The sequence below is a fragment of the Pygocentrus nattereri genome, chromosome 23 (assembly GCF_015220715.1).
Source record: "Pygocentrus nattereri isolate fPygNat1 chromosome 23, fPygNat1.pri, whole genome shotgun sequence".
Classification (NCBI taxonomy): Eukaryota; Metazoa; Chordata; class Actinopteri; order Characiformes; family Serrasalmidae; genus Pygocentrus; species Pygocentrus nattereri.
In genome coordinates, this window is record NC_051233.1 from 6608862 (window position 1) to 6680950 (window position 72089).

General features: G+C 39.0%; 1 protein-coding gene across 1 annotated transcript; it reads right to left on the reverse strand.

Moving 5' to 3' along the window:
- Window positions 1-5515: 5515 nt before the first annotated feature.
- On the reverse strand, window positions 5516-39878 carry LOC108430399 (myosin light chain 4-like). Its single transcript, XM_017702863.2, has 2 exons — window positions 39694-39878; window positions 5516-6654 (listed from the first exon to the last, which is right to left on the reverse strand). The coding sequence occupies exons 1-2, from the start codon at window positions 39713-39715 to the stop codon at window positions 6008-6010; spliced, it is 669 nt and encodes a 222-aa protein (XP_017558352.1). The 5' UTR covers window positions 39716-39878; the 3' UTR covers window positions 5516-6007.
- Window positions 39879-72089: the final 32211 nt, after the last annotated feature.

Below are 72089 nucleotides of genomic sequence, written 5' to 3' on the forward strand. Positions count from 1 at the left end.
GCAAAACTGGTTCTATTTTTACCAGCTTGACACAGTAACAATAGCAGAACACTTTTACTGCTATACAGGACCATTAACAACACATTGTCCATCAATCTGAAAAACAGATTTGGCCATGAAAAGAACCCTTTAAGCATGAAAATGATTCTTTGAGTGTTCATGGTTCTATATAGACCCCTGGTGTTTATTAAAGGACCCTTGGAGAGCCAACACTTTGATAGTTTACACCACCGTTCATTAGAATCTATTAGAATATATATATTTTTTTTTTTTCGTACACAATCAATTACAATTTCAAATGTTTTTATACAGCAATAACTTGTTAATATCTTTTACATCTGTTTACAATAAACCAACTAATCAACATCAAAGTAATTAAATGATAACTGAAAACAGCTGGATAATAATACAAATATTTAAAAAAGTGAACATTTCATTTCATAGATTGAAAAAAGAGATTAGAGTTTGAAAAGTACAGCATGTGTTTAGACTGATATCATAGGTGCATAACAAAAGAAGTGACCTCATTACTTTGTGGCAACCGCCTCCAGAAGCTCGCCATGACAACATGACTGTGAGGTCACTTCCATATCTCAGCAGCCGTTACATCAGCATGCCTCTGTCCCCTCTGCAGTAATAGTGTCAGGACAATTGCACCATGCCAGGCTATGTGTGTAGTCATCTGAAGGCTGAGAGACGCAGGCGGTCAGGCTCCAGCGTGGTTACCTATCGACTCCGAGCAGTTTCCGCTGTGGGCGACGCTGACCAGGGCCTGCCAGATAACATTGTCACAGGCCACTGTCACCTGAAACATTCAGCCACATCCAGAAGCCCCCGGGGGGAAAGAGAAACGCTGGATATTTCTGCCTTGACTAAAATTGCAGGACAAGAATTGTATGTGTTAAAGAATGTATTCGGTAGGTTTTCTGTGCTGTTACTGCAGGGCCATAGCAACCCATCACTGATATCTATACAAATATCTGATGGGTGAATAATAGCAGAGACTGTTGTCCAAAGAATCGGAATGTCCCAACTGGCCCCTCCCAGTCTTCCATGTGCTTTTTGTTTTGGTCTAGTCTGTATGCTTTGTTTTGTTTTGATTCCTTTCCAGTCCGGCCCCCTTGTTTTCTGACTCCGCCCCTGATTGTTACCACTTGTTTTCCACCTGTGTCCTGTTATCCCTTGATAGCCCTCTTGTATTTAAACCCTTGTTTTTTCCTGTTTCTTTGTTGGTCTTTGTATTGTTTGTGCTGTCTTTGCTGTTTGAAGAGTATTGTTTGAATTCTGCGTTTGTTTCATTATGTCTGTGCCTCCTGCTCTCCTTGTTGGCTCACTGAACTTGGACTGTATAGACCATGACCCTGGATTTACCCCGAATAAATTTTGCTTGTCTCTGCACATGCGTCCGTTAAAACATTATAAAAAAAATTGAAATTTCATTTTCCAATCAAAAACAGCCAGTAATACTAGTTATTCACCAGCAAACAAGAAATCAAACAGAAGCCTCAGCAAGAGAAAATGAAATTTCAATATTTGTATTATTTTAGTGTTATTTATAATTATAATTATATAATTTACTAATAATAATTACATTATAAATAAATAATATAAATTATGTATAATTTATTATATTTTTTATTAAATTTATATTTTATTATTTCATGTATATTCATTTTATGTTATTTATAACTATACTTATTCGTATAGTGTTTTAACTGGAAATTAGTCAGACTTTTGTACTATATATCTATAATAATTATCAAAATAAGGGGAATAATGTGTATTTCTCTGGCTCACCTTGAAACTATACAAACAGTCCTCGCATTTATACAGAATTCAGAAAATTTATGTAAGAAGAAAAGGAGAAGGTCAGCCGTTCTACTGTAATTATTTATTTAATTGATTTGGGAACTTTTCTAGATACTTGAGATATCACACAGTACACTTACCTCTGCATAGTTTCTATGGAGACAAGCAGCGTTGACTATACCCGGTAAAGCAGGAGCCGTCTATTTAGAAATACCCTCACCAAAGCTATTACAGCAGTCAAACCGTAGAAGTTTCTTTCAAAGCATAATGACAAATTTCCCTCTGAGAACTCAATTATAATTGTATCTGATTTGGGGAGGAACTGCTGCGTTAAGTGCTTGAGGTCTCAATTTGTCTCATGCATGCTTTTTTGACAACATAAAATAATACCCACTCTTACCCTGCTTAAAATACCATTATACCAAGCAGGGAGGCTAAAAGTGTTACTGCTATTCAAAATCTTTTTCATCTTTTATTCATATTCCATCTTTTTTAAGTTTTATTTGTGGTGGCCTTTGCAAATAGATGGACCAACTAGAGCAGTGTCTAATTTAATGGGCTTAAAATTACAGGAGACGGAAAAAACTTACCTTACTTTCAATGTAAATCAATGGAAGTAGACTTTTTTCTGAGTCATTTTTGGCCATTTTTTTTGGTCCATCCTTCATAAAATTTACACACAATATAAAGGCCAACCTGCATTTTCAAATGATGTCAAAAACTGAAAATCAATAAAAATTGTGAAAGGAGGTTTGGTTCAATAACAGCGAAATGTATTATGATCTACCATACAGTTCTAAGCAGACAATTTTAATTCATACTGTGTCCACTCACTGTCCACTCTATTAGACACCCCAACTTTGTCAGTCCACCTTGTAGATGTAAAGTCAGAGACATTTGCACAGTTTGTGTTGGTTGTCCTTCATCAGTGGTCACAGGACGCTGTTGGCTGGATATTTTTGGTTGGTGGACTATTCTCAGTCCAGCAGCGACACTGAGGTGTTTAAAAATTCCAGTAGCACTGCTGTGTCTGATCCACTCAGACCAGTGCAACACACACTAACACGCCACCACCATGTCAGTGTTACTGCAGTGCTGAGAATGATCCACCACCCAAACAGTACCTGCTCTGTGAGGGTCCATGGGGGTCCTGACCACTAAAGAACAGGATAAAAGGGGGCTAACAAACTATGCAGAAAAACAGATGGACTACAGTCTGTAACTGTAGAACTACAAAGCGCAGCTATACAGTAAGTGGAGCTGATAAAATGGACAATGAGCACAGAAACAAGGAGGTGGTCAGAATGTTATGCCTGAGCGGTGCATGTGGAGCATGCTTAGCTTATTAAGCCTTTAAAGGGTTCCTCATGCTTAAATGTGTTTATAAGACAGTTCTCTAAAGATCTATCCACTGAAAGCACTTTATGTATACACTCATCAGCCACTTTATCAGGTACCTGTTCACTTGCTTGTTAATAGAAATAGCTAATCAGCCAATCACACGGCCGCAACTCAATGCGTTTAGGCACGTAGAGGTGGTCAAGACAACTTGCTGAAGTGCAGACCGAGCATCAGAACGGGGAAGAAAGGGGATTTAAGGGACTTTGAACGTGGCGTGGTTGTTGGTGCCAGACGGGCTGGTCTGAGTATTTCAGAAACTGCTGATCTGCTGGGATTTTCACACACAACCATCTCTAGGGTTTACAGAGAATGGTCCGAAAAAGAGGAAATATCCAGTGAGCGGTCAGTTGTGTGGACGAAAATGCCTTGTTGATGTGAGAGGTCAGAGGAGAATGGACAGACTGGTTCCAGATGATAGAAAGACAACAGGGACTCTAATAACCAACCAGAATCTCTGAGGAACGTTTCCAACACCTTGTTGAAAGTGTGCCACGAAGAATTAAGGCAGTTCTGAAGGCAAAAGGGGGTCCAACCTTTTAATAGTACCTAATTTTACTGTGCCCAATAAAGTGGCTGCTGAGTGTAAGTTCCTTTATTGTTCTTGGCTTGAACATACAGTTCAATGAAATATACTTCATTCGTAAACAATATTTATATTATGGAGACCCTTGGGACTTCAAAAAGGTTCTTCACAGATGCACATCTCATTTACAAACAGTTCCTCAACAAACCGTGCGCTGAAAGGTAATTTAGGTTCTTAAAGATGTCAGAAAACATTCTAGAAAAAACATCTTTGAGAGATCTTTTTAAATAAGAAACAAGTTTATCATTCATTTAAAGCCTTTAGAGGATCCATATACACATCTCCTTTACAAAAATACTTCCCTGAAGCTGCTATTGATTAAATCTGGACGAAAATGTCACTGTGTCCACTTTAAATTGGCTTTGCTTTGCCTTTTGGTGGAAGCTGTGCCTCTTTTAGGCCTCATTGTCCAGGACTGTGAAATTCATGTTCAAGGCCTTTGGACTGCTTGACACCAGGGATCATTGAGTAGGAAGAAGCAGCTGTCTGCCTGATGACAGGGAGGTAGGGGGGGCCTGGAAAGGTCTGATAAGTACCCCTCTCTCTACCTCTCTCTCTCACCCTCCCCTCTCTGGCTAGCACCATGACTGGGAGGTCTGCTTGTGTGCCTCACCTCAGCTGAGATTACATGGCTCACATTCCCATTGATGCATGCACTAGCAGGCCCAGTTCCTGGCCCCCGAATAGAGGGGGCCCTGTAAACTGCATCAAAGCAAAATCCTGAGGTTTCTCCACTGGCTCGCTGGCTCTCTCTCCCGCTCTCTGGGCTGCCTGGCTAAAGGTCACTGCTTTAAGTGTGCAGAAATAAAGTTGAGGCTGGTGTGAGACTGGGGTGAGTTATGTTTGATGTCAGTCTCCCAACCTTGTCTGGCCTCAATGAGCCACAGTATGCAACTGAGAGCTGAATTAAAAATGCATGAACCATCATGCTCAAAGCACTCAGATTCTCTGGAACAAAAAGTTAAGCTTTTGTTTGTTTTTATAATCTTCAATAATGTCCTCAAAGTACTTTCTTGGTAAAGTAGAAGAATAATTCAGACCTTCACTGCTCAGAAGCTATTTATAACCACATCATATATAAGTTAACTTTAAAATATGTATTGAATGCTGTCCCCACTCATCTTCAACTAATTGTGCATCAAATAGGTGCCAAAATAAAAACACTACCATAGAAGATCTACTTTTGGATGCCTGTCAATGGATGGTTCAATTGAACCACACCACTCAAGTGAAAGGTTCTTTAGGGTTGTGGTTCTCAAATTGGACCTCAGGGATCATTTAACAGTACGCATTTTGTTCAACCATGCATTGCTGGAGTTGCAGCAAGAAATCTCAACCATATTGGGTACCTGAAGACTGGTCTTGGAACCACTGTTTTAGGTGGTTCAAATTTGGTTCTTATATAGCATTGCTGCAAAGATCCCTTCTCGGTGCCTTTATTTGTAAGGTGGGTCATTTTCTGTTGGGGATTAAGTGGTTGCAAGATGGAAAAGATGGTACTGAAATATTTTGGAGCTCCATGAAAAGCAGAACATTGAGATCCATATCAGTCAATTCCAAAAATGTAAGCTGATTTTGTGCCATCTGACTAGTCCATCATATCAGTTGTCAACTACACCTGCATGCTGCGCCCAGTGTTTGAGTGTGGGTCTGATGCTCTCCCATTGCCTTGGAGAGCAACACTGAGATTTCCAAAAAAAAAAAAAAACAGCAAGGGAACAATTTATTGATTAATTTATTTATTGTTCCATTGATTGGCAGACAAAAATATTGCTTCTTATGTAAGGTAACATTAAGAAACTTATTTCAAACGGCACTAACATGACATCATTTTCTTGATGAATGCACAGTGTCTCATTTACATCTGAATGCTTTCATAATTGCATGCAATTGTTTCCTGCTAAATATAGTTGATTATGGACAATATGCACAAAACCCATACATGGCCACAGTCATTGGATCTGTCCGTTCCAAACAAACTAACTCGCCATCCACTTTTTGAAATCTCTGTCCACATTTGATCAGGTGCTTACAAGTTGGGGTAATGGAATATTAAGTGATGAAGTGAGGTGTAAAATGAAAAAAATATTAAATATTGTGGTTTAGTTTAATAAGTCCAGTTCACTGATTTACCCCTTTCCACACCCATGTCCTTTAGACGGGCTTTGAAATAGTTGGCTACATTTTTGCTTCAGTGCCTTCTATAAATCCAACTCAACCAGACAGAATATGCTTGACGAAAGATGCGTAGTTGATGCAGCCGTTCGCGTCTTCTTGTCCTGCCATCAGTCGATCAACCTCATCCTCAGTCATCCTCTCTCCAAGTGTTGCCAGAACATGCCTCAATTCTGCCCCCATGATGGTTCCATTGCCTTCCTTATCAAAGACTCGTAGGCCCTCAACAAAGTCCTCAAAGTTGCCCTGATCTTTGGCCCGGGAAATGTGCTGGAGCATGGGCAAGAAGGTCTCAAAGTCCACCAGCTTTGTGCTCATCTCCTCTGGCCGGGGTTTCCCCAGAACCTTCAGGACGTCGGCGTTGGTGGGGTTTTGGCCCAGGGCCCTCATCACATCACCACACTGCGCAAAGGTTATCTTCATCTCGCCCTTGGGTGTGCGGTCAAACAGCTGAAACGCTTCCTTGAATTCCTCAATCTGGTCAGCGGTGTATTCCAAGGTGATGCTCTTGGGGTCAAACTCAGGCTCTTTTGGAGGCTCAGGCTCTGCCGGAGGGGCCAATTTGGCAGCCGCTGGGGCCGGGGCAGCCTCCTTTTTCAGGTCTGGCTTCTTGGGTTCCGGTTTCTTTGTTTCTATTTTCTTGGGGGCCATGGTGCTGTGGACAAGAACAGCCTCCTTGATCCTGGCTAAGGGGCAGAAACAGTGAGAGAAGGTCAGGCAGTAGGTGGTAGCTCAGGGCACAGAGGCTGAGGTTGTACGTCAAAGCTTTTATATCATCTCACCCCAGGGAGGAGAGATCAGGCCCACTAGTCTGGCCTAGGGCACACTATAAAAGGAAGAAATCCAAAATAGACATGGCTGCACACGACGTCAACAATGAACTATTGTCCTCAGCTGTTCTCACAGTTAGTTGACTGAGAGCACCCAGTGCAACAACTGCTAGATTAAGACTGCTGGGCTAATAATATGTGATATGACCATCTTGCCCATAGCCACTTTATCTTGTCTCCTTGCATATCATTATGGTCAGGAGAAAACAAGGGATGCAAAAATCAGACACATTTCTGCTTATTCTATTTCTTTCTTTCTTTCTTTCTTTCTTTCTTTCTTTCTTTCTTTCTTTCTTTCTTTCTTTCTTATGACAAAATAAACATATTTTTGGACTGTGTGGGTTAAATGAACACATTTATCACATCTGCTAATTTTCAGCACTTTATATTAGCCAAAGGCACAATATACTTAACATTATTTCCTCTTAAATGAGCCAAACTGGTAATGTAACAATCAAAAAACACTGATTGAATAAAATGTTGTATCAACAGTAAGCAGCAACAGTAGCATATACACTGTGTGATTACTTGTCTCACATTATTTATTCCATCTTAAATCAGCCAAAATCAGCATAATAAACTTGCCGATGGACATTTGGAGATAAAATCATCTGATTCCAGTCTTGGCTGATTCTGATTGTGTATCTCTATAGTAGATCGACTTTTGGATTCCGGTCAATGGATGGTTTAATTGAAACTCAATCCGCACCGCTCAAGTCAAAGGTTCTTTAAGGTTGTCGTTCTCAAATTGGTCCTCAGGGATCATTTGACAGTCCACATTTTTGTTCAACCTCAATGCACTGTGAGCTGGGTTGGAGCAAGACACCTCAACCATATGGGGTATCCGAAGACTGGTCTGGGAACCACTGTTTTAGGGATCCAAATCTGGTTCTTATATGGCATTGCTGCAGAGATCCCTTCTTGGTGCCTTTATTTGTAAGGTGGATTGTTTTCTGGATGGGATTTAACAATTGCAGAATTGAGAAGATGGCGCAGGAATGTTTTGTAGCTCTAGGAAAAGCAAGATGTACCTCTAGAGAAAAGAAGGTTTGCTTTCAAATGTCTTCCATTTGTCATTAGACCCTTTTCACAGTAGCTGTAAAATGTGATTTCCACCTATTTTAGACATTAAGCAAAAAGTGAGTATGTGTAAGATCAATAAAACCAGAAGTAAACTGGATTGGCACTTTCACCTGTTTCTTCAATATAAAGAAAGCTACAGTTGTGTGTTCGCTTCGTCTGAGTATGGGCCGTCTTTGTGGAGAAGTGTGAATAGTTTTCGCAGTAGGGGGTTCTCACCTCTCATCGCTCACTAGCAACTCAAAACAGAGTCACAAGACCTCACACACAGGGAGCAAACAGTGTTGTAGTCGATCAGATAACAGAGTTACAGTGATTTGATTGCATTTTTAGGCAATAGAGCACGAGAGGGAGTGTGTTATTGTGAAATAACATCACGGCTGTGATTTGGTCGCCGTAGATCATCACAGCCGTGATGTTATAGCGATAACACAATCTTGAGTGTTCTACTGCTTTAATACAGCAGTTAAATAAATACAGTAAGAAATGAATAAACTGGCTGTGATCGCGGCGTTTAAGATGTTTTAATGTTCAGTTCCTTCCTCCAAATTATAGCTCCTTAACGAGCAGCTTGTTTCTAGGTCAGAGTAACGAGCTCCGCCCACTCGCTGCTCAGCCGGCAGTTTGTTCTCCGGCTCCATACAATAAATTCCCAAACTGTTGTCACCACTGAGCAGCTTTATTGTTTTATTGGGTCAGTTTTATGGCTCAGTCTGATTTGGTCCAACTCTGAAGATCAGACACGTTTGGCAAATGGTGTTGGGCTCATTTCTGGCTGATTCCAGGTTGTTCAGCTGTTCTTCTGTTACAGCTGCCGACTGAAAAGCTGCTCAGTGGTGACGACAGTTTGGGAATTTAGTGTCGTCTCATCTTCAGAGTCGGACCAAATCGGCTGTCGGTCAAATGTGATCGTAAAAGCGTCCGTTTTCTGTTTGTGGCAAAGTAAGAAGTAAAAATGTTCAGACGGCTTGAGCGTCTCCTACAGTCGTCAAACTCGTTGCTAAGCAACGGCATCTTAGTGGAGTGATATAGTGTCGGTTAAAAAAACGTGATGTTATGGCGAAATAACAGCACGATTGGAGCGCTTCTCAACTAATGAGCTTGTGTGGCCAGAACTGTTGTATAAATTGAATATATCCAACTCGATTTCCACTCCACTGGTGGAACAGTCACAGCAGTGGCAGCAGAATAAGGCATTCACACAATATAAAAAGCAGCATTTTTTTTTCTTTAAAAAACGTTTGTGTCTTGGGCCCTTAATTTAAAAAAGCAGAATTTATTATCAGTCATGATAAAGAAAAGAAAATAAAGCAGTTTAATTTAGTCTGAAACAGCGTTGCTGGGAAACTGTCTTTCCAGCAGTCATGTTGGAATGATTTTTGGCGATGCATACTTCATGACTTCGCCTTAGGCAAAGTAGTGGCTTAAAATTTTGAAGCTCCTGCCAAATTTTCTTTCCCTCAGTAGAATTTTTGGTCTTGCTTTTGTTTTTGTTTTTTCATTTGTATTATTATTGTTTTTACGCCTCCCATTCCACAAGATATCTTCTGTAATATATCAGAGGGGATATCACTACAGACAATGCTGATATGAGGTTATTCATATGCTGCTTACCTTCATCACAGTCTGTTGTTTAAGATGGCTATAACAAGGGATAAATAGCGGGTTTAAGAGGATTGCACGGCAGCTGGACTAGATTATTCTGAAGCTGTTTTAACCCATGTAAAAGAATCCCTTTATGAGTGTTATGCCAGTGTGGTAGACTTCACAGGTGGTCTTCAAGCTTCTGCGTTACAGAGGTATTCAGAAGGAGTCCTGCTTCAAACAGTTTATCCGTCATACTCAAGTGTTACTGTCGGAGAGATTGCCACAGGTGGGCATTAACTGCTGTGAAATTGGCAGGGTTGTATAAATTGGGTCTCTTTTAATTTGGGCAACGAGCCACTTCATTTTTTTTTTCTCCTGAATCCTGTCATTACTGGAGAAGAGACATAAAACCGCAGAGCATGTTTCTTCAGCAAACTGCACTTAAGGTAACATATAAAGCAGATTGGTCCTTGAACATTCATTGTAAGTCATAAAAAAGGTGCATCTGAACGTAGAACATGGGCGCAATGGCTCATCAAAACCTTATACACGGGGAGGGATATCAAAGAGCAAGCGTAACGAGAGGTGGACGTCCTCTAGGCACTTTTACCTCATAAAGCCTGAGCATCAAACACAGGTAGACATCAAATGTGCTTTCTCTGGCACGTGCCCCAGACTTCCAGATATAAATATTCAAAGAAAGTACCATGGATTAGCTTACCTATTAATTTCAAATGTAACTGCCATACGCTGTACGAAGAGCAGGGATGGAAACTGACATGCTGGCACAGATGGTGCCAATTTGACAAACTGAACCCTCTAGAGATCAGGTGACTGAAAGCAAAATAATGACATGGCGATGAGTGTGAGCATGCTAATCCACAGACTAAAAAAGCAATGCTTATTTATACTTCTGTAAGCCGTGGAAAAGCTGGGAAAAGAAACTCTGTGATTTCTAATGGAAAATACATAGAAACATGTCAAATGTGTTGCTCTACATTCTTACAAAAGGTGGTTCTTCAAGGGTTCTTTTGTGAAGGCGCTGGTTCTACTTAGAACCATAAGTTCTGTATAGAACAATCTCATGCTTAAACTGGCCAGAATCTGTGTATGTCATGCCTTACTTCAATTATTTTCTTCACCATTCAATTCTTCTGAAAACAGCTTAGTTCATCCATATAGTTCTTTTTTTTTTAGATTGATGTGATTTTGAGACGTTTCTATTGGTCCATTCATCATGAAATGCTCGCACAGTGTAAAATGTGCACATGCACACACACACACACACACACACACACATGCACACACACACACGCAGCATTGTGAGGTTTTCAATATAGCAGGATTGATATATTCAATAATAACACAGTTAATAAAGATAAATAAATAAATAAGACTGAAACCGCCGCAATTTCAGAGAGTCTTGCTGATCCCAGCAAGTCATGAGTTGTGTAATTGAGAAGACTTTTTTGCCGGGCTCTTCAACTTAAAGCCTTCATAAATATTTATTTGCTGATGGAGAAATCCGCGTCCCTTTGTTCGCATGGAAATGAGTTGGCGTGTGGCGAGAGCGCGTCGACAAAGGTTGATGGAAGCGCTTTGAGAGCCACTCGGTATCCTTACAAATCTTTTCTTCACTCGGAGAGGTTAATCAATGTGCAGTCGAGCAAATCAACTGCGGCGCTCAATGACAGGGAAAACGCGCTGGTGGGAAGAAATCATTATAATCAACTCGCTCCTTCTACAGCAAAAATGTGACCGAAAGATCTGAGTGTGGGAAAGAGAAAGAATTGCCTCCTTCTGCCGGTCGACTTCTGATCCAGCGGTGCTGTCGACCTGCGCCGTGTTTGAAGTGTGCGTAAATTGATTTAGCGTGTTTTTCAGATGTGAACGTTTTGTTATTGGAGCAGAATTGAAGGGGAATGGTGGGGGAGCAGGTTTGGAATTCTTTTCTTTCAAAGTGTGTCCTTGGTAACCTCTCTTAATTAGCAATTGCACTTTAGGGCTGAAGCTGCGAGGTCTGGTATGCAATCAATATTGTTTTCGATGAGGGTGCTACAGTATGTATGATTTCATGGACGTTGCCATGACAACAAAAAACCCTGCGGTGGATCATTCTGCAAGGAGTGACCACAGGTTGGAGTGCTTGTGTCTTGCTTCATGTCTGCTTTCATATCAGAACGCCTCCTGTACCTCTTGCCATTTTAAACAAAAACTGTGGTGATTTGAGGTGTTTAAGTGGCTTGGATGGCGTTCTGACCTCCACGCAGTGTCCACTTTATTAGAAACACTTTCCTTATAGGTTCACTTTACATGTTATAGGTGTCCAATTACAGACTGCAGCCCATCTGTTGTCAAGCTCAATGTGCCAGCTGCCCTCTATTCCATTCACCAGTTTTCTGTGGTATATGATATGTTTATTAGGTTGACCAGATACTGTTTACAGTCAGATCCATGATTATTAATAAACACTAGTAAAAAAAAGTTTATGAAATGATGTCTTATTGTCAATGTGCTCTCTCATACTGGAAATATGAGTGAAATATAACCTCTAATCAGAGTAAATTTAGTCCAACAAAACAAAAAATCCTAATCAAGAAATGTATCTTGAACAAACCATGTGTCACAGTTTTTGAAACCCTTTGATATACACACTAGTGAACACCCTATCCACGGCGCCCGGGGAGCAGCTGGGGGTTAGGTGTCTTTCTCAAGGACACCTCAGTCATGGACTGTCGGCCCTGGGGATCGAACCGGCAACCTTCCGGTCACAGGGCCAGTTACATTACAATGTTTAAGCCCAGGAGTGTTCAGGAGCTCTTAAGTGGTCACCCATGACTTCCAGTTCAACTGGGGCATAAATATGAGACTCCCGACAGGCCAAATTCCCTTAATCAATTATCAACATGGGGAGGTTTACAGAATACACAAACAAATTGGGAGAAGTGCAGTGATCTTTGTAAATCAGGCCTGAAAATGTCCAGATTCATATTAAAAAGTTTAAAACAACCAGAGCCGTAGAGAACCTGCCTGGATGAGGAAGCATGTGTATTTTACTGCTAATCACAGTGAGTATGGTGGTCAGAGAGGCAACGATTTATCCAGGGAGGAACGATTGATACGAAGATGGTAGCATTTTAGAGGTCATGGATTATCCACCACCTCTTTGGCAACAAAGCATATGAAACATCACCAAAATGAAACACTGTTTGTGGCACTGCACTGAGGCCGGACATTTTTCACATTGGTGTCATCGGTAGGCTAAGAAACCAAAAATCCCACTGACTACGTGGTCATGAACTGGACACTGATGAAGGGCGAGAATTAAATTTCAAATGTAGGCCTTGTGGTTGATATGCAGCTCTACTGATTCAGTGCAGGGACAGGAAGCTATGGATGCATGTCTGAAAAGGATTCATCTGCCAATAAGAATTTACAAAAATTTGCAATTAGTACAAGTTCGGTCCAGACATTCTCTCAGGCAGTACTAAGCAGTCCAGCAGACTTTCCTGCAGGTTAATGTCAGAACATAGCGATGGACTGAGGCAGGCCTGAGTAGTGGACCGATTGCATAAGGTTAAATGTGAATGCAGAGTATAGATTTGACATTTTGTAAGTCTATGAGTGTGAGATTTGCGTGACCCTACTGAAGTCTATAGCAGTCCTTGAACATTACGCTACAATTATGGCAACTCTGTAATAGGACCCATGCATTTGTTAGAGTTCTCATAGACCTTTCATGGTACGTTCTTCTTGGGGCCTGCTCTTGAAAGTCCTCTCGCTAATGTTCCCACACAATTGATGAATGATGAATTAATGAACCTGGTCCATTTCATTTACAAGAGTGAGGGCGCGCATAGGACGGGGCCGCATAGAAATACCATTTTAATCTATTACAACCGCTTTCAGTTCTAGCACACAATGCAATTCATCATCTTTGTCTGGGGCAGTCACGGTATTGCCTTATATGATTGTGTTATCCATTTAGCTTCTCCTTACCTGATCCAGCTGGTCTCTCTCAATCTGACGCTGGAGGAAAACGAATACGTGTGCTTGGATGTATCGAGCAAGGGTTAAGACCATTATCCTCCCTGTCCTTAGCGTAGAGGTCATAAGAGAGTTTCAGAGGCCTGACAGCTTGTCTAGGCTTGTTAAATAGGGAAGAAGAGTGAGAGTGTGTGTGTGTGTGTGTGTGTGTGATGGCGTTTGTGTGTCTGATGGGGGGGGAGTTGAGCCACAGATGAGTGTCAAGGTCACACCTCCCCAAAGACTGAAACTAAATGCGTGGAACAACGGGAAGAGTAATGAGACAGAGTAACGTGAGACATACACACACATGCAGACGTGTACTACCCAGATATACTGCACAAAATTCAGACATCATCCTTCATGTATTTAATTTCCAGTCTAAACAGCTATTAAATACAGGTTATTCATTGTCAGCTTTGCAAAGAAGGCAGAAAACTTACATTAAGTTCATTAAACTTCTACATTAAACTTCTATTTCATAGAAATCCACAGGGATATTTTTCCACGCTTCCAAAGTTCAGTCAGAAGTTGGCAGACTTTTCAGCTTCTCACTATCCAAGTGATGCCAAACACATTCAATGATGCTGAGGTCTTTAGAAAGGTGTGACCTCTACTTTATATGCTCAAGACTGGGGTTCAATCCCCTGCCTTGACAAACCCTCTACATGTTACCCTTAAGGGTCCTTGGGCAAGACTCCTAACTCTACCTTCGCCCGCCTGTGTAAATTAATCAAATTATAAGTTGCTCTGGATGAAGGCGTGTGCAAAATGCCATAAATGTCAATGTAAAGTAAAGGTCTGGACTCTAATACTCTGGATACCTAAAACATCTACAGGAAAAAAAAGTGGTTAAATGGTTTCTCATTAACACAGAACAGTTTAACATTCAAATCAAAGCTCGATGTCAATGTTGCTTTGCAGAAGAACCTATGAAGAACCCTGTAATAGTATCTCCTCTGAGATTTCAGTATTTGTTCACTCATTTATAGGTGTCAAAAAAGGGCCCTGAGACAGCTCAAGACCTTCGAAGGCCTTAAAATGACCCTGAGTATAGTAGAGTCTCACTATATATGAATTAACTCTTAACTGCTGGGCGTAATCCCCGTGTGCGCCTTTAGCCCTGCTAGCATGACCCTACGGCCACTTTACAGAAACAAAACAGCATGTCATGTCATTGATTTATGATCGCTTTTGAAGGCATCTACTTGACATTCTGCTGCAGTCACTCTTTCTCTCTCTGCCTCAGAGGAAAGCTCCCTCGATCCCTTCTCTTCCCCTCCCCTCAGTGTCTGCCGTTCTTTATGGTTTAGCTGTCCAGCCAGACTCTGAGCCTTTAAGCATGGAGATAAAGGGAAAACTGGAGCAGGGGCCAAACAAGAGGGACCAAAGAGGCTAGCGGCAGCAGCTGAACGCTCTAGGGGTCTAGTCGAGGCTTGGGGGGCCTGTGGAGGTGAACATGACTGGTGTTGCGGCTGACATTTTCACCGTGGCCCAGAAGAGTCCAGTGATCTAATAAAAGAGCGGCGGGCTCCAGGCGCCTTGCTCCGAAGGCCTTAGAGAGTGAATCAGACGCCCAGGAGACCCCAGCGCCAGGCCTGATGTCAGAGCAGGGCTAGACAACTGACAGCTGGTCTTCACACAGCCCTTTCACCGGGTTAACACTGGCCATCCTTACCAGCAGACTGAACATGCTTTGGGTGAGGCCAACGATAGACCACATGAATGCTGTTAGTGGCATTGTAATTACCTGGTCCACTATGCCTTGGGGTTTTGGTGAATGGCTATAATCTTCCATTTAATTGCACACAAACTAATCTCAAGGGCCATGCTTCTAATCTACATTCATATACACTGACCGTCCACTTCACTAGAACCTCCTAGATTTCCACTTACTAGCCATTTTATTACAGAGACTTTCCTTACAGGTCCACTAAATAAGTGTACAATTACAGACTGTAGTGTTTGCTGTCACTGGTAATTTCTCTTCTATCCTTTTAATTACCCTACAGCAGCAGTGACGCTGTAGGGGTAGGGTGGTGATAGTGTGAGTGTATCAGTGGTCGTTGCTGGGGCTTGTGCAAATATCTCACACGTCTCATATTCAGTTGTAATTTGAATGATTTAGATGGACTGGATTGTCTTAGATGACAAGCTGCAAAATGTTGCAAAAAGTTTACTTATAACATAATTTGTAAAATGTGACCAACAATATCCTTTCATTCCATCAAAGGTTTCAAAATCATTTGGATGCTGGACATTTTTAGCACTCTTTCAAATGAAGCTTTTAAAAGACCATTTGCTTTATCATTAAAAATCTATATTCTAATGTGTCTGTTGTCTGTGATTATAAACACCCAGATGCCTATGTATATATATATATATATATATATATATATATATATATATATATATATATACATAGGCATTTGGGTGTTTTTGTCCTTATATATAAATATTTTCTATTTATTTTTTATTTTTATTACTTTCACTGTTTATTATTATTATTATTATTATTATTATTATCATTATTATTATTATTATCATTATTATTATTATATATTGTATAATATATATTATTATTATTTTGTATGTGTTTCTACATGTCAAATTTAATATTGAGCATTCCTTTTTTTATTTTATTTAGCATGACATTTTAATTTTTCCAGCTTGAATCTACATTTGCAACTCACTATATTTATGACTGCTGGCCTTCTGATTGATTAATGGATGGATGGATGGATGGATGGATGGATGGATGGATGGATGGATGGATGGATTGATTGATTGATTGATTGATTTCTTTCTTTCTTTCTTTCTTTCTTTCTTTCTTTCTTTCTTTCTTTCTTTCTTTCTTTCTTTCTTTCTCTCTGTATACATTCTGTTGATGCTGCATATGAACATGTGGAGACAGGAATGAATAAAAGACAGTGAGGCAGCAGACTACACTTATAAATACTCAGAGATGCGGCCTTTTTTTGTCTCTTTATCGTCCGGGAGAGACACAAAGGTGTTTGCACGAGGCAGCGGTGGAGGGGTCTCTAAAGCAATTTGCTGCTTTTGCATAATCCACAGACTCCCCACTCTGAGCAGAGCTATTTCTGTTAAACACACTAAGCAGATTACATTGCAGCCAAAAAGTGTAATGTATTCCTTCACTCTGCTTTTGGAAAGAGAAAACAGAAGAAGAAAAAAACAGAGGGCGATAGCATTTCTTACATTATTTCCATCCACCGCAGGACAAGAAAGAGAGAGAGGGAATAAGGGACAGAGGGATGAAAAGGCAAAAAAAAAAATCATCTTCACATCCAAGATTCGTCTGGGACATTGTACTCGGTATCTGAGATAAAAATATTGCCTTTCTGTGGAGTTTTTTAATAGATGATCTAAATTCTTAACAGGTTTTTTTTTTTCTCCGCAGCCATGAATTGATATATATGAAATGTTATGTGTGTATATATATATATATATATATATATATATATATATATATATATATATATATATATATATATATATATATATATATATATATATATATATATATAACACACACACACATACATATATATATATATATATATATATATATATATATATATATATATATATACCAATCTGGCATAACACCCAAATTCAAAAGTACCTGTTCTGTGAGGGTCCATGGGGGTCCTGACCACTGAAGAACAGGGTAATAGGGGGCTAACAAAGTATCAGAGAAACAGATGGACTACAGTCTGTAACTGTGGAACTACAATGTCCACCTATATAGTAAGTAGAGCTGATAAAATGGACAATGAGGGTAAAAACAAGGAAGTGGTTTTATATATATATATATATATTGGGGGGACATTTTTGGCTGTCCCAGACTGGAATACTAAAGAGAGAGAGAGAGAGAGAGAGAGAGAGAGAGAGAGAGAGAGAGAGAGAGAGAGAGAGAAAGAAAGACAGCAGGGGGTTCAGCCTCAGTGGTAAACTCCATTGGGAAGGCTGGCGTATGGGGAGATTTTCCCTCATCAGTGTTTCGTTCACTTTATTTATGCATTCGTTTCCCTCTGACACATCAGGCCCAGCTGTTCCCTCCATACACAACGTTTAGCCCAGTAAAGAAAGAAGAAATGTCTGGCTTAGCAGGGGATGAATGGAGGAATGTACTGTATGTAGAGCATGTGGCTGCTTTTCCTCCCTGCATTCACATTTACACTGATCTGCAAACAGCTTCAGCCATTACAAACCTCCTCCCTTTACATCACGCTGGACACAAGACTGTTCTCAGAACAGCCTAGAAGTGCAACATCCATCAATCCCCATATGGGATGAGAGGGAAAGACATAAATAAAGATTTAAAGGGAGGATACTGTGGGTTTTTACTGAGGCATTATGGGTATGTTTGTGCATGTATGTAGATTTTCAGGACAAAAATATAGATGTGATTAACCATTTTCAAACGTTTGGGCGCCCCAGGTCAAATCCCACTTTTTTTTTTTTTTTCCCATTTTCTAGGTGAAAATAAGTTCCCATCTTCTACAGAAAACGCACTTCTGCACATAGTAATGCACACATTTGTTAAATATAACATATGGGGGAAAAAATGAAGCATAAATTATAGCTTGCAAAAAGTTTTTGACACATTTTAATTTTAACGTTCTATTTTATCCCCGTGTTTCTGGTAGAGAACATGTTAACGTATCTTCCCTTAGAAAGTTAGGTGTAAATTGACAGGGGTGTTATACCTTTTCAGGTGGGGGTGTAACCAAATATGAATGCATTATTCAGAAAGAATATCATCTGTGAAAAAGATATACATTGAGTTTTACCGCATATGTCTCTGGGATGGATAGGAAACTATTTGCAACCCATAGCACATCACTACAGCACTAGAGAAGACCTCACGATTCACCAGACACTCTGCTCGTCTGCATCCATAGCCACGTCTGAATAGTTGAAAGAAACGTTCTTTATCTGATCTGTAGCCAGTGACTTCTAATTACACATCGCTGCTGTCAGAACAAAACCTTGCATCTCCATTTTTGTCATTTTTCAGCTTTTGACATAAATTGAAAATTCCCATAGTGCTATATATAGTGTGTAAATTCCATGATGAATGGACCAAAAGAAATGATCTAAAAGTACTTGGGGAAAAAGTCTGGTTCTATTGACTTTCATTAAAAGTAGAGTAGGTTTTTACCTCCTCCTGTAAAGTTACAATTTTGGAGATTTTGAGGTTTTGATCCATCAACAGTGATATATAACTAAAACATATGCAATGCATGTGCAATATGTCATCATAGCTGATCAGCTTATGGAATGTATTTAACAAACATGGACATGTTATTACACATTTGCATTGTGCTTTTGCATTCATATCATTCTGCAAAATTCTGTACATTATATTTTTTTAGCATATGTTATCAGACCGTGGGCGGCACGGTGGCGTGGTGGGTAGCGCTGTCGCCTCACAGCGAGGAGGGCCTGGGTTCGATTCCCTGGCCGGGCGACCGGCGTCCTCTCTGTGTGGAGTTTGCATGTTCTCCCCGTGTCTGCGTGGGTTTCCTCCAATTGGACATGTTAAATTGCCCCTAGGTGTGAGTGACTGTCTGTCTGTCTGCCCTGCGATGGACTGGCGACCCATCCAGGGTGTGTCCTGCCTTCCGCCCGAAGAGTGCTGGGATAGGCTCCAGCACCCCCCTGCGACCCTGATGGAGAAGCGGCTTAGAAAATGGATGGATGTTATCAGATCTGCAATGTAGAAGTAGCTAAATATTTTTCTAAATACTTTTTAAATACATACATGCTGAAATGAAGTGATTGTGATACTGATTCTGATTTGTATCATACATGGGACATGTTTATTATGTAAAGGTACGCACATATACCCAAAACGTATAGGCCATGATGTGTGTGTGTGTGCTTGTTTGTGGGTGAAGGAAGGATGCCAGTCTGGTGATTTGTAGACATAAACTCCATGAATGAAAATAAATACCGTCTGGGTCTTGGATGATAATAACAGAGAGCCTTGAATTGTACTCAGGTTTCAGCACGAATACTGGCCGAATGCCATGACTAACATATCTCATCAGGTTATTTTTGGCATCTTTGTGGAATCCACCACAGGATTCCAGTGTGTATTCCATAGCTTAGACAACAAGCCGATCTGAATCTATTGTCAAATAACACTAGCTCATGCATGGTTTCAAAACCACTGCATGATCCCATGGCCCATAAACAGATTCCTCTAGCATGATGCCTCCCTTCACTATATAGTCTTTCATCTGATTGATTAAAGGGTGTGCAGTGTCTAAATTTGCCACCAACAGGTTTGCATGGAAAGTTGAAAAACCCTGAGAAGTTATTAGATATATAATACATAAAACATTTACATGTTTTTCACTATATTGCCGAAAGTATTCACTCGTCTGGCTTCACACGCATGAGATCCCATTCTTACTCTATAGGGTTTAATATGATGTCGGCCCACCCTTTGCAGCTATAACAGCTTCAACTGTCCTGGGAAGCTTTCCACAAGGGTTAGGCATGTGTTAATGGGAATTTTTGACCGTTCTTCCAGAAGTGTATTTGTAAAGTAAGACACTGATGTTGGACAAGAAGGTCTGGCTCGCAATCTCTGTTCTAATTTATCCCAAAGGTGTTCTATGGGGTTGAGGTCAGGACCTCTTTATGGACCTGTTTTGCGCACTGGTGTGCAGACTGTTCCCACAAAGTTGGGAGCATGAAATTGTTCACAATCTCTTGGTGCTGAAGCATTAAGAGCTCCTTTCACTGGAACTAATGGGACGAGCCCAACTCCTGAAAAACAACCCCACACCATAATCCCCCCTCCACCAAACTTTACACTTGGCACAATGCAGTCAGACAAGTACCGTTCTCCTGGCGACCAAATCCAGACTCGTCCATCGGATTGCCAGATGGAGAAGCGTGATTGGTCACTCCAGAGAACATGTCTCCAGTGCTCTAGAGTCCAGTGGCGGCGCTTTACACCACTGCATTGCATTGCGTTTGGTGATGTAAGGCTTGGATGCAGCTGCTCGGCCATGGAAACCCATTCCATGAAGCTCTCTACGCTGTTCTTGAGCTGATCTGTAGGACACATGAAGTTTGGAGGTCTGTAGTGATTGACTCTGCAGAAAGTTGGTGACCTCTGCGCACTATGCCCCTCAGCATCCGCTGACCGCTCTGTCATTTTACGTGGCCGACCACTTTGTGGCTGAGTTGCTGTCGTTGCCAATCGCTTCCACTTTGTTATAATCCCACTGACAGTCGACTGTGGAATATTTAGTAGTGAGGAAATTTCATGACAGGACTTGCTGCACAGGTGGCGTCCGATCACGGCACCACGCTGGAATTCACTGAGCTCCTGCGAGCGACCCATTCTTTCACTAATGTCTGTAGAAGCAGTCTGCAGGCCTAGGGGCTCGGCTTTATACACCTGTGGCCATGGAAATGATCGGAGCACCTGAATTCAATGATTTTGACGAGTGAGTGAATACTTTTGGTAATATAGTGTGTATTAAAAGCATGGCAAAACTGTTAAGGACGGTTGTTTTCTCTCCACAGAATAAGACTGTTGACCATTAATGTCAAGTGGAAGTAAAATATACAGTATAGTATCTTTTGTTTACAGACACACATGTGATATCTGCTCTTTCCACAAAATGTATCAGCTTGTTCCAAAGATTTATGATGAAGAAATGCTAAAAATATGAGCCTACAACATGCCCTGCTATTGCAGTATAAGTGCAAATACTAAGGATCAAGGTTGATTTACAGTGCATTTCCAGTTATCTTCCGAATTCAGTTCATTAAATGGCATTTATTTTAAACTGGTCAGATATTTTTTTTTGTTGATGTGTGCTATGAATTCATCATGGTACCTCACTGAACATGCATCAGGCACCGTTTTTGCATAAATTACCAGACGTTTACTGATAACACACAAAGTTTGAAGCAGCTCCACATGTTGCAAACTGTCGCTAATGCCATTATCAAAAGCTCAAGTTAAATCTGCTCCAGAGCTGCTTGAAGCCAAGCCTCTGTCAGTCAGTCAACAGCCTGGTCTATTGGAGTGGGAGGGGCACCATCTAATCCTTCTGAATCACCCAGGGCCCCATCGCAGGCGTCTCTTTGAGAGGCATTTAGTTTATTAGAAAAGTTGGTTACCTTGGGAAATCATGATCAAAGCTGAAAGAGCAATTAAGCAATACTAGGCTGTAATGAGATTTGATTTGGCTTCTCACTGTGATCCGTTTGAACCAGCTGCAGCGCATGGGGCTCCCTCAGATGAATACTGATTTGTACATTAGCGCTCATATAGTCCCAAAAATGAATCAATATTAGAGAAAAGCCAGGGAAAAAAGATTGCTGTTGGGACTCAGCGCCGTAAATAAAAGCATAATGAAGTAATGCAGTTGTGGATTCAGGCAGTTGTTGGGCAACGTTTAACTTGTCCGATTACGAGTGAAAGCAAAGTGACAGCTGAGGTCATTTTCTGTTTTGGAGCTCACAATCTGTCCTGCAAGGAATAATTTGGTTAAAAAAAAAAAAGTTTACACAGTTTTCCTTGTAGACCAAATGCAGATCGATCAGCCAAGAAATGTTCAGTGTCTGAAGTTTGTTTTTTAGCTTTGCACTGGAGCCACAAGGAGTGTATAAGGTTATATTACATAAGGGTAACAAGTAGCAGAGCCTAAGATTGACTAATTAGCATTCTGCTAACGACATGCTAGTGATTACCCCTCAGACTGTGTTGAGTTGTTAAGTAATTGACCTGCTTATGTGGTTTCCGGCACTGTAGCGCATAGTTTTTCCACAGGTCCCAACTACGGGTGGGGGTGGGGTCACTGAATCATCCCCAAAATACCCCTCAATCCTGTCACAAAGCTGGAGAAAGCAGTTCACTTAAACCTGCTACACAACCTTGACATAAGCGTGTGATAAACACGTCATGTTTTATGCTGTCATCACAGATTATGCTCAGTAATGGACCTGCATCATGTTACATTATCGTTAACAGTTGTGACAGGGATTTTAAGCATGCAGGGATTATATGGCAGCCAAAAAACCTGTGCTGGTTCTTATACCCACTTGGCCATAGCCTGGCATGTGGTAGGCAAACCTACTTTGGTGTTTAATCGTGTTTAAAATGGTTGCTTTGTTTTCATTTGACAGAATATAGATCATCTGAACTGATTTAGGTGATATTTGTGTGTCATGCACTGTCCTACTCACCAAAGGGCTCCATTTCAAAGAACCCCACATAGATTGAGAACCTCCATTCCACCAATCACCATTCTTTATCACCTCAGCTGAATACTGATCTGTTTCACTTGCTCTGTTTGTCATGGGACTAGTCCTAGTTTGGTTTATAAGCCCGGACTTTAGACTAGATCCTTTGCGAAGTCGTGCTTCTAGAGGAGCTACTGAGCATTTCCTTTGTGCTATTTTGTCTTATTGTGAACCTGCTCTTGTTTCTGGGCTGTCTGGTTTGCCTTTTTGCCTTTTGAATATTTTTTGGATGTTGGTTGTCTGATCACATCTCTGTTACATTTGTGCTTTGTTGGTATTGTGTCTTTTTTGGATTTGGCCTATGCCTGTTTACATCTGGCTGGTTCTGTCACAATACATGGTCAAGGACATAATCTGCCCATAATATTACAACAGTTGAGCAAAGCAATTACAATCACACAGTTTACAGTAGTAACTTTTTTGTAATTATTCTGGTTGTTTTACGCAACAGAACTGACAGAAGTGATTGAAATAGGCTCTGCCTTGAGGTTAAGGTTGTGATTAGGGATTATAGATTTTATAAACCCTTGGAAATTAGTTGAATATTAGCGAACGACAGACTGAGCATTGACAAAGCATCTACAGTAGACCATCCGAATAAAGTGTTACCAGTTCCATCATTTCTACAATGACGTCCTCAAACCAGTATGACATGTTAAACATATTTTATGTTTATACAGTATCTGTATAAACATACTGTATGTTTTATACAGTATCTTGTGTTGAATGCGTGTTGAAAAGTGACAGTATAGACATATTATACTACATGAAACAATTTATTATATAGATTTTTTTTTTTTGTTTTTAGTTTTCCTTTATTAGGAACTAATATATATCTAGCTGTTTATATATCTACACCAGAGTAAATGTAAGTTTGTACTAAGTTAACTAACTTTAGTCTGGAGGTGTCACAGGCAAGTCCACCGGGGAGGAGACCCCGGGGAAGACCCAGGACACGCTGGTGTGACTATATCGCCCAGCTGGCCTGGGAGCGCCTCGGAATCCCTCCCAGGGAGCTAGTGGAAGTGGCTGGGGAAAGGGAGGTCTGGGCTTCATTGCTCAGGATACTGCCCCTGTGACCCGAACCCCGGAGAAGCGGAAGATGATGGATGGATGGATGGATGGATGGATAGATAGATGGATGGAACAAAAAACAACAAAGTGTGAGATTTCAAATGCGTTTATGAACTTTCAATGTATCTCTTTTTTATGTGATATGTTTCATTATATAACACAATATAGCAATGCTGTATAAATATAGAAACACTGTAAGTATCTAAGTATTGCCAGTGGTGTATATTTACTTTCCCATAGTGGGTTTTTGTGGTATGTAAAACATGCATGTAACATTGTTACTTTGTATGTTGCAGGTTTGTATGTTGACGTGTTTATTTTTAGTACATACTTCAGCTTAAAGCCTTACTTTGACTGTTATTAGAGGAGCCCATTCACTTTTTTAAGCTGTTTGTAATCTTGAGAAACTGAAATATATCAATTTTCATTTCAATTTCTGAGTTTTTAAACTGTATTTTATTTAAAATGATCAAAAAACTTAAAACTGCTGCTCACTTCCCAACAGGTGCCTATATGTAATATTCAGAAAAGACGATGCTGTTGATGTTACATGTACTCCTGTCAGTATAATACAATATCTATTTATTGTAAGCAAACATTACAAAATGAATTCCAATAAAAAGTTACTTTAAAAAAAAAAGGTACTTAAAAAAACGTAAAAAGTTTTTTAAGTTACTTTTTTAACTTTTTTAATTTACAGATTTATTTTTATTTGTACAGTTTATTCAGGTAGACAAAGATAAGGCTCCACAATGCTGCCACTGTCTTTAGTCATCTAGCATACTTTTGTCCATTTTTATACCAAACAATATGTCACACAGTGTCAGAACTTTTCCTTTGATCCTCTGAGCAAGCCAACCTGACCTGGAGGACAAAAAAACCCTGTAATCGGCACACAAACCCCATTGTAAGCCGTCGCCACGGCCACGGGATAAACAGGTAGAATGGATTCGCCAACATGTTCAGAGAGTGGCCACAGTGCTGAAATAACCCAGCCAGGTGGGGGACACCCACTGCAGAGCCAGACCCTCTGAAATAGCATGGAAACTTCCTTAATCTCCCGCTCTGGATTCCAATTGTGGCCCCCTGGGGACCCAGAGCATCATTCTTATTCTTAGCAAGGAGAGGACAGCTGGGGGAATATTGGATGGAAAGAGAGGGAGTAGGTTAGCAGCAACTAGAGTTCTCTTTCTGTCATCACCCTGCCATTGTTCTGAGGAGCGATAGGGGACTCCAAGGTATTTATAGCGTGTTAGGTTTTAAAAAGAGATTGATAGCCCGAGTGAGAAACGAGACACCATTCAGCAGGTTGCTGAGAGCCTTCTGAGTAATGTAATGACAGCATAGGATAATGAGCATGCTATGAAATGCTAGCCTTTCAGGGGATAGAGATGTTTACCATAGTGAGATCCCTGAGAAATCAGCTACTAAATGTGTTGGCATATTGTTTTATTGGTGCTTTACATAGCGATGGTGGAATCAACTATTCGCAGTCATGAAGTGAACCTTCAAAAGCCTTGAAGGAAGTTGTCCAATGCTGGACGTCATGAAGGCACCGTGATCGATAAGAAAACTGAACCAAGCAAGAACCCTTTTGGCGCAACATGTGAGGTCATACGTTGGTTTGATCTTCAGGATTTTCAGTGAACCACAACACGCCAAGAACTTTAGAAAAAAAGGAATATAAATACATGACAAATCATTTTCTGAGAGTGAAAAGTCAGGAAACCTTGGCAAATCTTACTGAGGAAGGCTTTTATTTTCCCCCTTCAAAACGTTCAAGTCATAGTTCTCAGTATTCTTTATGCTTAAACCATGCAGTTGATGTAGTCTGTCTTCATTGAGAAGGCTGAGCGATTTTGCTTCTTCAGAAGTGTGCATCACCGCGAGAGCGCTGAAGGGCACCTTTAGTGACATTGCGCCTCTCGCTTGCTCATTTGCTTGAAGAACGGACTTGTTCCCATCCAATCAAGAGCTTGCTGAAGATGGCTGGCCCACTCATTTCTTGTGACAGGCTAATAAGCCTTGATTTATCCAGTTGAACTAGGACATCCCTAATTGGACACTCTCCTCGATGGCCCGCAAAGTGTCGGGATCATGTTTGTCAGACGTGAGAACCCTTAGCAAAGTTGATCTAGTATAGTACTCTATTAGTACTCTATTGTATCAGAACAGCATGTTTACATTATTGCATCTGTACTTTTGAGGGGACATAATGGTTTAGTATTTGAATGAAAAATCAAGCAAGTCATAAAAAGAACCAGGGAGAATGGCAGGTCAGGAAAACTGGAAGATGTTCAGTTTTCGAATAAAATTATATGGCATTATCTCTGTTGTCGTGCCAAGGCAGGTAGCATTGGAGTAGATCCCATCATTTTTAGACTTTGGGCTATTTTGTGGTTTTTGGCAAACTGCTCAGCTGTCTAATATGGAAATCCTCCATCCGGGGGGCTCCCGAGTGATGCTACCATCTAAGTGTTGGCCCTGTCATCAGGAGATTGTGAGTTCGATCCCTGGTGATGCTACGGCCATCCTTAGCCGGGAGTCCAAGGGAGCACAATTGGCTCCGCTCTCTGGGTGGGTAGCATGGCCCCCCTTCTCCTCCCATCACTCAACATGATACTAGTCAGTGCAGATGTCTGTTAGCTGACGTAACAGATCTAGTGGTTGGCGCTTTCCTCCGAGCAGGTTCGGCTGTCCCGTGACGTTGCGTAAGCAGCAGTTCAAAAAGAATCAGTGGCTGGTTTCACAGGTCTCGGAGGAAGCCGAGGGAGGAGTCCTAACTAGTGGGTGGAATTGGAAACGACCAAATTGGGTAGAAAATCAGGTAAAAATAATTTAAAAAAAAAGAAATCCTTGAGATTGAGATGAAACTGTAACATCAGCTACTCAGCACAGCGCACTATATAAAATATTAGATCATTTATTATTGTCTATCAACACCTAAAGATTTCTAGAAAAAAAAAAGGAAATTGTTGGACTTCATTCCATCAGCTGGACACTTGATTTGATATAATAGGACTGAGTTGATCTAGTTGAACTTGATCTTTATCTACTGGCGAACAAATGCAGGAGCATAAAATTCCTACTTTTATACTGATGTTGAGGTATTTTGGGCACATAAACACTTAAATGACCAAATAAATAATTTTTTAAATCTAATTTTCTCAGATGCCCAAAACTTCCCTACCCAGTATGTGTATACTCTTACTAAGCACTTTATCTGAAACACTTCCTTGTATCTACACTTATTGTCCAATTCATCAACTTCACTTATCCTATAGGAGCATTTTGTAGTTCTACAATTACAAACTGTAGTTCCTCTGTTTCTCTGCATACTTTGTTAAACTGTTCTTCAATGACCAGGTCCCCCACAGGACCACCACAGAGCATGTATTATTTGGGTGGTTACTGCAGTAACAGTAGTAATAGTGACATAGTAGTGGTGGTGTGTTGGTGTGTGTTGTGCTGGTAAGCGTGGATCAGACACAGCAGTGCTGCTGGAGCTTTTAAACACTCACTGTCCACTCTATTAGGCTGTGTTGGCTCACATTGTTTATGTAAGGAGCAGTTGTGGACTGGAGATTTGGGAACTGGCCCTGTGACCGGAAGGTTGCCGGTTCGATCCCCAGTGCCGACAGTCTATGACTGAGGTGTCCTTGAGCAAGACACCTAAAGCCCAACTGCTCCCTGGGTGCCGTGGTTAGGGCTGCCCACCAAGTGTGCTTACTTTCCCCTAGTGTGTGCGTGCTCACTAGTGTCTATGTGGTGTTTTACCCATCATGGATGGGTTCCCCGGTTGTGGGATTAAAACGTGTCACTTAAAGTGAAAAATATGAAAAATAACTGCAATAAAATGTGCCAAAGTGGGTTCTCTTTAGACAAAGTGCTGGGTTCACTTAGAAAAGGTTCGAACTGAAGCGTAAACACTGAAAGCCTTTATATGAAAACGTCTTTGACATCAGGTCTCAACTCACAGGACCGCCCACACCACACATTTCTTTCAGAAAATGAAGTGAGCCATTGCTCCTACAAACGTTTCTCAAGCTCAGTAGACAGTCCTGTGCAGCCACGCACACACACCCCTCTGCCAACCCTCTCGTGGAGCAACTTTGATTTTGGAATTACACTCATACTGAAACTAAATGCAAACATGTGATCCGTATCCTTGAGTTCAGAGATGCCGTAATGGAAAAGTCAAGGAAAAAAGCTGTGGGACAGCGGCGTCGTCGGAAAAACAGCTTCGCTTTCTTCAACCGGCGCCGCCTCTTTATCACATCATAAACTGTATTATGTTTTGATTAATTTCAAATTGCTTGTCTTGCTTCAGTAGACTGTGAAATGCACTTTCCCTTTTGTAAATTTTCAATTTCTATTATTTCATTCAGGAGGAAGGGGAAGAGACAAGAAAAAAAAGGAAAAAAAAAAATCCGAACAACGTTCGGTTGTATAATTAAGAAACCAAAGCATTAATACAGGCAACAGAGTCCAATTCATCACCCACATGCTTAATTAAGTTGTTTATACAGATGTCCGTAAAATGGTTCAAGCTATGTTCGCCTGCTCGTTATGACGGAGGGATATAATTCCTCAATTTCAAGGTAATGAGAAAACCGAGTATAGCGTATGTTCATTTTCGAAAGGTGAATAAGTCATTATGTGAAAAATGCAGCCAATGTGACTCCTTTATTAGAGTCTAGGAGCCGTTCAGGTGTTAAAAAGAGAGAATAAAAAAAAAAAAAAACTACATCAAATTTGATAAAACAGTAACTGGTTGCCAAGCGACTATAGGCAGATTCCCTTTAATGATCACCTCTCACTGCAGAGCGCAGCATTTACAACTTTAATCAAGTCGTCTGATTATCTATTGTGTTATACCTTCACTTTGTTATTTTCAGTCAAGCACAATAGAGAAGTCCTTATTTTGCGCTGAAAAGAAGCTGAAAGAATGTGATAAAAATATTTCAAGGTCTTTTTTTTTAAAGAACTGTCTCTTCTAAGCCTGCTGAATTCTTTCTAAGCAAGTCTTTGAAGCGACTGCATTATGAGAGCGTCATATAAGATGAAAGGCTTTTGGAGTTAATGTTTTTCTTTTAATTTTAATTCATTTCGTTTAATTAATTCCATTAAAATGAAACGTTTGCCATGGTTGTCGACGTTATATACGTGAGTCGACCTGGTCACTATTAATGGTTTGGTCTGTGTGTGTGGCTTGACTTGTAACATAAAAACCAAAATCAATCAAACATCAAAACTCAAAGTTTCTGCATGAGGATCCGACAAGCTACAACTTTTGAAGATACTAATTTAAGAACATTATCTAAGCTAATATCAGTTACAAGACTAAAGTAGTGCATGTGGGACAGTATTTGCATGTTATTGTGCAAAAGTAAACAAGCAACATCAACACAAACAACAGAATAGGCCTTGAAGTTTCACTTGAATTGGGTTTGCAAATCAATTCTGGGAATTAACCTTTTTTTTCAAATTGAATTTCATGTTCTGACAGTCATTTTGGTAGAATTTGCAGTGATCAATGGTTTTACGGCAGAGATGTCCTGAGTGAATGACACTTGTATGCAAAACGTCACTTCAACTTTGGTGAAACACACAAATATCCCTTAACCTTAACCCGTTGTGTTGCCACCTTGACTGTGTTGACCACAGAAAGGAGGAGGCTTTGCATAGCAGCAAGATTGAAAATAGAGAAAATGCCAATTATAATAGCATCTAGGCACAAGCCACTCTTCTCCACGGACTATAACTAAACACAGAAGACAGACAACATGATGCACAAGGAGCCAGAAGACTGTATTAGATAAAATGACCATCTGTACTTTGTGTTATTCTAAACTGCACTTTTTTGCTACAAGTCAGTGTGTAACCATGTTATCATGAGTACTAAATAGTGATTACACAACCATTAATTTTTCCTGGTCAAACTACATAGACTGTCTGATGTGAACTGCAAGCTCTCAATTTCACATCTCCTAGGGAATTTGAACTGGCTCTTGCTGTCTGTGCTGTCATGCGGTGGTTTTATTATGTTGGCCTTTCACAGTAAAAACAAGAACCAGAAAAAAAAACAACTCTTGTTTGTACCACTTTATTTAACTGCCTCAGATCAATGATGCCATACATGACATCAAAGGACATGATAGATACATTAAATATATTTTGTGAATGTTGTATGCAAGAGACATTTTGTCATTTTGCCCAGAAAGGTTCCATTGTTCTGGCAACAAGTCAGGAACATAGCCTCCGATTTGTCAACAAACTTGACTGAAGACATCAGTGGATGGCGAACTGCCTTCTAACACTGACAATAACTTTTTTCTATATGGAGAAATAGAGCAATCACTTCAATGAATCACTTGAATGAAGACATTCAGAGTTGGAGTTGTCCTCATGGGTTTATTTGAGAAAGTTTCCAAAAATGCCAAACTTCAAAAAACTGGCAAAAACGCCAGCCTTGATACCTCCTTGAGACCACCGGTGGTTCCAAAATGCACTTCGTCATATTCTTCTTTCATACTTCATAAGCTACATTCAGAAGGTGGGCCTCGTATGAGGCTGTAACTGTCTTCTTTCTAGTCAAATAGATGGTGATGCAATTTTAAACCCTTATAATAAAAGAAGTTTTTTTTTTTGTGACTTGTCTTGTTTTAACCTACCTGTCTGTCTCTTGTACTATATATTTGTTAATAATAATTTTAAAAAAATCAAATAAAAGCTGAACTCACTTTTTTTTCTTTTATCTATTTAAACTGGACCCATTTTTCTACAAATCTGGGCTATAAACTATAAACAGACAGCCTCTCTTCAGTGATTCTTACACTATAAGAATATTTTTTTATAAATAACTACAAAGACTGCTAAGATTGTTGGCTTTCTGCAGTAAATTGTAAGCATAAAGCAACATGTGTTTGATCATAAAGACATTTTCTGTTCATTTGGGGGGAAATTTTACAAATCAAATTGAATTCATTGCATGCAGATACTGAATAATTTGCCTAATGGTTTGGTCTTGTAAATTCAGATGGAAGGTCAGAGGCATGCAGCATTCCCAAGGTGTTGATTCTTTTATGTATGACATCCTTTGACGTTGCACGTGTCATTACTGACCTGAAAGGCTAAATGTGAATCTGAAATTGACTGGACTGTATGTCACTAAAATGGCCCGAAGATGGCAGTTCTTAAAATCAACCCAGTCAGGCTATCAAGCCTTTGCTTCAATGCCTTTTTGCACAGTTAGCAGTGGAAGTAGAATTTTTTGTGTGTTTGACAGAATAACTGATTTCTATTTGTTACTGTGGTTTTTAAAGCTGTTTTACACTCACCAGTCACCCATTCAGTTGCTTGTTAACACAAATAGCTACTCAGCCAATCACACTGCCGCAGCTCAATCCATTTAGGCATGTAGAGGTGGTCAAGACAACTTGCTGAAGTGCAGGCCGAGCATCAGAACGGGGAAGAAAGGGGATTTAAGGGGCTTTGAACGTGGCGTGGTTGTTGGTGCCAGACGGGCTGGTCTGAGTATTTCAGAAACTGCTGACCTGCTGGGATTTTCACACACAACCATCTCTAGGGTTTACAGAGAACGGTCCAAAAAAGAGGAAATATCCAGTGAGCGGTCAGTTGTGTGGATGAAAATTCCTTGTTGATGTGAGAGGTCAGAGGAGAATGGGCAGACTGGTTCCAGATGATAGAAAGACAACAGGAACTGAAATAACCAACCAGAATCTCTGAGGAACGTTTCCAACACCTTGTTGAAAGTTTAATAATAATAATAATTAAGGCAGTTAAAGTGGCCAGTGAGTGTATTTGTGTATTTCTGAGTGTATTTCTGTATTTCTGAGTGTATTTCTGTATTTCTGAGTGTATTTCTGTTGCCAACAGCAGCCACTGGTGTATGTGCTAGTCGACTAGTTGACTATGACAACTAGAGGTCTATACAACCCATCGTATATACTTATCTGGTCTCATCTAAACAAGCTGAAAGTACAGATTCTAAACTTTCAATTCAAACCACATTTGTGTTTATTCTGACTTTCATTTTCTGGAATTTTATTATCATTTATTATTCCTATCAAGACATAGGAAAAAGCCAGCAGTGCAAACTGCACCTTATCACTAGTGAATGTAAAATCAAATATAAAAGCAATATCATTATGCAACAATGTAATTATTGCATAACAGCAATCTGAATCGACTGCATAGCAGAATGACTATAATATCTCTAAATATATCTAAGGGGTGCACCGTGTAAAATGTAATTAGTATAGTTATGTTTTGCTGAACATCATACACACAATCACAACAATGATAATAACTCCATAATAATAAAAGAATATAGTCTAATTTTATTCTGTTTATTGTAATTGAGAATTTGACTGTTTTACTGCAATGCGAGTAAAGATAATGGTGATGATGGCAAACCATAAACCTCAGTAGTAATCTGGCTCTATTATACCGCATTTATTCAAGTGACAATGTAAATATGTGTATTTACGTGCACAATTAGAAATTGATTACAAATGTTTAATCGTTCATTAATTAATAAATACAGTTTGAGACTTTTGTTGGATGGTCAAGTCAAATAATGATATTTAGTCAAATTCGAACCACATTTCGTCTAGGAGTGAAAACGCATTAACGAGAATGTATGAAGAGATGTAGAGATGTAGAGTATCAGCAGTCTGCCCCAGCTTCATGGTCTTGTCAATGACTGGAGGATAATGCAAGTGAAGTCAAGCAGTATGACCTCACAGGAGATGACACGCCTCCGAGTGGGACCCTGAACGAGCATTGGCCTTAACCTAAACCCCTATTAGAAAGGGTACAACCCCTCCTCTCATGTCAGCTTGATCGTTAAAACATGTTATTCAGTCCCTAATGCCTCCCCATAAACCTCGTCCCCGATCTCCTCAAGCTTTATGGCTGGCTTACCTGCTCTCGTTACAGCCCAGGCAGCTCAGTCTTAAGGACGCTTCTTGACAATAATGTGGAGAGGCTCTTCTCGAAAAATTTCACAGGCCAAGGGGCAATGTGCACCTGCCTTGTTAGCTGGCCAGATTGCTGAAGTCTGCAAGAGCACACACACACACACACACAAATACTCGCACACACACCCACGCTGTTTTACATAGTATTATATATATATATATATAATTCTTGCCTGGTAGCGATATGCCGGTGGTCCCTGTCCATCAGTTTCATGTTTTGGCCACAATTCTGATGAGACTTTCCTGTAAACTGTTAGATCCGAACGACTGCATGCTTTGATACACCAGCAAATTCAGCTTCTTTATTCACACCATGGCCTTTGGCACACCCAAATGCAATCACTCCTTTTTGCCAATCCTTAACATCTGCATTGTGACCCATTTTCCACATATAGAATGAGACATTTACTGCACTGTACCACCTCTTCTCAATCGATGAATGTCGTTACACACCTTGCAGGCATTTATAGCCTGATCATCCTCGTGCGACACCATCTGCAGGAGCCTGGAGTGACTACCACCTTAAACTCACAAGGTGACTAATGTATACATTATTGAGTATATACACACAATTTGAAAATTTCAACTTTTTATAGTGAACGGACCAATAGAAATTGCTCAAATTTAGAAATAAATTCTTTTGTTTGAAGCTAACAGTTTTTTCTCCTATTAAAATCATCACTACTTCTTTGGAGAGATGAAATTCTGTTCCAACATTGAAAATAGATAAGCACCTACATGCAATAACAATATTGATCCCACATAACTGCATTGTTTCAAATTAAAAGCACTTTCAACAATATTGTAACTACTGGAGATGTATGCACCATTAAAAGTAATTCACAGATTAGGTGATATAAGTATATCAACATTTCACTAATAAAATTACACAGATTGCTGTTGGTTGCTGTCACAGCATATGTTCGCTTAAGTAATTCCGCATGTTTTCATGTGAACTGCCTGTTTTTCCACCAGCATACACTGCATCTGCACAGCGTATGTTCCAGTGCATCTGGAAATGTCAACTTTCCTAACATTTAGGTAGCTATAGTTATCTATTCACCATGTTATGCATGTGTAATTGCAGAAGAGAGTACTTATAACGTTATGCTGCATCAGCGGTAAAGAAACTGTGTAATTACCTGAGTCAAAACTGAAGTGGACATGTGAGATACATACTTGTATGATATACATATGATATAATACTGACCCTCTAATATCACTCTAATCCATCTATAACAGTGAACATACACACTCGTGGACAGTAAGCTTACTTGCCTGGAGCGGTGGGCAGCCCTATCAGGGCTGCTTTCCTAACCTGCAGCCCATGACAGCTTCCCAAAAAAAGTCACGTATTATAAAATGAGATTATACAATATGTACATACATATAAGAATGTTCTAAGCCTAAGCCTAACCTTTCCCACCTATATGTCTGTTTTTGTCCTAGAAATTTATAAAAACTAACACACACACACACACACACACACACACACACACACACACACACACACACACACACACTCACTCTTTCTCTCCCGCCCTCTAGGAAGGTCAGGCCAGCTGTGCCTCTTGGGGCAGGGGAGCTACACCCACTCAGATCATTCAATCTTTGTCACACTGCATCACTGTACAGCAGCTCCATAAGAACCATGCCAGGACCTTCAGGACTTCATCGCTGTGCTTGACTGATCACTCCACTGATTACGGAGAACTAAGACCAGTTCGCCTCTCCATTCTCCCCCCACAAATGCGTTCTTTAATAGCTACTCTGGTGAGGCTGGACAACCTTTACACTGGTAAAATTCCCATTCAGTTAATGAAAAGAGATAATAAATTAGATTATATCTGCCAATATAACATCTACTTCCCAGAGCTGGAGTGCTTATAAACAGTCCTCTGTACTATAATGCTTATTTGCACAACTCTACATATGTTCAGGTTGTCTTGGCTCCTCTAAAGGTTTATTTGTCTTGATTTGAAGGAGTGTTTTCCTGGTCACTGTTGCTATTGGTTTGTTGATTGGAGCTCGAACCCAGAATTGATTTATTTTTTTTCTGTAAAGCTGCTTTGCGGCAATATCTGTTGTGAAACATGCAATATAAATAAACATTGACTTGATTTTACATTTTTACAAATTTCAAACATCTCCACCATATGAATATATCATTGCTGCTGTGACAAAGCCTCCATTGTTGTTTGACCTAGTTTGAATAAGGACATTTGTGTCAAAATTTCCTAAATGTCCAACATGGTCAAAACATTGGAAAACAGTGGAAAAAAGACATTTCTCCATTGACCTCCATAAATATAAATAAAGATTTATGATAAGAATTTTTTCTCTTTGTCCTGCAAAGTTATTATTTTGGAGATGAGATTCGTTCCAACAGCAGCAATATGTGGTGGACATTTTTAAGAAGCCCTATGGCAGCTTTTTTTTTTTTTTGGCTTTTGTTTTCTGGCAGAAATCAGACTGAAGTCAAAATGCACAAGTATGCTGATTTGCATTACACCACATGCTGTATGCGGAGCTCATGGTGTTCTTTTTAAGGCATTTGACATTTAAGGCGCTGTCGCCTCCTGCTCACATGAGCATTTCCAAGGCATCTCTGCATTCTCCTGTGGACAGAGAGATTTTTAAAGATGCTTTTGGTTGGACCACAAACATAGAAGCAACATTTTCAAAAAATAAATATTCATTTAAAAGACATTCTTATCCAGAGAGTCTTACAATCTGATGACTTTACACAGGTAGGTGAAGGTGATGTTTGGAGTCTTGCCCAAGGATTCTTATTGGTATAGTGTAGGGTGCTGCCAGGTGGAGATTGAACTCCAGTCTACAGCGTAGAAGGTTGTGGTGTTACTCAATACACTGTACCAATCACCTTCGTTATCCAGACGTCCACTGACAAGATCTATATTTTAAGGTTTCTGCATATTCAAGTTATGTTTCTACAAACTCTAACTATGTTGGATTGACTTTTTCCTAATGTTCTATAAACCCCATAATGGTAGAAATCATTCTACCATTATTCTACCTCTTCTCTTCTGTTTCTCTGGGGAATATTTCCCCAGACCCCTAAAAGCACAATCAGATGCCCCTATTATCGAATTGTGCATGGGGCACACATGGTCCACCACAATCTGTAACCTTTTCCCTTCGTTATTCTGTGGCAGACGGCTGCAGGGAGATGAATACATGATCCAAGACTGTTTGATTTTTTTTTTTTGATTTTTTTTATTGCCCTTGCATGTTTAAGGAGCTGCCAGTTAAAGTGTTAATGCTGTGGGAATTTGTGCATTTGATTAGCTCACTGCTCCAGAGGCCATCAGGAGAATTAGAGGGAATATGCCTTAATTCTGAACGGCTGACACAATAAAGTCCAATTAAAAAGTGTAAAAGAAGGGAAAATGGAAGAATTGGGACACCACCTCTTCTCTAGTGACTTCAGGACAAGGCAGAATGCATAGGAATTGTGTTACAGGGATGAGGGTTTGATATGAGACGCAGAGACAGCGAGAGAGTGTCAGCGTGTATGCATCTGAATTCACCATGAAGTGTGTTTAATCCATCTACATTGCAGGTCCCACGGCAATCTGACAGCATCCCAAATAATAGCATTGTAGCTTAGCAATTACAGCCCATTCCCCACATGGCACCACATGTCTGGCAATGGGACAGCCCAGGCTTGCCCGTTAACAACAAGAAACATGCTGTAGTTCACAGTGGAGCCTAAGAAAACTGTATTTCACACCATATTGATCTCATTTCACGGCTTCCGGCCATGGATTAAAAAACAACAACAGAGATATGCCCGCAAACAACAATCCCTTCCGACAATTAAACGAGAGCACAGTGCCGGTTCAGTGAAATTTTCTGTCAAATCTTTTCATTAAAGAAAAAAAACATAAAACAATGATCTCAGCCCTTGCTGACCTGTCCATTCGATTCAGTTTAAAAATGTGGTAAAACTTTATTTGATGGCTGCATATATAAGGATACAACACACTCGTTATCATTTTATAATTGACTCTTTTTTTTTTTAACACTGATAAGGTTATAACACTGATCTAGTTAAGAACATCTTGAACATAAAGTAATGATTTCCATTCACATTCTCTTGTAAATGTTCTCATATCACTAGCTTAAGGGCATATTTCATGAAATGATGTGCGTTTATGTAGACTTTTTCCTTAAGTTAGATTACTCGGGAATAATACCTTGTTACAAGTGGAACACATTTCCATTTTGGTCAAGAGTCCATATCCATAAAATGCCATTTACTTCATAAAACTTAAATATATCTTGCAATTACTGACAAACTGTTTATACGTAGTCAAGTATTTCTTTTTAAATGTTATTCAGTGCTTATGTGTCACAAGGTCTTTATGTAGGAATCCTTCAAAACGCTGGTTGGCCTAAAGTTTATTACACACTTTGTTTTATTTCACACGTTTGATAACTTAAACTCAGTTCAATTTGTACTGTAAGTACTGAATAATAAGGCTTAGTATGTAATGAGCCTGGGATATTAAAGGTTTAATGTCAGTGATATATATATATATATATATATATATATATATATATATATATATATATATATATATATATATATGTAGCAAAAAACTACAGTAGTGAACAAAGCTTTAAAAGTCAAATTTTGATCAGAATCCATAAACTTTCTGCTCAAGTCTGATCCAAACCCATCATCATGTTTTAAGTCCAAACCCAACCCAAGCCCAACTAAAATTTTGTATGATAAGGAAACACATCAAGTTTTGTGTCCCAGCTCAACATGAGCCTGAGAACATTTTGTCCAGGGTCAACCCAACACCACATCATTTAGTCTCAACCCAATCCAGTGTAAACCACATCACTAAGCTTAGCATCTGAGCCTGAGCCCAAAATGTGTCACAGTTTGACCCAAACCAAAGCACATTATCAGGTTTTGAGTCTGAACTCAACCCAAGCCCAAAAACCTTTTCTCTGAACCTGACCTAACCCAAACCATATCAGGTTTTGAGTCTGAACCTCACTTGAGTCCAACAAAATTGTGTCTGAACCTAACCTGAACCATATCATCAAATTTCAAACTAAACTGGAGCAAAATAAAATTTTGTATAAGCTCAATCTGAACCACATTATCAAGTTTTTATTCTAAAACTGGTCCAAGCCCCACAAAGTTTTGTCCAAAAAGGTTTTGAGTCTCAAAAAAAAACATAAAGGTTTTAGTCACTTAATTTAGTTCAGGTTGATAAAATAGATGTGTTTCAAAATTTTGGGCTCAGCTTCAGTTTGGACAAAAAAAACCTGACACAAGCAAACAAAATTTCATCAAAATGTTTTGAGACCAACACTGACTCAGCATCAGCTTAAGTGTTACTTAGGTTGCAGCATAGCCACAATAATAAGCAGTGTTTTTGAACAAACAACACTCTATACTATATATGTATGTATATAGAGCGTGTTACATGTTACATACTCACATCTTGGCCAATAGGTAACAATAACATTAATGACAAATGTACTTTTGGCAGCACATAATGTACTTGCCTCAATCATTTTATTTACATCACATCCATAGGGCGTAAGGAGGGGCAAAGAGGACAGGGTTACACATATTATAAGGCTTAAAGACTCCTGCAGAGGTTAACACAGCTAAAAATCTACTAAAAGTCGGAGGCAGACTGTGAGAAATGTATTCTCCCAACTGTACAAATTCCAAAAATTATTTATGTCACAGTAGAACCTTGCTATGAGCAATTTTGACTGAGCAATGATGTCTTGTCTCATAACTTTGCATTTTGAAAGATAATTCTGTCCTTCTGGACAGAATGCTCTTGGTTTCATAAGTATTATTCAACTTAAAATACTCCATTGATTGAAATCATTCATTCAAAGCATTTATGTAGGTTGAATAAAACTACTTCATTTACTTTTTACCACATGAAGTCATTTTTTAGGCAGATGTGAGGAGCCACTTTTTAAACTGTATAGATATTTTTCTATCTTTGTGATAATATAGCATCGAAATACAGTTCAAACATTTAGTAAATCTGTAGAGATGCCCTTTCAGTTCCATCTAATCAGATAAGATGTGCAAAAACTAGAAATTCCCTGAGAGCCCAGACAGATAAGACGCCATCATTTTATTTTCACTATTTATGAATCCTAACTCAATCAAATTGGGTTACAAGTACAAATTCTAAGTTTTCCTTTCATGCTACACTTGTTTTTATACGTTAAGGAGGTGATATTTTCATTCTGATTTGAATGAAAAGTTCCAGTCATGTTTTTGTGGAACACACTTCACATTTTTGCTGTGTTTTGTCCTTTTGGTTGCTAACACATTAAAAAACGTGCAGATTTGACTCTATTGAGGGTCATCCAAATGTAAACTGAATGTAAATGCAGGTCATGACACATCTAATAATGTACTACTGTATGTAAATATACACTTATTTTTTTAATGATTTTGTAATGTAAACTAAATGTGTTGTGAATTTTTATGAAATGTTATGAGTATTTACAGTGAGTATAAATATTTCACCAAATTTAAATAAATTTCAATATAAAAATATCTCCGTATTTACTTATCTATCTACAAACATGTTATATAAAGAATTTAAACCTGCACTTCCACTTCACTGTTTCCATTGAGGCATGAATGAGAAAAATATTCTATACAATTATAAGAAGGCTCTTTTTATTGCCATAAATAAGGATTAAGATAGCATGATATATAAATAAGGGAAGTGCAAATAAACCTTCAAAATATGATTGTAGAATCAATGCATCAACAGCTACTTTGTCAACTTACCCACGTAACATGCTGACATCATCTGGTTAAGTGTTTCATTACTCCATTATCCAAAAGTATATATTTAATGCTTAAATTCCCTGTGAAGCTGGTTGAAGTGCATCATTCTACTGGTGTGCCTTCCACAGGGCTTGTGAAAGACCAAGCCTCCAGCATCTGTTCCATTTCTTCCCCAGCAGCTTGGAGGTCCTGCAGAGTCCAGTCCTGTGGAGCTGTCCATCACTCTCTCTCTCTCTCTGCTGAGAAGGAGGGCTGCAGGGTGGGCCACCCTGACCTCTCTTCGGCCAGCACATCAGCGCTCTGACAGGCTCTCTGGCCGACAGCTGCCTGCCTGCCCGCTTCTCTGCCCACCCGCAGACCACAATGCACTGCACTGCCATCTGCATCTAACACCCACGCTGCTGCACCACTCAGCCGGCCGCGAAGTCCTTGACATGGCGGGTTATGATAGATACATTCGTCATAACTGGCAAATGGGGAAAAAATGTGCTGAACGTAAAATTGAGTGGTGCCATAAAGAAACATTTCTGGTTCCTTGAAGATCCGTTCAGTGGATGCTTTGTTTAAAAAATTGTGAATGAGATGCTTGACTTTAAAAAACCTTTCGATTTTAATGAACTGCCATGTAGAGTAAAGGTTCTACACCAATTAAAGACTTTACTAAAGCTATTCATCCAAACCAAAGAAGCAAGAACCTTAAGTCCTTAAATATTTGGATATTTTTAGCTGTCTACTACAGCACATTAACGTTGAAATAAAAATAATATGTAGACATTCAGCTTTAGCGTATTTATATCCAAAATGGGTAAAAACGTGTAATCAATTGAACTGCAGTCAGTCACAACTTGGCCATTGTGAACTTGGATTGCTTTCCCAGTACACTTTGGAGTCAATGTCCATGTCCACTGTGAAGTAACATCCAATTATTATTTTTTAAAATATTTGACTGAATTTCAGCAGACAATATAGCCGTATACACATCAGAATTCACTCCACTGCTTCTGTCAGCAGTCCCATCAACAATGAATGCATGAGAAGGATTTTTAGGTTATTTTGGCAAATGCGAACTTAGCATTTCTGTTTTTTGATGCCTTCCAATAGTTTACATCTTGTAGTAAATCCTCTACATATACTAGGCGTGGGAATCTCTTGGCACCTTATGATTTGATTCAATTATGATTCAGAGCGCCGTAATGCGATTATAAAACGATTATCAGTGCATCTTGATGCACCTTTTTTTCTATACAGAATCTCTTTTTTCCCACTGTGTGAGGACTTGGTGCTTTTAAAACAAAGTATTTCATTCACTGCTTTTGTTTGGAGCCCATGAGACGCTGCTGCCCACTCATCTGTGATAAAATGCGCTGTTATGGTGAAATAACATCCAGTGGCAGTGGATGTCCATGCAGCACATTTTACAGCTGTCCTGCCTGTTTAGAAAGAAAGAAAGAAAGAAAGAAAGAAAGAAAGAAAGAAAGAAAGAAAGAGCTTTAATGATCCCGGAGGGAAATTGCAGTGTTTCAATAGCAAGACATTCAATAACAATTACACATAAACTTACATAAATGATGCAGAAAAATACAAAATAGAAATAAATGTAGACATAAATGAAAGCACAAGAGAAATAAAATTATAAAGTATAAGTATAAAAGTATATCTATTTACATATTTACATAGCATATAAGACTCGCTGCATTTACAGACAGCAGGCACTCACTGGTCTAACTATGAGGTCTAACACCACACATTATAGACATGATTAACTTTGAGTTGCACCAGTACTGTAGTGTAAAGTGCATAGTGAAAAGTGTCATTACAGTAATTGTTGTGATATAGTGCAGTGTGTATTAATCAGAGGGGAGATACAGTGATGAGGGTCAGCACAGCTCAGACAGTCAACCTCAGTTGGTTTACTGGCAAGTTCAATTTGCAACGAGAGACTGTCAACCGCTAAAAAGTTGGGAAGCAGAAGTCGCTGCTCTTTTGAATTTTTCCGTTCCAAAAATTCGAACAAGAAGCTGGAGAATAAGAAGCGACTTCAGCCTCATAAAACAGCCGAATGATGAGAGACATTTTACAATAAGCTGCTCTACTTCTGAGGAAAGGTTTTCTGGCGAAGACGGGAGGAAAGCAGTTATAGCTGAGCTAAAGCTTAAATCAGAGCAAAGTGAGTCTGTGTTTTCGTTCACAACTTTCTAGTCTATACCAGGACATCAGCACATACTGAGGCAAACTGGGCATTAAATGTTGGGGCTCCCAAGGTGGTCTGATTTGTGTTGAAAAGACAAAATGACTCTTCTTAACATTTCAGCTGTGACCCCTGACTTAACCTGAGTTTAATGCAAAGGGAGCCAGTCCGATTTCTCGCTCATCCAGTTGTGCTTTTGTTATGTGCCGCCACACTGGGTGCTAGACTTACCCACTTCCAAGTTCCAGCCCTTTGTGTTCCATCACCATTATGTTATAACTTAAAAATAATGTTAAATTTGTGAATGAATTCAGAATCGTTCATGTCCACATTGCGACCCCTAACATACACTGAATTCTTCTCTTGGGTTTTAACAGGAATTCTCCTACCATCTGGAGGGTGCTCTTGATCTACTTGGGGTGTTTTGTGACTTCACCAGGCAAAGAATTCTGTCATCCACCACAGTCGTTTTACACGGTCTTATAGGCCTTTTGGTATGTTTGAACTCACAGGTGTGTTCTTTCATTCAAGAATGTAGCAAATAGTTAATTTGGCCTAAGCCTACGTTTTGCTATTTCCCTGATGGGTTTATTATTATTATTATCCATCCATCCATCCATTTTCTAAGCCGCTTCTCCATCAGGGTCGCGGAGGGATGCTGGAGCCTATCCCAGCAGTCTTCGGGCGAAAGGCAGGATACACCCTGGACAGGTCGCCAGTCCATCGCAGGGCAGACAGACAGACACAGACAGTCACTCACACACTCACACTTAGGGGCAATTTAGCATGTCCAATTGGCCTGACTGCATGTCTTTGGACTGTGGGAGGAAACCGGAGAACCCGGAGGAAACCCACGCAGACACGGGGAGAACATGCAAACTCCACACAGAGAGGACCCTGGCCGCCCGGCCGGGGAATCGAACCCAGGCCCTCCTCGCTGTGAGGCGACAGCGCTACCCACCACGCCACTTATTATTATTATTATTATTATTATTATTATTATTATTATATATTTTTTTCTTTTTTCAGTGTAATGATGGCTTGTTTCACTGGAATTGACAGCGAAACTCCACATGGAGAGATAGCAGTAACAGGTCCAAAATGTAAATGCCACATTTGAAATCAACTCCAGAGCTTTTATCGGCTTGCTTAAGCAACATTATCAGGGACTAACACCCACCTGGCCATAAAACAGCTGAGTAGCCAATTGTCCAGTTTCTCATAAAAATGGGGGACTGTAGCTGAAAGTCTGCACTTTGAGGTCCATATTCCCTTTTCAGTGCAAATCCAACAGAGACTCTAAAAAGTGTGATCAAGAATAAAAAGATGGAGATCGAGAAAAGAAGAGAGACTGACAAAGAGTAAAAAGCAGAAAAGACGAGTAGTGACAGAGTGTGCCGATAAGTCCTTTTTCAAAGTCCATATCTGCATCACAATGAGGAGAAGAGAAATGAGGCTAAGGAGACATATTTGATCAAAGCTTACCTTTTTTAGACAACAATGTAAGGGATTTGCTATTATAGCAAGAAAGGAAGGACGTGTGGCATAACCAGCGATTTGCCTATGAGGACACCATTCAAACCCACCGACTGACAAAGAGCTAGCCGAGCAGACAAAGGCGGAAACTGCCAGATCTGTGACTACACCAGTTCCAGACAATAATCTCTAGCATAATCTGCCTGTGATGGAAAAAACTGTTGAAGTGAGACCAGATGAACCACTTTTCAAGCATTTTGGTGAGCCATTCAATCGTAAACACAAAACAGACTGTTGTGTCTCCTGAAGTCTAGTGTTTTGTCTCATTTTTAAGTTGGCATTTTGTTAGACTGACAAAAAGATGCATTGAAGGTACTTGTTTCAAAGTGAGTCATTACCACTCGAATACAGTGTATTATATCCAGAGAGTTATTGCCAAACATAAGTATGTACATAAAATGATGCAAAAGTTCCAGTTGAAGCAGTCATTAAGAACAGGTGCATTCATTTTCCAGAGTAAGGAACAAAAGCAGAAAGCATTTACTGAGCCAAACAATTTTTTGGGGATTTTTGATCAGATGTGGACTGAATGAAGAATGAATGGTACATGAGTGATTTCCTGACTGAAAATGTAGATGGGCACCTGAATCCACCGATTACACACAGTGAGAGGCAGATAACATGTATCTCAGCCCCTCTTCATAGGCTCATAATTCTGGTTGTAAGTCACATATGATCTTGTGATGGAATGTAATGGAAAGGGCAACCCTACAGATTCAGCAAATGTTTGAACTGTATTTCTGTGTGATTTTATCACATAGATAGGGAAACACATGTAGAAACGTCAAGTTGGATGTGCAGGTACATTTGTGGACCCCAGATGACGGAAGACTCACTCTTAATTTTCCAAAAAAATCTGCCCGGATTTTTCCACACTTCTGAAGTTCAGTCTTAGATGCTTTTGTAGAGGTTTTGCCATTTTCTGCATTTGATAATCCAAGTAATCCCAAACATATTCAGTGGTGTTGAGGTCTAGACTCTGGCCTGGTCAATCCATTGTTCAGTTTCTTTGTTTGATGAGTCTGTCTCCTTTTCTCATTGAGGTTATTCTTGTCAGATACATGTCCTTTCACATCCATAGCACTGAGAGTGTCCAGCCTGGTGGAAGTCAGTCCAGTCCAGGCCATTTGACCCCCATTGGCCAACCTATTAATCCCAGCACAGGCAAGCTCAACACCAGCAGTAGCAGCAACGACATCAATGTACCCAAGATAGCTACCATTTATATATTTAATTTAATGCAGACCCACAGCTCTGAGTCATCTTCTCACAGTGGAAGGATGGACAGAAACATCTGTGAATGTTTTCAGAGCTGAAGCACCTGGACTTTCTCCTATCTCTCAAAGATGAAAGTTTTAAGTGCTTTTTATCTGAAGTTTCGCTGGTCCTGCAAGGAGTCCCATTTTGTCTTTGCTTTTTGTAGTTTTTGGAATTTAGGCTTTAGAATGTCCTGTTTTCCGCTTACTTTGCTTGGACTTTGCTTGTCTTCATCCAAGCTGAATATCTTACATCTAATGCCTTCACAAACATCTCTTGAAAAACTTAACATTTATTTTTAGTAGCTATTTTGCCTGAAAAATGGATAAATTAAGTCTAGTCTTTGACTTCTATGCATTACTGTAATTCTATTGACATAAGCCTAATTTTCTTAATGTGAAAATAACATGCACTTTTGATTTTGGTAAATGCATCAATGCATTTCTTCTTTAAGTGCAGTTAGTCAGCTGAAGTCAATTGTTTCGTCTTTTATCAGAGGAAAGACTCTTTTGTCAAGAGCACAGAAATGCCATCTTCTATGTTTCACCTGTACAGTGCTGCTGATGGATGCTGCATCAACTTGGCCCATTATCTTCATTTTCCTTTGCTTTTTTCACCCACTGCATTGTATTTTCTAGTTCACCTGGTGTTACTTTCATTTATAAAAGGGCTGTGTGCTCAAAAAGCTCCAGCAATGGCTGCCCAAGGCTAGCATCAAGAACAGTGTGGGTCCAGGGTGACTGTGCCCCATGATTATGTTGCCTGCTTTGCTGAGGTCACATACTGTGTGAAGATGTGCCGGGTGGGTGGAATTTTATTTTTCAGTAATGGCCCGGATTCCATCCACCTCACCGTGGAGTGCCTTATGATCCTGACCTGAGCTGTTGATGTATCTGGCTCTAGCACATCCTCTGGGAATGATTCCTGTGGTGCATCTGTAGATGTTGAAAGACATGCCGAATTTCATGAGGAAGACATCTGTGCTATCTTGGGATGAGGGTCATCTTGGAGTAGGATTGATGATCTTTGTGACTAAGATCACCATAATTAGGGAAGAGAATGGACCCTAGATCTTCTTACCTTGGATCATGTTTCTGATAAACAACTTGAACCATAGGCTTATTATTCTTAGGCTTATTAAACTTATAGCTAGTTGTCCAAGAACTTCCATGACAACTCTAAAATGAAGTTTGGCAACAGTAAAATGTAGGCATCCCCCGTATCCATAAGTATTACCGTAAATTATGTAGTTTTCAGAGCGAGGAACTAGTGAAGGACTATACCAGTGAGACCACATGTTCTAGAAAAATAAAGGTTCTTGTCTTGGAGGTACAGTCCTGGGTTAAACCTTAAATTGGTGTAGAAACTACATCATGTAGATGCCCTGTAAACTTCAAACAAGTACTTTACACTTATATCATTCAAAAGAACTGATTGTTTAAACAGTGATCCATTGTTAGGTTCTTTATGGAACCAAATGTTCAGAAGAACCCTTCATTGTAGCTTTGTTTTCAAGAATGTAGAGTTTAATTAAACCACAATAGTCAAAGAAATCAAGCAAGTTCTATAGCTACACCACTTCTCAGAGATTCTTCGCTTATCTTAAGCATGGGGATACTCCATAACAGTCTAAGCATTGGCTCTATATTGTCTGGAGGTAGAAAAGTTGATCCCTGATGATTCCAGAGATCCATCCCAGAGAGCATAATTGGCCTTGCTTTGAGTTGGTAGGGTGGTCTTCCCTCTCTTCCATCATTCAGCATGGTTCTAGCCAATGCAGACATCTGTTACATAAGAGAATTAGCATTGAGCATTCTCTTCCAAGAGCATTGATCTGCCCAGTGCGGTTTGAAAAGATGAAGTGTTTTACATGTCTTGGAAGAAGCTTTTGCTAACCTTCGCCTTCTCGGCTTGCTAGCACTATATGATGAGGGGAGATCCAGTTAGTGGATGGCCATGTGACGGAGCTACCCTCCGCCACAATGTACATATGTTTAAATTTTCTAGGTAATGGGGACATTTCATACTCAGAGACACAAACTGTTTTTAAATAGCATTTATTGATTGAGTGGTTATGTTGGGGAACAAGAGCAAACCTGCAGAGAAAAGAAACAAAACTTAATGGTGAATGTGAATGTTTTATTATTTGTAAATTTAGATTGATTTAGTGATGTAATGAAACATATATTATAAACTAACATTATTGAAACACTTGGGGTTGGCAACAAGTACTTACCTGTGAATAGACTCCAGAGGAAGGTAGCCGTTTTTTCAGTCAGGGAGGAAAACAGGACCCTTTGTTTGTTGCGTTTTTATAGTGAACTTTCCCGCGTAAAAACCGGAAGTGACGTCATAGCACTTCCTGTTTAGCTCTATAAAAGGACCAGAATGAGCTAGTCTTGTGGGAGAGGTAATGGAATGTGGTTGAAGCCTAAAACCCTCTCAAGTTGTGATTGAATAACTGACTATTCAAATTAAGCTCTATATATTTGTAAATATTTTTCTTTTTGGCATTGGATAAATTGCATTTTTTGTTTTTTTTTGTTTGGTTTTTCACTGGGATTTAATAAACACTGATTTTTGCACCCCAAGCTGGAACGTACCCACGTGTCTTTTCCGTCGGACCATCACAGGCCAATTTCCTAAAAAAAAAGTCTACAGTAAAGTCTACAGTAAAGGAAGACGCAGGTGAATTTGGAATTGTGGAAGTTTAGTGGGCATTTGAATCAAGAGAATTCGGTGTAGCACTTTCCCCAGTTCACTCTCCTCTCTCTGTACCTCATTGCCCATCTCTTTGTTTGACAAAGCTTCTACAATAAATGAGTTTTTTGTATTTTATAGCAAAGAAGTGCTTAGTGTAACTTCTCTAAGCACAGCTGTATTGCCTTTCCTGCTGAGTTTGTTAGATGTTAAGTTCAAAGTAATTAAGAAAATACAGAGAAGAAAGGAAAGCTAGAGCTTTACACAGAGCATGCCAGAGGCAGTAATGACCTCCTAACCCCAACATACACATAGTGTATATGAATACATACAATATTGATATTTGGAGTTGAAGAAGTGAAGAAAACAGAAAAGACATTCATTTTAATTGCATGTCTTAAAACAAGACTTAAGAAATTGAACCTTTTACTCGGAAGCTTTGAAGGTTAAAATGAAGAAGAAATAGTTGTGATATAAAAAGCTAGAAAAAACCTAGACTCTACCAAAATGAGCTCACCTCAGTGTTTCCCTGAGATTTGATCTATCAGCTGGTTCCCACTTTGTATTGTCACTGATTACTGTGTACTTGTACATTAACAATGCATGCAACTTATTTAAGTACATATTGGTAGTTATAACAACATAACTGTCATGTGTTATTACACATGTTACATGTGCTGCTGTTTTTCCAATAAGACTTTCCTGATTGTGCTTTACATAATTACAGCAAATGCTGCCCCTCTTGACTTTTAACTGTTCCCCCTAGCTTTAAACGATCTATTATATGTAGGTGCTGTGAAATTACAGATGAATATTAGTCCATGTGAGTTTATAAGGTTACAAATAAACCAAAGTAATTATGCAAATGTTACACGTTAAAATACGTAGATGATTATTTTGTAGTTTTTATGTAGGTACTGTGAAATTACAGGTTGGTCATCCAGATATTGTTTTTGAAGTCATATAATACAACATAGGCATGTTACTTATTTACATAAAAGCAGTAAGATATTTGCTGTTGCTGTAAATGTTACAGCTTTAAAGCAGATATTTCATTATTTAGTATTTATCATGTCACAAAACATAGTTAAGATAACTAGATGGTAGAAAGGTTTGCACTTCCCACACAGACGTAGTGTAAATATTCTCGTAATATAGGTCATTATACCTCTGTTACAATCAGAAAAGTCTGTCCCGCTTCATATTAAGTGTCCAATACCTGTGTAGTTACATGTGAACAATATATGTAACACCAATGTAACTACTAATGGTTTAGCCACTGTTACAGATGTATTACATCAGTAACAGCTTATGTGATTACACATGTGTATGAGCTTCAGTTTTGCCTCATGTAATTACACAAGTGTATTTTAATAGTTGTAATAACCTAATTTCTCTGATGTAAGTATATATACATCTGTATATATACATGCTGTTCCAGTCTGTATAATCAGACTGGAACAGCAGTTGTTTCCATAACGTAGCAACTAGACAGGCACTATGCACTTAATTTAAACTTTAACACTACAGTAGAGCAAAGATCCTATGTAGAAGATAAATGAAGTTGATACACATGTGTAATTACATAGGCAATATTTACAGTGTTGCTGCATATGTTATTCATGTGTAACTACACTGTTATTAGAGACACAATATACAATGGCACCATTACTTATCATGTGACTGCATACTGTTAAGATAACGAGAAGTTAGAAAAGTTTGCATTACCTATGCAGATGTAATGTACATATGCTTATAATATAGGTGATTACACCTCTGTAATGTAATTGCATAAGGAAAAATGTGATATTGCAACCGTGTAATGACCCGAGCTCTATTTACATAGGCTGTACTGTTGTAAACCATCTGTAACAGTAAATATATTACCAGTAGTTACGTTATAATTGCATGTATTATTAATGTATAATTACACACAACTATTAGAGACACATAATACAAAACGGAGCTGACTATTATGTAATAGCTAAGGAACCTCAGACTTTTATCTGTTCCTCTTTTAAACTCAGATAGTTAATATCCATATGACCCCATATGTTCATTTATATTTCATTTTAGGGCACGGCTTAAAAATAGGAAAAAGGAAGGGAAAAAAATCCCCACAAGTAAGTAATTAACATTCGTCATATCTCAGTCTGGGAGAATGTTAAGTAGTAATGAAACATTAAGGATCAGATGGATACATACGAGAAGTATTTCAAGGAGGTTTTTGTACATTGGATGTGGTTCCTATTAAGCCTGGGTGTCTGAAATATGACACACTGATAATGAACTCAAATGAAAATGATGGGGGAGTGCAATGGCCCTTAGACGACAAAAATATAAAAAGAAAGTTCATTACTGCGATGATAAGAGCTGATCTCTTCCCTCGGAGATCAAGCATTGGGGGCTGTCTTTTTGAAATTGCTTTACATTGAACAACTCATATATGGTCACAAAAATATCATTAATGTTCAGTCGAACAGTTTGTAAAACTATTTTCTTAAATGCGTGCATGTTTAACATTTTACAAAATGGTCCATATAGGGGACACACATCAATTCAATGCTAATAACTATGTAATTACACATTAGTTACATAGTAGTAAGCAATTATGCAAAAATATGTCTTTGATTTCCCTTAGAAATCATAGTTCTTACCATCAGTGATAAAAGCATTGTGTAATACTATTTCAGATCACAAGACACTTTTCTCCAGTCTTTTTTTTTCTCGAGGCAATTTGATATAGAAAGTTTTTTTGTTTTTTTTCCGTATGCCGTGCACTAGTCACAGAACTCCCTCACTTGCAGCTCCATCCTGCTGATGTACATTTAGAAAGTGTGTCCCATCTACTGATGCACAATTTATGTTATCCATTATCTTGCCTACTGTTCTCTCTGGATATTTCTGAGTGGTGCTGAGAATGGCCCACATTATATCTGGTATACATCAGCCATGTGGTCAGAGACTGACCAATGATGTGCCAGGCTGGACAGATGAATTGCAGAAGCAGATGGACTACAGTAATTGTACTCTTGTATAATAGATTATAAAGTTGGTGGAGCTCATAAAGTGACCAGTGAGTGGAAATACAAGGTAGGGGTTTCTAATAAAGTGGTTATTTGCTTCACTTGCTGCCAAACCCAAGTCTGTATCTATATCACAAGCAAAAACCACCACGAGCATCAATAGCCAACATCTGAGGGGAAAAAAAACAAGGAAATGTAGGAACAATCAGGGAAATTCCATCACATGTTCATCTTCTAAACATTCTATTGATAAAATAAGATATTGATATAGGATATTTACACATATTGTATTGATTATATATTATATACTATATTATATATAGGTTAAACTATATATATATATATAAGATAAGTTAAGATAATCCTTTATTAGTCCCAAATTCACAATATATATAATTAGTTACATAGTAGTTATATATATATATATATATATATATATATATATATATATATATATATATATATATATGGGGTAGAGAGAAGTTTGTTTGGCACAGTGGAAGATTTCATACAATCCCTAAAATAAATTCCCGTGGCTTCATAGCAAATTGAGTTAGGATCACTACCAGTACATCAGTGTACCTGTCAGGATGAGCTTATGAAAATATTTCATCACAGCATTTCTTTGATAATCTTAGAAGCACAAGATTAAAGAGGTTTCATCATCTTTTTTTTTTGGACTTCAAACTTAATTTAGTGATATTTAAGCGCTATCTGATCACTGCATTTGTCATTTACCCAACCTCTCTTTGTCATAGTTCAATACATTGTGCAAAATTATCCAGCTTTAACAAGAAGCTGATGAAAGTCCTGCCTCCAAAGACAATGCAAGGCCAGATAAGACATGAGTGGATTCCAATCTGGTTGGTAATAGAGTGGCTGTTCTGCTCTGAGCAGAAATCCGTGATGGGGAGATTGTAGAGGACCACTGATGGGTATATTTATCAAGAAACAGGCTTCCTTAGATTAGACTGCTCTGTAAGAGCTGAGAAGTGGGCAGGGCTGCCATGTCATATACTATAAAAGGAGTCTCAGGGGAGAATAACTGAGTCCTTGAAGAGTGCTGAAACAAAAGGCTTGTTAGCGCGCCGAAAAGGAGCTATTGCTGTGACTCTGTTCATTTTATCTGCTCCCATCCTGACAGGCATCATGCACTGCTTTGACGATGTGCTCCACTTGAGATGAATAGTCTAATTTCCAAGCCAAACTCTGTTCTCTGAGCTTTCTTTAAAATTGAAAAAGGGGTCAGCGGTTGAACGAGGCAAATTGGTCAGGCAGATAAAGGATTTAAACTTTTTGGGTAACAAAAGAAAAGTAATTAGCAGGGGAAAGTCTGGCCTGCTTGAACTATGAAATGACAAAAACGTGACATTTTAAGCCATTTTAATGAGCATGATGAGTCCATTTAGTAGCACATATGCACACTGACCACTTTGTGGCTTTGCTTGAAATGTTGCCAGTCCAGCCCATTCAAATGGAGCAGTCATGAGGTAAGGGCCAGCCTTGTGACCAGAAGGTTACTGGTTTGGTCCCCTTGGCTGACAGTACGTGACTGCCCTTGAGCGAGGCACCTAAACTCCAACTGCTCCCAGGGGGGCATGAATAGGGCTACTCACCACTCCAGGCAAGTGTGCTCACTGCCCCCTACAGTGTGTGTTCGCTATCATGCATGTATGTGGGTTTTTCCCTGCATGGATGGGTTAAATGTAGAGGTCTAATTCCACAGTGTGCAAAACACAGTTGGCTAATGGTTCTGAATCCAATTGAAATGAGAGAATTATGCCATGCACTGGCCACATTATTAGAAACCCCATCCCTCATTGCACAGCTTTGCTAGTGTACGGTTACAATCTTTAGTCCATCTGTTAACACAGTTTGAGCTAATCATCCTTTAGCTCTTCAGGTTCTGGTCAACAGCAGTCCTGTAGTCAGAAACTGACCAATTATGGAACAAAAAAGACAAATAAATGGCAGCAACAGACAGGCTACAGTAATTATAAGTACTGTATGATTTACCTAATAGATAGGTTAAACTCATTAATTGACCACTAATGAAAAACAAGGTAGGGGTTTCTAATAAAATGGACATTGCTGGTACATTTTCTTTACTTGCTCCCAAAGATTTGTCTCTATATCACAAGCTCAGTCCAGATCCATAAGGGACATTAAGTCGTCATCATTAGTGAGATTCCGTGTGGCGATCGTAAGTGCTCATAATTGTGAAAGTAATTGGTTGCTAAGCAACTGTTTCAAGGCTTCTTTCTTGGTTGTATTAGGTTAGGGTGGGCAAGAGCAAAGGGCTGCTGCAGTGAGTCATGCATTCCACTTGCATGAAAATCTCCGCTCATTGGGCCAGCTCAGGGCCAGCGTAAGCACGGCAGCCTCTGTGGCTAATGCAGGAAAAATTGCTTAAACAGCCTCTAATTGTTTGGCATGTGTATCATTTACTTATAATGTGTTAATAATGTGACACTACACTCCATATGCTGACATCATAATAAAAGGGTAAGTTATTACATGATAATTAACTGTTAACAAGACGAATGTCTAGAAACGTAAGTAAAAATGGGACAAATGTCTTGAGGACTAAAAGAACAATGCGTAGATTGATTCACAGGTGGAGTAAATAGATATCAAATGGAATGAACTGAAATGTTGAGTTTTTCTTTCCTGCTCCAAACTAGATATAAATTATAGTCTTTAATATCTTTGTAATTACACAATAACAACACATTCGATTGTGAATGACATAAGTCAAAACTTGGCTGAACTTGGGGAGGTTGAAGACGAGCCATGCTGCAGCATTCTGGATGAGTTGCAGAAGCTTGATGGCCTGCATGGGAAGACCAGCCAAGAGTGAGTTGCAGTAGTCAAGCCTTGAGATGACAAGAAACTGCGCGAGCACCTGGGCAACCTCTCGGGTGAGGAAGGGTCAGATCTCACGGATGTTGTACAGGAGATATCTGCATGACCAAGGACCGAGAACGATAACTGGCCGTCCAGAATCACACCAAGACTTCTTGCCTCTACAGATGATCAGAGAGTTTTCGAATGAGACGGTGAGATCATGAGGACCTGTAGTTGCAGGGATCAATATCAACTCAGTCTTGCTAGAGACTGAGTCTTGCTAGAGATTGAGCTTCAGGTGATGAGCTGCCATCCGTGAAGCGATGTCAGACAGACATGCCGAGGTGTAGTTACATGTAGTTACATTGTTGTTGCATGTGTCGTTAATGTGTATTAATATAAAGTGGGACGAAAACCTTCTAAAAATGTTGTTACATGAATAAAACCTGTAGAAAAGTTCAGATACATCTAGTTTCATTCACAATATGCTAACTGCTGAAATGACTGGTAAGTGATTCATTTCTGTGAACTTGACAAGAAACTTCTGGCATAAACATCTGGCATAAACTAAACAAAGCCATTCTGTTCTCTTTAAAACCCAGACTATCCCTGTGTCATTGCTTCGCCATCGCTTTCAAATGACTGTAATTTATATTCATGTATTTTAACCTCTCTCTTGCTCCTTGCCTTGAAGAGGACATGTCTCACTCAATTAAATGTGTTCAGCTTTGTTCTAACAAAGAGTAGAAAACTCCCTCTGCTATTTCAAAGGCTAAAGTTAAAGACCAATCCTGAAAGAGAAGGCACTCGGATATACCACAATCTCTCTCTCTCTCCCTCTCTCTTTAAAATGTATGAACGGTAGCCTAGATATTGTCAGGAGGTGCTTTCAGGGAGCACTTCAACTTCCATCCCCTGAAAATCTTTATCGCAATGTGCACTTTTAAACTTTTGTCTTTTTTATTTTATGTATTTTTTCTTTGTTCCCCTTTTTTTAGTGAAAATATCTGAACAGAACAGCAAGGGGACCTATGCTAATGCTGCCACCAACGATTCATGGAATATTGTCACCATTTTAAGGAACAGTCAGCTCCATAAGTATTGGCACTTTTGATAACAATGGGTCAGAAATATCTTTGTGATCAATTAGTTCAAATCAGAGAGGAATTTAAACTAGAATTAAAACAGGTTTCAAGGTATAAGGAACGAAAACCCACATCAAAATGTTTGGATTGCTGGTACCTATGATAAAATGCAAATGCATGCTCCCATCTATATTCCACCTGTGTGTTGTGGAATTTGTGGTAATCTAAAACTTCCTATGTTATTGGGGAGTCAATCTGAGATTGCATAGAATCACAGTTTCCTTCACTCATTAACATTGGGGAGATACAACAATGAAATTAAGCACATTAGACCTTCATAAATCAGGCAGCAACTACTAAAAAGGTTTCTTGTCCATAGTTAGGCCAATAATTAAGTCGTTTAGAACAACTGGAGCTGCAGTGCATCTGTCTGTAAGAGGACACTTTTTTTACCCCACACAAAGTGAGGAGGAGGGTTTAAAAGGCTAACATTTCACAATATAACAATTAAGAAATGTGTAGAACATGCTATTGTGCTAGTATACAATGCTACAATTATTTTACAAGGCATGCCAGAAGAAGGCATTTTCTTTTATGTACCTACATATTAGAACCAAAAAGCTCAATAGATGTTACTGGACCTTTGACTGGAGACAGATTCTGTAGTCAGATAACACAAAACTAGAGCAGCAAACATTGAATGTGAGTTTAGCTTGAAAAGGAAGATGCTTAGTTTAGAAGAATCTCACCGGCTCTGTTAAGTGTAGTGTAGAATATATAAAGCTGTTGGGCTGTTGTTTTCTCAAGATCATGGGAGGCATCGAAGTACCAGGAGATGAAAATCTGCCTGCCAAAATGTTAAAACATCCCTGTACTCAGGCAAAACATGACCCCAGAATTAAGTTTTTGACATGCTCATCCCAGTCCACCAACCAAAACCCATTGAAAACCCATCCATCCATCCATCCATCCATTCATCCATCCATCCATCCATCCATCCATCCATCCATCATCTTCCGCTTCTCCGGGGTTCGGGTCGCGGGGGCAGCATCCTGAGCAATGAGGCCCAGACCTCCCTTTCCCCAGCCACTTCCACTAGCTCCCTGGGAGGGATTCCGAGGTGCTCCCAGGCCAGCTGGGCGATATAGTCACGCCACCGTGTCCTGGGTCTTCCCCGGGGTCTCCTCCCCGGTGGACTTGCCTGTGACACCTCCCAAGGGAGGCGTCCAGGAGGCATCCTAACAAGATGCCCGAACCACCTCAACTGGCTCCTCTCGACGTGGAGAGGACTACTTTGAGTCCCTCCCGGATGACCGAACTTCTCACCCTATCTCTAAGGGAGAGTCCAGCCACCCTGCGGAGGAAACTCATTTTGGCCGCTTGTATTCGCGATCTCGTTCTTTTGGTCTTTACCTGGATGGATGGATGGATGGATGGATGGATCCATCCATCCATCCATTGAAAACCATGGAGTTGAAAAAGAAAAAAAAGGAAACTCTAAAAGAGAGAATGCAGAACCCTGGAGGATCTATGTTCTACAGTCTCATCAGGAATTATAGAAGAAGACTTATGGCTGTTTTTCAACGCACTAAATGGAAGGATGCCAGTAGATGCCATAACCACTTACGTGGCTAAGGTCTGCTGGTGGGCCCAAAGTTTATTAAACTATATACTAAGAATAGCTATAAACTAAGAATAGCTCAAATGTTTTACATTGAAGTCCCTGTAATTGCTGAATAGCAAGCCTTAGTATAAAATAAGCCTGAGACTGTAAGGGTTTAACGAGAGTCTTTTGCTTTTATTACACTAAAACTATGACAATTTAAATTTCCTTTCTTTTATTTTTAGAGTGAGATGGAACTCATTAACTCCAGTCATTTGAGTCATCTTCTCACTCATCTTTGTCAAGGCTGTTAATCATAATAGAGCTGACTGTATATTTTTGTATTCACGTGAAACTACTGTAGAACTAAAGCTTTTCAACCAAGAAGATTCAAAACACTACTTTTGTGCAGATTTGGACATAGATCCAAAAATTTCCATAAGCACGCCAATGTATATGTGTGTATTTGATAGAATAAGGCCATTTCTACATATCTCATTCATACCCCTGGAGCAAAATCAAATGTGAAGTATCGACTGAGAAATTCCTGAATTATATTCGACTGTCTAATCCAGCTATGTTGTTCTGCTGTGCTGGAGTCTGCAGTGTGTCAACTGTCAGGAGTGGAAAGACAGTCTTTTTTCACACTCTGCGTGGTGTCACCGTCTCAGAGAAAAGAGACAATCTTTCTGTCTTGTACTCTCGTGCAGAGCCAGCAACACCCAGCATGCAGGTTGGCAGGAGAGAAGGAGCTTGCTGAGCTTTGGGATGTTCATGTGGGCATCATGTTTGTCTGTTCCCCCTCTGAGACACGTTCTGTCTGTTTCACTTGGGAAGGGATGCTTATTGCAAAGGACAAGCGGATCTGTCATCTCCGTCATGAAATTTCAATGTGTTGAAGAAATGTGCTAAAGGAGCTATTTCTTATAAACAACACTGGATTCCCTGTTCCTTTCATCAAATAAGCCCAGAGAGGCTGTTCTATATGAATGTTTCCAAAACAAATTGTATGCAGTATATTCCACTATTATGGCTGAAGGCAAAAGCTGGGAAACTTGACCATAACTGACCACAGTGATACACTGCCTCTTGGAGCTGCCAGAATTTTACAACATTGCCACATTGAAAACAATAGGATATCCAGTTTGCCTACCATCATAATGCAAATGCAGTATAACATTGAGCTCACAATGGCAATATAACAGTCAATTAGGTTATTTTATCATTTGATTTGTGTGCTTTTTGGTTGGAAAATGAATATAAATCATATATCCGAAACCACATTTGAGTGTCTAAAAGTCTTCATTTTCAAACTAAGGTCTGCAAATGTTTATGCAAATGCAAAGCTACATTCTCCACTTAGTTGCCAAGGTGCAGCTCTCGCTCTTCAACTAACCCCAAAGCCCAGAGAACCTTTTATTTCTTCATTGACCAGCTTCTGATTAAATTGTTCCCATTCTCTTAGGTTTGTCCTCTGAGTCTGAGCTCAGAAACCCTTTTTAAATGACCTCTACTGCACATTAGCCTTATCTTAGTCATTATCGTGTGGGCAACTTAATGAAGCAGCACAATATTGCCAATGTTATTAATGCTAAAGCCAGCTCTTATGTTAGCAGAAGCTTTGCTGTGTAAATTCAGAGGGCTTTGACTCAATAACGAAAGTTCAATGCATAATTTAAAGTAATATGTTCTGTGCTTCACTGTAAAAGTTAAGTCAACGCAAATGGTTTAAATGGTTTACCAACTGCTTTAAATGTTTTAAGTTAAATAACTCACATCATTTCACCACAAATAGCTTTGTTTATCTTAAAACAGTTCTGTCATTGTTTTTCCCTACTTAATTATCCGTTTTTTAATTGCTGTGGACCATCTTGCCAACAAGCTAACAGTTTAGCTCGAAGCATAAATGCAGGGTCAGGGCCTAATCCTAATCCTAACCTTAACCAAAACCTAATCCTTACCCTCACCTTAGCCCTCATCTTAATCCTAACCTTAACCCAAACTTAATTCTGACAATCACTTTGGCCCTAATCCTAACCCTAACAACAACGTCAACCTCAACCCAAATTTATTTGCGGTGAACCATCTTTCCAACAAGCAGTTCAGACAGCAGTTCAGCTCAAAATCTAAACGCAGTGTCAGAAGTGATTTTCCACTGCTGTTTTGACACAAGTATCACATTAGTAACTCTCTCAGTCAGTATTGGACAAATTGAGTTACAGATACTTGCCCATAGGAAAGTAGGCTGGGATGATGAGACACAGAAAGACACGCCCAATATGCAAATATTTGGTACAAATGGCCAATAGGAATGATGTATGTTTTACTCAAGAAGGTTGCATTGACCAAACATTTACAAAGTAAAGCTAAGCAGTCTAAACTAAATTAAACTAAATTAAATCTAAACTAAAATGATTCTGATCTCATTTGAATGTTTGAAATCAATCAAGTTAGGGGAAAAGCACGAAAAGCCCAAATGTTTATAGGAGTCTATCATATAAATTTACTTTAACTAATCTGCAGAAACTTCAACAGCTCAACCACTGAATCAATAGATGTTTTAGCTAAAACATTAGAACATATTTCACCTGTGCTGAGTCAATCAGCAACTCCTGCTGTGGGTAATTCCGATAAGCTAAAACTGTGACTGATACTGTCATTCATTATAAGTGTTCATATATAGTTAGAAGAGGGGGAAATAATAAAATATTCAACAATCTTTAAAAATAACATTTTAAACAAAAACTAGTGAAAATAATATATTTAAATAAAGTTATCAGCTTAAAATATGCTAAAAGTAATCTAACTCAAATTGACTAAGTTACTATCTCAACAAATTATTTGTAAGTTAATTTTATTTTTTCAACTCTCTATAGCATGTAAGTTAACTTAATTATTTCAGTAACATGTGCAATTAGGGTTTACAGTGTTACAAGCAGTGTGACCTGTGATTCATCACATTTCTATTGGAATATGCCTATTTTATATATTATATGCACTTCTTTACTTAAAGTAAAGTCCAGCTTCAACCTCTTTGTCATTGTGTTATTCTGTTTACAGGCAGTTACAGTTTATAAGGGGAAAAAAAGAGCAGATTCTGGAAACTGTAACTAAACCACTTAGAGACAAGCATGAGTTAAAGCAACAAACAAGATGATGTACTAACAACATAACAACACATCATTAATGATGAAAGTTTATATTTATCAAAAAGAAAAGAAAAAATATATATATATATATATATATATATATATATATATATATATATATATATATATATATATATATATATATATATATATATATATATATATATATATATATATATATATATCACATTAGTAAAAATGATCAAATGCAAAGAAGGATCTCCAAACAACTTGGAAAAGTGGAAAAGTGCTCCACCAAACTTTGTCTTTCATGGAAAATTACCCATTTAAAAATTTTAAAATGTGTGACTTTGCTACATTCTCATTTACAGCTGCTGCTACTGTAATGTTTTTCCTACTATCAATGACTTGGGAGTGTGAAACGGTTCCATTCTTGTAATCACATTACCGTTACTGACCAAATACAAATGTTATGACTTGTTTTCCTTCAACTTCTAAAAGAACTTTGGGCCTCATTCGCCAATAGCTTCCTCAGCTTTGTCTTAAATGTGTTCTTGAGGAAGGTCCTAAAGAAAAGTTTATGTGAGATTCCTGACATGTTCTTAAACCTCAGAACTGTTTTCACCAATGTGCTCTCAAGTGTGTAGATTTGATTCTTACCTAAGAACATGTCCCAAATAAGAAAACATTGGTGAATGTCAGAATTTTTGGGTGAAAGTGGGAAATTTCTTCTTAAGAATGATTGTTGCATGAGACCTAATTTTAGTTATGTTTAATGTATTCAAAGTGTAAGGTTTCTCTATCTTGATTATTCATACCTGTTTCATTGTGAATGTGAGCAGGTTAGAATACACGCAGAGAAAAATATTCCACTACTGAGAAATCTATCAAAGCTCATCTTTGATTTCAAACAGCATCAGCCATTCAAGGTTTTAATCAAGCATACTTGCTGAGGTCATGTTCAAAAGCAGAGAAGCAGAGGCCTATTAAGCAATGTTTCACTGAGATTTTGCATTTCTTTCAAAGGAAGTTGATTCCAGCAGTTATAGATGTGTGCAGGCTTTAGAGGGAACCTCAAAAGGAAAGCAATGAGCAGTGAGGTTATTATTTCTAGGAAGAAATACGTGCACTAACCTCATTACAGTTTGAAAAAAAGTTAGTAGTCATTTTTAATGGATAGTGCAATTTTGTGATTAACTGTATTAACCCTGATTATTTTTATATGTTTTAGCTAGGTCAGTTTGTAGGTTTGTAATGGAGCTCTCGTCCGTTCCATGCTGTTAGCTAGTGTAAGGAACAAAAACACAAGACAACCTCAATTTTAAAGACTCTTTTATTGTTACCCACATGGCTGCAGTGGCAAACACCAGTCGGACCTTTTTGAGACTCTGCAAAACAAATCAAAACAATTGTGATTATATTGCACTGTTCAGGGTGGCCAACTGATGGTGTAGATAATGACCAATTTATCTATGACTCTATTTATTTGAAATAACTTTGTTTTGAAATGAGTTTGACTTACCTGCTTGTTCCAGCATGACAGCAGCCTGTGGCAGGTCAAAGGATCCGAGCCTAGGGGGTTCATGGGTTATGTAGTCTTGGGGTTGTCCTATAAGTGGAGTGTTCCATCTCCCATGCTTGAGGAGGGGGAGGGGGACCAGCTTTCATGGTTCCAATTAGTAGTTTTGCAGTAGGAATGTTTTAATATTAAATGTTTTATATTTATATTAAAATATTGATTAAATAATAAAATAGATTAACTAAAGTAAAAAAAATGGAGAACTCGCATGTTTGGTTAGTCAGGGTGAAGCTGGCTTGGCGTGCAGTTCTGTTTGAAAGGCCATGGTTGAAGGCATTTTTTTTATATGAGTTTGTATCAAGTTGATCAGTTTATTTTGTTTTGTTTTCCCTTTATTTTCATTTTTCTTTTTTGAATTATTAATTATTTTTGGGATTTTGGAACATCGTGCACTTTGTACTATGGACTTAATAAACCTTCCTGCATCGGAACTTATCCTGTAACAAGGTTGTAGGTTTTAATGCCAGAGCACATAGTTAGAGAACTGCTTTTAAAAAAGAGGTTTTCCTTTACAGTAGTGTACACAAGTAGTTTTATGAATGAGTTTATAACAAATGCATAATGAATTGGCATGAACACAACATAACATTATATATATATATATATATATATATATATATATATATATATATATATATATATATATATCCTTTATTAAAGTTTTTGCATTAAAATTAGCTGAAAACATGCCAACTTTTTTTTAACATGAAATCTGACTAGGTGTTTCAAACTTTTACATACAACTACATGTATTTTTTATTTTGATTGAAAATTTGAATGACAGCCATTTAAAAAAATTGAGATGTAAATTGAGTAAAAACTTAATTCATTTGAGGTGAAATTTCAATGTCAAATTTAGGGAAACTTATTATATTTTACGTTGCAGGCTTCCACCCAGGGATATGACAAATAAGAGAATTCTGTTAAAGCTTTTGGTGTGAAGATGTGACAACACAGCAAGTTTGGTATAAAACACACTGAACATGAATGAACTTCAATGTTCTCATACGACACGTCTGATTGAAAATCCATTCTGTGAACACATGTGAAAAAGGGATTTGTCTCAAAATTGGTGACAGCTCAGATTCCACCGTTTTTTGAAGATTTGGCATATATTTGTGCTGAATAATGACACCTGAAGTGTGAGTGATTGACTGTCTGAAGGTGTGTTTCCCTACCCTGAGGCTTTGAAGCACAATAACTCTTCAAGTTTCCAAAGTGCTGATGAGGCAGCCCCGTAATTATCCAGCATCCGTATGTTAATGCGAAGCTCACTAGAGAGCACGCGGAGCACTGCCTCCAACCCGGCCGCATCCCGTAATCACGAGCTCGCCTTCTGCGCCGGCTCTCGGGTGTAAATTAAATGGCTCGAGGGCCTCCGAGTCAGATTGCCTGTTTGTGTTTGCGTGTAGAAACCTCGTGCTGTCACTCAGAATAGATTGAAGGGGGCGGAGGGAGGATTAGCAAACACTTGAATGCTTCCTGTTTGTTGTCACAGAGCAAGCCTCCTCCAGCCTTTTCCCTCTGGTCTTTCAACCTCGCTGTTAGTTTTTCAAGTTTTCAATCCCTCTCAACATGTAGAGACCTTGGAGGACTTTTTTGTTCAAAGAAAAGAGTTTGAATGAATGATGTTCAACAGCAGTTGAAGAGCATCAAAAACAAAGAGCAAGGATCATCCCAACTGACTTGACAGTGAATTAATAAGCTGGGAAATGAGATTTATTGGTGGGTCTCTTGGACTGGAAAAAAGCAGGCAGCCACTTAGCGCCCCCACTCTGTAAACCCAAATAAGTTCATATAACTTAAAAAAAAAAAAAATTAGGTGACTTTTTACCTTAAGAAAACTAGCAAGGTGGAGTTCTATGTACTTCAGAAACTAAACATAGCATGTTAGAACACCAAAATAAATGTGTTAGATAGCATTTAACATAAACACACATTTCTGCAACTCACAAAAGTATTTATTTATTTATTTATTTTAAATGAATCTAGTTTGTTTACTTGTTACTACATGAAGTATTTTTAAGTAAATATGATGAGCCACTTTTTACAGTGCATGGTACATAATAACATTCAAAGATTCAAAGAATCTGGAGAAATCTCTGCATGCAGGGATGAGGCCAAAAACCAGTATTTGCTGGCCATGATCTTTGGGCCCTCAAGCGGCACTGCATTAAAAAGCACACAGCTCTGTAGTGCAAATCACTGCATGGGCTCAGAAAAACATCTAAAAACACTGTCTATGAAAACAGTTTGGTGCTCCATCCACAAATACTCTTAATTAAATTATTAAAACTCTTAAATGAAAAGAAGGAACCATATATAAAGAGGATCCAGAAATGCTGCCACCTTCTCTGGGCCCAAGCTCATTTAAAATGTGATGGTATAGGGGTGCATTAGTGCACAAGGCGGGTTATGTACACATCTATGAAGGCACCATCAATGCTAAACGATATATGTATATTTTGGAAACATGCTGCCATCCAGACAATGTCTTTTTCAGGGAAGGCTTTGCTTTTTTTGGCAAGACTATGCCAAACCATATTCTACATGTATTACAACAGTGCTGCTCCATAAGAAAAGAGTCCATGTGCTAAACTGGCCTGCCTGCAGTCCAGACCTGTCCCAACTGGTAACGTTTGGCACATTATAAAATAAAAAATAGGACAGAAGAGACTCTGAACTGATAAGCAGCTCAAATCCTATATCAAGCAAGAAAATGAAAACATTTCACTTTCAGAAGTACAGCAATTGATCTCTTCAGTTCCCAACATTTGATTTGTTGTCTTTGTACTATTTTCAGTGAAATTTAGGATTACAATGACTTGCATATCATTGACTTTTGTTTTCATTTATATTTTGCACAACTTTCTTTTGGACATGGGGTCGTAATTTTTCAGGTAGATCTGATGAGCAATTTTTTACAGTGCACCACTCAATAATGGTTATGATGGAATATGTGATATAGTTACATAATGATGCACTATTTTGAAAAATATTGAGAAAATACCCAAATCTTTTGCAAAGGAAGGAAAATCACATGTACATTTCTTTGCATATTTACCCTGTGAGTAACAGAGTAATCCTGAAAGTTATATCATATACCAAAATGAAAGTAGTCATTTTTCAAGATTAGAGAGAGGTGTGTGTCTAGAATAAGGACTTTCTGTACATCTTAAACTAGATCATTACAGTGGCATCAACAACCCTATTTTCATCTCCTCATGGACATCATGATAATGTCTGCACCTTCCCTCAAATCTGTTTTGGGATGTATTAAACCAATAACCCAAAACGAAAAATTTCCTGCACATTTGTAAACTTTCCTTTGTTGATTTCGAAATAGAATCTCCAGAGCTCGGGTAACCTCCTCCTGTGCCTTGTCTCAGAACAGCACCTGGTTCTTATGCTTCATTACCTGCAGAAGGGGAAGCCAGATGAGACTGGATCATTTAAAAGAGTAAGATGATTCACTTTGATTTATGAAAAATAAGCTTTAGTAGATAGATCAAAAGTTTAAATCATATTCCTTTCAAGTCTACAATACTGTGTCTGACTTAAATATGCATTAAACATCCAGATTATTAGAAGCATCTACAGTGTGCCTCCACTGTATGGACCTTTATGAGCTCCACCAACTTATAACTCACATTATAGCTCTACAGTTACAGACTGCAGCTTCTCTGTTGCTGCAAAGTCCATCAGTCCCCCTCTATCTCATTAATTTTTGGTCAGTTTCTGAGCACAGGACCACTGTTGTCCTGATATTTTTTTGGGTGGTGGTCCATCCTCAACCACAGCAGTGACATTCGTATGGTTGTGGCAAGGCAACGATTGTGGATCACCCTTCATTCATTTCATTTCCCCTTGAAACAACCAAATATTTTATTTGTCTGGATATATTTCTGATAAGATTCATTATAAGATAATGATATAATTATATACATTATATAACAAAAACCTGCATAAGGAAAGAGAAAATCTAAAGAAAAACAAATGAAAAACAGTAGTTTCCAAACCTTCATTTCAAAAATGTATTAAAATCTAGTGAAAAAAATGGACTCCTAACAACCACCTGGAGGATCTGGTAGACATCAAAACTGTCTGCATCAGATAAATAGTAATGAAAGCTTTCAGTGTTGAGAGAGAGGAGAAAATCAAGCTGCTTCAGATTTGAAAAGACAACTCAGCGCTGTGGGTCAGAAAGGATGTGTAAAAATTTTAAAAATAATTTATAATAATTAATAATTTGCACTAGAACACCTAAATAGGACATATGAGTAGAGTAAGGTTTTGTGGACTGATGAGGCTAAATTGGTAGTTGACTTTACTTGGATCATTCAAAGTGGAAAATGCAAGTTTTATGTCTGAACTTTGGTAGATGTCTGTCGATTTCTTTGAAAATCTGAAAGTGAGTCTTCTGAAAAGAATATAATAAATATGATAAAAGCAAACAGTGGATTCTAAATACTAAAACATATATTATATCTATTTGTTTCTGTGCTTTTGCATTTTTCTGCTTAGTTTATACACTTAAAATATTGTATATATATATATATATATAGTGGTTGTGATGGGGAGCGAGGAGGCGGACGCATATGCTGAGATAAGCGAGTTTTATTTTGGGCAAATCCAGGCTCACAGTCAAAATAGTCCAGGTTCAAACAGCCGATAAGGAGAGCAGGAGGGACAGACATGACAAAATGAACACAAAACCTCAAACAAGAAGCAAACACCACAAGAATACAATACAATACATCCAAGACATGAAATACGATCAAACATCCAAACAAAAACCAGCAAAAACTAGGGGCTTAAATAATCACAAGGATGACGAGGGACAGGTGGAAAACAGGTGGGACAAAACGGGGCGGAGTCACAAAACAAGGGGCAGGACTACACAGAAAAACAACAAAAGCACATGGAAGATCAAAACAAAGGGGCACGTGGACGACCAGAAAGGGCACATGGAGGAGTAAGAGGAGCCAATCGTGACAGTGGTTCTAATAAGAGCCATGAGTTCTACTTCCATTTCACACTTAAATGGTTCATTGCATAATAAATGTTTCTTCAGATTGATAGAGAATATTTTTGGTTCTATATAACACCAAAACATGTTCTTCTGTTGTTACACTGTCAATCTTGTAACTATTGCTTTTTACTAAAGAACCTTGGAAAAAACACCAAGAGTGAGGCAATGAAAAAATAAAGTGTTCTACTTTAATTTCCTGACACTGAAAAATGAGTTTCTTGTACTTAATGACCATTTGGACTAGAAAGTAAAGGAATGAAAGGGTGGTCTCTGACTTTTGCACAACAGTTTTGAGCATATATATGATTTCTGGAATTACTGAAATGCCCAAATTAGCAAAAATCGAATTTAAGATATAAAACCCCACATTCTAGCCAATGTAAGCAACTTTCTTTTCCAGGGGTATCACTTCTGGTCTTCCAGCTCAGGTTGATGATTTCTATGTAAAAGCATCTGAGTCAGCTCATTCATTGAGACATGTTTAGTGGGGAATCATCAAATGCTAGAATCTGGGCATCCAGATCCAGAACTGAATTCATCTGCTCTGTGCCGCACACTTTTGACTTTACCATCATGCAGGAAAACGGGAAGGTATATGCGAAAGTTAAGTTAATGAATCGTCACTCAAGGATATGGAGGGTGCAGGGTGGAGGGTTCCATGACCCAGCTTTATCCCACAGTGAGCCAACTGAGTGACAAGGCTAATCTCTTCCTGATGGACCTGAAGCGCCACTGAAACTCCTTGACTCTTCCAAATCCAGCTTGGCTAGATTCTTTTGTACAGTAGAGAAACCTTCGGGGTTCATTCTGATCACCTAGACTGCTCTAAGATGCTGTACACAGCACTGATTAATGAATATGATCAATTGATTGATTGGCTACATGCATACTACACCCTGAAGATGTAATATTTACTTAATTTACTTTCTCATTTTTTCATTCAAAATCTAAAATCTTATAATTAAATTACTAAAAAAATATGATTGCTCAAATTAGAATACCTTTTATCATATTTACATACTGTCTATTGATTTTACACTGTTTAAATACATGTTTTGTATTTATTGTAAAGTTGAGTTACTTTGCAATATTTTACAGGTCATAGAATATTTTGAGCCTTTAAGCCTAGGATGAATGTTTTACTTGAACAAATATACAATTGGTAAAGATTACTGATTAAAGGTTACTTATTATATATTCAAAAGATGAAATCTATAAGACAATCCTAAAGTTAAGTGTATTAAATTAATGTAATCTGATGACATTCTGTTACCATTGGAGTATTTATTTTTTTTTTTGTCATATATCACATGTTGAAATAAAGTTAAAAACACATTTCAATAAGTGGTATTTAAACAAGGTAAACAAGGTTTATAAAGCAAAATGATGTATCACAGGTGAAAATTGTCTGCCAAAACTATCCCCACTGGACAATATGCAATGTTATTATTATTTCCATTGCTTTCAAATTTTGCCATGTTTTTTGTACCCTGGGAAAAAATACATAAATAAACAGCAGAATGTCTCCAGGTGAAGGTATTTGCCCCTGGCAAAAAAGGCAAATGGAAATGCAAAAGCAGCACAGAGCATTTCAGCAGCTGAAATTTTTCATAGGTATATAGCTTGTATTGCTCAGTTAAACTGATTTTGGAAACACAAATCTTGTATGGCAAACCAGAGGACAAAGTGATCCATTTTTAAAAACAAAAATCACCACAATATATCCATCCAGAAAACCTGTTTTTACGTTTTTTTTTAAAAAGTTTAAATTTCAGGAGTCAAATGGACCAAAAAATAAACAATTTCAGTAAATTTAAGGAGATCAGGAGCTTCAAGAGGTTCAGCCATGATTCTTTACTGGAAATCACTGCATAGGCTCAGGAACACTTCCACTTCCAGAAATCACTGTCTGTAAACAACGTTCGCCATGCCATCCAGAAGTGTAAATTAAAGCTGCAGCATGCAAAGAAGCCATATATCAACACAATCCAGAAATGCTGCCGTCTTCTCTGGGCCCAAACTCATTTAAAATAGTCTGAGGCAAAATGAAAAACTGTTCTGTGGTCAGATGAATGAAAAATTGGAAACCATGGAGGCCATGTCTTGCGCACTCAAGAGGAGAAGGACCATCCAGCTTGTTATCAGTGCACAGTTCAAAAGCCTGCATCTCTGTTGGTAGGGGGTTGCATTAAGGCACTATCAGTGAACAGTATATAGAGGTTTTAAAACAACATATGCTACCATCCAGACAGTGTCTCTTTCAGGGAAGGTCTTGTATATTTCAGCAAGATAATGCTACATCACATACTGCATCCATCACAACAGCATCCATCACAACAGCATGGCTTTGCAGAAGAAGAATCTGAGTGCTGAACTAGCCTGCCTGCAGTCCAGATGTTCCACTGATAGAATGGCGCATCATCAAGTGAAAAATCCAGCAAAGAAGACCCAGGACTGTTGAGCAGCTAGAATCCTACATCAGACAGGAATGGGACAACATTCCTCTCCCAAAACTCCAGCAGTTGGTCTCCTCACTTTCCAGACGTTTGCAGACTGTTGTTAAAAGAACTGGCGATGCTACACCGTGGTAGACACGGCCCTGTCCCGACTTTTTTGAGCTGTGTTGCTGCCATCAATTTCTAAATGAACTTTTTCATGAAATGGTAAAATGTCTCACTTTCAACATCTGCTATGTGTTCTTTGTTCTTTTGTGACTTAAATAGGGGTCTATGAAATTAGTTTTTATTCATATTTATTTACCTTTTTTACAGCATCCCAACTTTTTTGGAATTGGGGCTGTACTTAGCACAACTAATATGAAATCTACTGCTCTAGTCAAACAGCACCACCTCAGCAGGCTGGCAACACTTGAACAAGAAGTGAACAAAAATAGGAGGCTGAGAATGAACTTGTATCAACATGTCAGATATTACACTGTGCTAGTCCAATAAATGTGCAAGGCTAGACTGTGACCATTGTCTTCCAAATTAGGAGTGCACCCCGTTTAGACGGCCAGCCTCTCCCTGTGCTGTTATTTTTGCCTTTTTGCAATTGGCCTCTGTCAAAGTGTCAGATAAAGCTGATTGTGGAGAATGGGACAAGACAGGTTTGGCCCTTATTAACCCGGAGTACCGCCGAGCAGATTGAAAGATAAGGCAACAAGAGAAGACGTGTGCTCCCTCAAATTGGTACTTATTATTTATACTGAGGAAAGCAGGAAGCGCAGTGGCAGAGCCAGACAGAGGGACGTGCAGCATGAAGCCGTTATATAACGTCTCTATAACTAGTGCTAAGAATGAGCCAGGATTCTGTCAAAGATGTTGTCAAAGATGTTTTCAACAAACACAAATACATTGAGCTTATCATAATTAACGTTATTTAACCCAGCTGTTCAAAAGGCCGTGAACGGAGTCCAAATTGCCAGACCTCAAATGATCAAATTGTCAATTACTGAATGTGAGTAACTTATCAGAGCTAAACAGACGGCACTTCTTCCTGAGGTTTTGACAGCCCTTCAACCGAGTGGATATATCTGCAATACTCACTGTAGGCTGTCAGTAAGAGTAATGGGGTTTTTTTCCTAGAACATTGTTGCATATTGTTGTGGCACTATCATGTCAGGGGAGAAAACGTACCATATGAGAAACAAAGGCAAACTGTTGAAGTGCAGACGTTTGGAACAGTGTAAAGAAATGATATAGATGCTATCCATAAATGAGCAGAGGAGCCTACACCCATTAAACTCATACTCCAGGAGGTGCTCTTTGTAGTTCTACAATTACAGCATGTAGTCCATCTGTTTCTTTCCATACTCTGTTACCCTGTTCTTCAACGGTCAGGACCCCCTCCACCACAGAGCAGGTTTTTCTTGGGTGGTGGGTCATTCTCAGCACTGCAGTGACACTGACGTGGTGGTGGTGTGTTAGTGTGTGCTGTGCTGGTCTGAGTGGATCAGACACAGCAGTGCTGCTGGACTGTTTCCATATCTTAGTGTCCGCTGCCGGACTGAGGATAAAAACATTCAGCCATGACCACTGATGAACGACTAGAGGATGACCAACACAAACTGTGCCGCTGCAGATGAGCTACTATCTCAGAATTTTCATCTTCAAGGTGGACCAACAAGGTCAACGCGTCTAATAGAGTGGACCGTAAGTGGACAAAGTGTTTATTTATTTATTTTTTTTTATACTCCCTTTCTTGACTCCAGGCTGTTGATTTTGCTTCTCTATTTAAAGCAGTTATGAGCACGTAATCAAGGCAAAATATTTCCTTTAAATGTCTTAATATATTCCTAGTTCTTTGGTAAAGAACCGCTGAAGTCGAAGATTCAACCCTTACAGAATCTGCCACCCATAACTACCATATAGACACACTCCATAGGTTTGCAGTTACTGACTGTAGCTCATCTGCTGCTGCCTCCCTCTACCTTGTCCACCTATGGAAATAATGATCACAGGGCCACCACTGACCAGGCCGTTCTCAGCACAGCAGTGACAATGACATGGTCCTGTCTGTGGTGCTGGCCTGAGAGTACCAGGCAGAATAAATGGCCAGTGTTCATTCTCCTATGTCGAGTTGTCGTTGACCGTCTGGTTGTCTTTGGCCTGGCTGGCCTGATGCAATCTGCACTGGTGTGTTTTTCCATTGTCGTATATCTGTGCCTGAGCACAATTCCAGCCCTCAAAAATTTTCCTTTTTCCTTTGATTTCAGGGCTAGGTGGGAAAAAAAGGTACATATCAAATCTGGGCAGCTAAGTGGGTAGCAAGAATGATGTTATATCAGCTTTGACCAGCAAGAAGTGGGTATTTTTCTTTCCCTTTTAATTAGCATGAGGCGCAAAATTGGTTCCTAAGACCACGATTTTACATTCGAGACACGTTTATATCATTTTTTTTTAACATTCTACATAAACTGCGATTTAAAAAAAAAAAAGCAAGGACCAATTGACGATGCTGGAAATATCCAGATTGTAAAAAGCAGAAAATAGATTTCAAAAAGCATTGGGGTACAAGTAAAAGCACTACCATGAGCATAAACCCCTGAAAACGTTACCTAAGTATGAATAAATGAGCAAATGCAACTAATTCCTCATCTCTGATGTGAACCTGCAAAGGTTAAAAGTGGTTGCAATACTGTGACGGGCTCAGTAGTTAGTCAGGGACTCATTTTTTCCACCACGACAGGGTTTTTATTTATATATTTCATTTTTTTTTCCCTCTCCTCGGGTCTTGTGTAGCCTCTCCTGGACAGATGGCTTGTAAAGAAAACAGCATGCCACCCAGTAATCATATGTGCAATAAATGCTGCTGGTTAAGATCCTGTGGATTGGGTACAGATGGCACTCAGATTTCGCTACCTCAGAGCCCATGAACGCCTGCTGAACCATCAACAATTTCCACTCCCAACATCGCCTTCGATCAGAGCGAAGAAGCGGTGTAACTGTGTCTCCGTGAGCCGCGTAAGGCGCGATGTCGTGTCTGATGTGGAAAATAAAACCTATGCTGCCAGGCGGCGAAGAGAGGATATTATGACAGTGCTTTGATTTATGTCATTCATGCTACTCAATTATGTTCTGGAAATTGTTTTTACGTCTCTCGCCTCCGTCCATTAAGAGCAGACGTCTGTTGTTTTGGACCAAGATAATTTGCCCTGGTCCAAGTATGACCAGCTTACAATTACTGGCCCACCAGCACTGTTGGACATTTGACACAATAGATGGCTGGATGGACTGGCTTAAACTACCCCTAAGATGATAGATTCAGTCTCTGTACGCAGTTGCTATGAAACACGGAGGCAGCAAACCGTTCAATAAACTCACTTAAACATACACTTCACCCGACTAATTGCTAGAGAGACCGTTTTGATTTCCAGACGATTCCGCCTTGGGCTACACCATCTGGAGTTCACTAGCACCTTTCTTTCTACTTCCTTAGAACCAAGCCTGGACAAATCGCAACTGTTGTCACAGCTGACAACCGAACTGGAAATATAAGAGAGAATTTTGCAGGTGCGGCATTCTTTGTGTCCAGCGTTTGAAGGGATTCTACCCAACAAGCTGTTTGGACCACTTTCTTCATGATATATGTTGTTGGGAGTGGATGGTACACACAGAAGAAAAGCTGTTTCACGAAGAATTCCACATTTATTAGAGAAACGGAAAAAAACCTCATTATGTAAAAGTTACTATTCTTTTCATAAACTCATATCCAGCGTCGTTACAAACTCTATTTATTTACACTGTGGATTATGTTTTGTGTTATTATGTGATTATGTTGTGCTTTGAACATCCAAAACAACTGGTTGGTTTCACAGTAATAAGAATGTTATTAATAATATTTACTACATGGTAATAAAAAGGTGCTAACATTCTCAAGCCTATGAAATTATTTATCTATGATATTGGGACTAAATCTCTCCATTTTGGCCATT

Bases quoted from the DNA above. Each gene is read 5' to 3' on its own strand.
- LOC108430399 (XM_017702863.2), bottom strand. From the start codon at position 39,715: ATGATGTCAGCATGTTACGTGG. The intron at 6,655-39,693 runs GTAAGTTGACAA...TCTGCCCCTTAG, and splicing joins GATGTCAGCATGTTACGTGG to CCAGGATCAAGGAGGCTGTT.